This window comes from Anopheles gambiae, chromosome X (assembly GCF_943734735.2).
Source record: "Anopheles gambiae chromosome X, idAnoGambNW_F1_1, whole genome shotgun sequence".
Taxonomy (NCBI): domain Eukaryota; kingdom Metazoa; phylum Arthropoda; class Insecta; order Diptera; family Culicidae; genus Anopheles; species Anopheles gambiae.
The window spans coordinates 1,034,345-1,103,321 of NC_064600.1; the positions used below are offsets into that span (position 1 = coordinate 1,034,345).

The 68,977-nt window shown below is 50.9% G+C and overlaps 5 protein-coding genes across 8 annotated transcripts; 3 read left to right on the forward strand and 2 right to left on the reverse strand.

Annotated features, from left to right (window-relative positions):
* The first annotated feature begins 5,510 nt into the window (after positions 1-5,510).
* On the forward strand, positions 5,511-19,589 carry LOC1272209 (protein unc-13 homolog B). Its single transcript, XM_061649327.1, has 25 exons — positions 5,511-6,002; positions 6,807-10,520; positions 10,581-10,913; positions 10,981-11,135; positions 12,564-12,601; positions 12,704-12,791; positions 13,904-13,978; positions 14,067-14,218; positions 14,287-14,354; positions 14,434-14,566; positions 14,651-14,899; positions 14,989-15,313; positions 15,393-15,665; positions 15,747-15,905; positions 15,978-16,103; positions 16,185-16,352; positions 16,444-16,725; positions 16,889-17,110; positions 17,262-17,428; positions 17,511-17,799; positions 17,867-18,013; positions 18,080-18,293; positions 18,374-18,472; positions 18,542-18,704; positions 18,809-19,589. Exons 2-25 carry the CDS (start codon positions 7,259-7,261, stop codon positions 18,969-18,971), a joined length of 7,350 nt encoding a protein of 2,449 aa, XP_061505311.1. The 5' UTR covers positions 5,511-6,002; positions 6,807-7,258; the 3' UTR covers positions 18,972-19,589.
* A 6-nt stretch (positions 19,590-19,595) lies between these two features.
* Positions 19,596-26,238, reverse strand: LOC5666784 (uncharacterized). Its single transcript, XM_061649343.1, has 5 exons — positions 25,390-26,238; positions 22,914-23,553; positions 22,485-22,836; positions 22,277-22,373; positions 19,596-21,854 (listed from the first exon to the last, which is right to left on the reverse strand). The coding sequence occupies exons 2-5, from the start codon at positions 23,521-23,523 to the stop codon at positions 19,941-19,943; spliced, it is 2,973 nt and encodes a 990-aa protein (XP_061505327.1). The 5' UTR covers positions 23,524-23,553; positions 25,390-26,238; the 3' UTR covers positions 19,596-19,940.
* Positions 26,239-29,056: 2,818 nt separating this feature from the next.
* On the forward strand, positions 29,057-31,026 carry LOC1272206 (paired box protein Pax-6). 3 transcript variants are annotated; one of them, XM_061649390.1, is made up of 5 exons: positions 29,060-29,308; positions 29,448-29,868; positions 29,942-30,158; positions 30,240-30,380; positions 30,468-31,026. In XM_061649390.1, the coding sequence occupies exons 1-5, from the start codon at positions 29,292-29,294 to the stop codon at positions 30,647-30,649; spliced, it is 978 nt and encodes a 325-aa protein (XP_061505374.1). In that variant the 5' UTR covers positions 29,060-29,291; the 3' UTR covers positions 30,650-31,026. The 3 variants fall into 3 exon arrangements, with proteins under 3 accessions (XP_061505363.1, XP_061505354.1, XP_061505374.1); XM_061649379.1 differs by having other exon boundaries at positions 29,057-29,248; positions 29,942-30,380; positions 30,471-31,026; XM_061649370.1 differs by having other exon boundaries at positions 29,058-29,308; positions 29,942-30,380; positions 30,471-31,026.
* A 1,838-nt stretch (positions 31,027-32,864) lies between these two features.
* Positions 32,865-52,652, forward strand: LOC1272205 (nuclear factor 1). 2 transcript variants are annotated; one of them, XM_061649413.1, is made up of 7 exons: positions 32,871-34,637; positions 41,537-41,591; positions 43,518-43,676; positions 46,313-46,504; positions 46,626-46,803; positions 51,505-51,511; positions 51,982-52,652. In XM_061649413.1, exons 1-7 carry the CDS (start codon positions 34,630-34,632, stop codon positions 52,139-52,141), a joined length of 759 nt encoding a protein of 252 aa, XP_061505397.1. In that variant the 5' UTR covers positions 32,871-34,629; the 3' UTR covers positions 52,142-52,652. The 2 variants fall into 2 exon arrangements, with proteins under 2 accessions (XP_061505390.1, XP_061505397.1); XM_061649406.1 differs by lacking the exons at positions 51,505-51,511; positions 51,982-52,652 and having other exon boundaries at positions 32,865-34,637; positions 46,626-47,739.
* Positions 52,653-52,779: 127 nt separating this feature from the next.
* On the reverse strand, positions 52,780-56,632 carry LOC3289606 (forkhead box protein F2). Its single transcript, XM_061649359.1, has one exon. The coding sequence runs from the start codon at positions 55,666-55,668 to the stop codon at positions 54,271-54,273; it is 1,398 nt and encodes a 465-aa protein (XP_061505343.1). The 5' UTR covers positions 55,669-56,632; the 3' UTR covers positions 52,780-54,270.
* Positions 56,633-68,977: the final 12,345 nt, after the last annotated feature.

A 68,977-nucleotide genomic window follows, 5' to 3' on the forward strand; every position in this document is an offset into this window, starting at 1 on the left:
CAGCAGCAACCGCCGCTCATCGACAACTTCAACATCGATCTTTCGGTGAAGGTGAGCATCCGCAGACGGCACGCTCGAAGGCTCCCTTCTTTACACACACACACACACACACACACACTTACTATAGCTGTATATAGATCTATCGCTATCCACCACACACACACACACACTGCCTCTTTTTGTCTCTCTTTCTCTCTATCACCTGTATGTCAACAATCGTTTGTTGCGTTTTTATTAGTTTCAATTACGGTTACCATCTCTGCCACCACTAGCTGTAGCACCCGAAGAAAAAAAACTCCAGCCTCCCATCCCCCGAACTCTCCCCCCCCCTCCCCCCTCCCTTCTTCAACCCCCTTTAACACCATTGCTATGTTTCGCTTGCTCATATCCACGGCATAACGCACCCCGCCATCCCGTCCCGATGCTGCTCCCGGCACATTAGCAAAAGGCGACAAAAAAAAAACAAAAGAAACAAAACGCTTCTTCACTACCACCCTCCCACCATCCCCACATTCGCTGGCCATCTTCATCTTGGACTCGCGCTTACGCGTCCCTCCTGGCAAGCGGGCAGCGGGAAAGAACAAGGAAAGCACTTAACGCCACCCACCCACGGAGGGCGCACCCCACTGAGCAGCTGCTGTTTTGGACCACGGGGAGGGAGGGAGGAAGGGGGGGGGGGCGGAAACAAGAAGGAGGTTCGGGGCGCGAAGCTAAGTGCTCTAAGTGCCCAAAGGGGTGCCTTCCCGGGAACTCGGGGGGGGGGAACCTTCGCAGAGTAGTCAAGGGCCCGATTTTGGTCCTTCGAACCGGATTTAGCTTTCCGCTCTCTGCTTTGTCTCAGCGAGACACAGATGGACCCCCGCCCTGGTTCCTCCTCCTCGCAGCTTCCCTTGCCTTCCCTGCCTTTCTGCCTCTCTCTCTCACTGTTTTGGGGATGCTCCCTCACTGGGGGGAGGTGGACTCACTGACGGTCCAGCTCCTACAGCCGAGGCTACACTGGCCAGTCGTGCCGTGGCGGCCAGACGGACTGCAAAGCTGAGCAGAAAGCGTGGCCTTTATCAGTGCTGCCCAACGAAGCTTGATCGGGGTGAGTCGTCCCAAGTGGCTTTGGTTTACCTCCAACCTCCCGCCTTTCTACCCGCGCTCCGGCTGCCCGTTTCTGCCTGCCCTCAAACAGGGGCGTCAAACCCGCCACCTCTAGTTTTGGCTGACTTATCGCAAGAGTTTCTCTGAATGTGGTGTAATGAAAACCTTTCCCTTCCTCACCCTCGCCACCCCTGTACTAAGCCCTTTTTGTCTAGCCCAGGTACCGGTACTAGTGTGTGTGTTTGTCCATGTATGTGTGTGTGTGTGTTACGTGTGTGAATGTTTGGTCCTTTGTGCCGGAATGAGTGCCGAGTGATCGCGAGCGAATGATCGCTTTGCGCCTAGCTCCTGGTGAGGGGACGAGCAGACCGGGGGAATCCTCCAGCGATCCTTCGATCTGCCCTCCCCCCCCCCTCCCTTCCCTCCCCTGTCCTTCCCATCCCTTCCTCGCCTCTAAAATCCCATTCCATCGAGACCTAAGCAGGACAGAAGAATGTTCGTGTCCACGCTGCAGCCGCTTCGGATATGCTTGCTATGATTTGTGTTACGTTTCCTTTCATCCAAACCTTTTTTTTTGTTCTTTTTCCCCACTTCCCTACTCTCTCCCCCTCTCTCTCTTCTATGTGTGCCAAGCCCAAGACCTGTTGTGCTGTTGTGTACTTCAAATGCAATGTGTGTCCCCGTGCCCTGTCCCAAGGAAACTGAACCGTTAGCAAACGAATGAACTCAAATCAAATTCTACCTCTTCTTACTCTTCTTCTTCTTATCGTTCTTCCAAATCTCGCTTTTTGGTGTGTGCGTGTGTGTGTTTTTGTCCTTATTTCTTGTTTAATTATGTACCGTTTTTTATCTCACGTTTTCTCTCTCTCTCTCTCAAACACAAACACACTGTTTCTTTCTCTCTTTCTCTCTCTCTCTCTCTCTCTCTCTCTCTCTCTCTCTCTGTTCCCTTCCCTCTCTGATTTCCCTGATTGCACCGGCACACAACTCCGTCCGTGTCTCCGCATGGATATCTCCGGGGAACCCAAATCCGTTTCGGTGTGTATGCGTATGTGTGTTCGTGGTGGTGTGTGTGTGTGTGTTGGTGCGAATTCCAACCCTCCCCAAACTTCCTCAAAACCCTATTCCCGCTCAAACCTAAACTCTACTGACCGCTCCCTTCACCACCACTTCCCCCCGCCCCACTTCCGTTCTCTTTTATCCACTCTTTCCGGCAGGCGCGCAAGAGCATATCCGGTCCGATCGACGACGACAGTCTGAAGCGCTTGAACTCGAACATATTCGGTAACTCGATCAACTACTTTTGCGATCTGTCCCAGAACAAGGAGAACTTTATCACCACCTCGTCGTTCTACGTGAACGACGACGATACGGACGATTACTGCTACAGCGACTTTTTCATGACCTCATCGATCACGCTGTCGAGTAGAAAGATCAAGAAACTGCCGAAAATACAGAACATTGCTAACCATCCCAGACCATCCCAGTCGATGTCTTTTATCGCAGCGGACGTGAACGCGGCGTACCGGAACTTTGCGCTGGTGGCGGAGGCGCCGTACAGCGACGCCGGAGGCCCCCCGTACCCGGCGGACGAGTATGCGGATGCGCGGGGGCTGCCGGCGACGCCCGGGTCGGCCGGCTCGCAGTACTGCAACCACAATCCGATCTACAGCGACCAGCTCGATCCCGCCAACAGCACGGACGTCGGCATGCTGCTGAACGGTGGGGGCGGCAAGGCGACCCCGCCCAAGAAGCAGCTCCCGTCGATACAGGCGCCGCCGCCCCAGGTGCACGAATCGCTCGGCTACCCGTACAAGCAGCAGCACTATCCGACCGGGGCGACGACGGCGACCGGGGCCGCCCGGGACGAGCTGTCCGGCCACGGCCACATGCTCCCCAATGGCCACAAGGAGTACGCGCGACCGACGCTCATGAACGATCGCGTGACGGCACTGAAGAGCCGGAGCCGGAGCAGCACGCCCGTGTCGAGCAGCGGCGGTTCGAGCAGCCGGAGCGACTACTCTAGCGGGGGGCGCAACCAGCAGCAGCAGCAGCAGCAGCAGCAGCAGCAGCAACAATCACCATTCGACCAAGGGTACGACGCGCTCAACCACGTGCCAGTGACGTCGTCCTCCGGCACGCCCAAGCTGCTCCCGAGCAAGCCGGTGTCCGCCGGGAAGGGGGGCTACAGCATGGTCGGCAGCCCGGAGAAGAAGCCGCCGCTGCGGCGGTCCCCCGACCGGGCGCTCGAGGGGCTGTACTACCACGACCACGACCCGGTCGATCCGTACCTGCTCTCGCCGGACCAGCCGAAGGAGGGCGGCAAGGACCATACCGGCGGGTACGAGCCGCGCCGCACCAGCTACGACCAGCTGGACGATGGGGCGTCCGGCACCGGCCCCGACCTGTACGAGGACGACCGGTACGACCGGGAGGACGATCGGCTCGGGCCGGGCGAGCTGCCGGCCGCCAAGAAGCTGCCGAAGGTGGCGCCCCACCAGGACGGGGTGCCGCTCAAGAAGCAGCTGCACTTCTTCGACGAGCGCGAGGAGTGCTTCGACGAGGAGCTGGAGGAGCTGGAGCAAGCGAACGCCGCCAAGCAGGGCGGCGGTGGGGCCGGCCCGGGTGGTGCCGGTGCCGGTGGGGCCACCGGGGGCGTCGGCTGCAACGGGCTGCTGGTCGGGGCGTCCGCCGGCACGAACGCGCTGCTCGAGCACGGCTACGACGCGAAGGCGGACAAGCTGGACCAGCTGGGCGGCCCGGGTGGACCCCTCGCGCCCGGCCTGGGCAGCCCGGCGGGCGCGGGCGTCGGCGGGCCGGGCGGGGCAGGCGCGAACGGCACCGTCGGCACCGGGCCCGACGCGGCCGGCGTCACCGACCTCTCCAAGGACATTACGCAGCAGCAGCAGCAGGGCAAGCGGGAGAACTTTAACGCCCGCGACAAGTGGCTGTGGGCGTACGATCAGATCATCAACGTAAGTACCACTAGCCCTTAATTCCCCCCCTTCTTTGCTTGTACGGATAAAAACGAAACAAAAACCCAAAACCGACTGATGTACTGACGAGGCGAGCGGAGGTTTCGCACGATGCGCCCTTTAAATGCTGCAGGCGAGCTGCTGTCATGTTTCACTGCTTTTATTGCTGTGCTTTTACCTATGTGTGTGTGTTTGTATGTGTGTATGTGTGTGCGAGTGTATACTTTTACTTTCCCACAGTAGCAATCATTCATTTTAGCATAAGTTCCACACGCATATCGTCCTGCCATTATCGCGTCGTGCGGGAGAGTCGGTTGAAATGCTCGCGCGACCCATTGCAACGGCAATTGCAAACCGCCCCCTCCACCACCCTGTTCAATCTGTCAAAAAAAAAACCTCCCACAGATGGGTTGGGAACGGCGGGAGTATGCGCGGATCGTATCGCTTTAGTTGTAAAATAAATGTGGTCTCCTTTTTGCGGGCTATTTTTAGGACTTCTTCACACCGCGCGAACTCCACCACGCACAGAGCCTGCCTGCTGTGTGCGCGTGTGGCTGTGTCTGTGTGGGAGTAACAGGAACGTTGCAGGACGGTGCAGAGACACACATATTTACGCTGTTTTAAAAGCCCTCCCTCCGCGTGCCCTCAGCTCCCCGGGAACTCCCCATTTGGAAGCACGAGAGCACGAGCCACCGTTGCGCTGCTACATCGCTTCTACGTGACCTGTTGCGATGTGTTTGCGCTTGCGTTGAAAAAATTGATTTTCCCCTCCGCGGCAGGTTGGACCGGAGAGGCCCATTGCTCTGGCCGTCCTCCTCCCTCCCCCCCACCCCCACCTCTGCCACCGTGTTCCGCAGTCGCACAGAGTCTGGCAAGAAGTTCCGAGAACATTGGGTGTTCTGGTTGCTCGTGAGAAGAAGAAGAAGAAGAAGAAGTAGAAAAAAGGGACAGTTTCTTCACGCACGGGATCGGTGCGGGACGCCCTGCCCAGTTTTATTTGCAGTTGCTGTCTCGCAGAAGGTGTCTCGAAGGTTACCGTTGTGTTGTTTGGTGGGGCTGAGATTGACATCTCTTAAAGCCTGACTGGGCCTGAGAGCTTGCATTGCTAGAACTTCTCTTTCGTGTGGCTGCCCTCATTCCAGCAGATTCGTGGCGTCGCCAGGAAACGACGCGGATCTGTCAGTGCGTGGTACACGTGAAGCGGGAGGCGTACAATAGGGCCCGCACTCCTACGCCACGCCGAGGAGCAGCACGGAGCTGCTGGCGTGAAACGGAGCTGTCTGCACAAACGCTCTCGAGCGGCACTCCTCGTGTGGTTTCGCAACCTGTTCCGCTCTGGGACCGTAGTCGATATTTCGCCTCGAGTTGGTTGGTAAGAGCGGAAGAATGCAGCCAAGTGAAAAAAAAAACCCTCCGTCATGGCCGTCGATAGCTCTTCCCCACACAGAGCACGGTGTGGAGTGGCAAAAAAAAAAAAAACAGGACGGCAGGCATAAATTAAATGTCAGACAAATTGAGTGTGCGTATAGAGCGGGAGGTACACAGAGCGAGAGAGCGAGCGCGAGCGTGAGAGCGTTACGGATAAATCATGCGAATGGCACGCCACTCTCACGGCCGCCATATTGCACGATAACGGTGAGATAACGCGCGCGCGGCCACAACCGAACCGAAGAGCGATTCGGTGGCGCACTCGGGACCCCGAGAGTTGTTCGATCAGCAGCAGCCGCAGCCGGAGCGCGCGCCGGACGACTTCCTGCAACGCCCGAAACCATTCCCCGGTCGGGCCCGTCGGTAGCCGCTGCCGAGCGGCCAGAAACGCTTCAGTTGCCGAGGGTGGTGGGCCCTCCTGCCTGTTTTGTTTTCTCGCCCCGTGTTGTGTGTGGTAGCGCCTCGTCAAGTCCCTTTTTGCAGCAAGTGCTAAATCAGCTAGCCCCGAGCGAGGTTAATATTGGTGGTAGTGGTGGTAGTGATGGCGGTGTTCGACATCGATTGCTGCACGACCCGCAATTGATTGCAGGGGCCAACACGCGTGCTTACTTTTTATTTTGTTGTTGAGAAGCATTTCCAGCGTGGAGGAGCTGAAGCGAACGCTTCACGAACGTTTGTGCGGTGGCGCTGCTGCTGCTGGTACTACTGCTACTGCTGTACAGCAAAGTACATCTCTACCTGTGTGTGGTGGTCTGTGGTGCGACAAAAATCGTGTGTAAACCTTTCCTTTTTTCCTCAGCAGGTTAGTCTGTGCGCTTTTGTGTTCCGCTTCTGTGTCGTCCACGGTGGTTTTTAGCGCAGCAGAAGGCACACAGTACTCCCCCCCCTCTCTCCTATAGTCGCACCACTGCGGCAGCAGTAGCAGCAGCACCAGCAGCAGACTCGATGAGCGCGTGAGGTGAATGAATTTGTTTTGAATTATTCAATCCTGCCACACAGGCCGCCGAAAAGAGCAAGCAAGCGACGAATAGCGGGGAGAAAGGGGAAAAAAAAGCACGACAAGGACACTCGGCAGTTCGTTGCTGTGCGTGTCTGTCTCGTGTGCGTGTGTGCGCCCCCTGTCGGGATGCTTGCTGTGTCCTACATTTCGCTGCTTGGTAGTGTGCGGGCAAGCGGCAGTGTGGTGTGTGCGTCGTCCATCAATTCAGCGCTCCTATCAAATCGCCACTAGCCCCGAAGAGACGAGACAGGTTGTAGCTCGATTGCTGATATCATTCCTTCTATTTCCTTCCCCCACCCCCCTCTTCCGCCCTCCAGCAGAGAGTGTGTGTGTGTGGTCAACTATCAAATCGCTGTCCGGAAAGGCGTCCACTCACCCGCACCCACGCACAACAAGAAGAACCTCAAGCTCACCATCTCCCCAAAAAGAATAAAAAAAGAAACCCCCGTCCAGCGAATAGTGTAGCGTCCCACTGCCGCTGTGCGTCTGTGTGAGTATGTGTGTCCCGTGGGTGTGGGCGTCCGCGTGCGCCTGTGTGCGTGCCGTGCAGGTGTAGTGAAGCGTGAGTGTGCGTGCAGGTGTGTGTGTGCGCGAAAACGAAGCATGTGACTGCTGGGCCCAAAACGGAACGCTTCTCCCGTTTTTTCGAGCCCCACGCTTAACTCTGTGTGAGTGTGTGTCTCTGTGTCTGTGTGTAACAGTTGTCTCGAGCGCACAAAAGCTCCTCTCTCCTTTCCTCCATCGCCCCGCCCCGCAACAAGTTCTCGCGATGGACGAGAACGAGGTGATGGCCGCGTTCCTGTGGAGCAAGCAGTCGCAGGAGATGTACAGCAACCAGGGGCTGAAGGACCTGCACCACCTGCACCAGGACTTTATCATCAACGACTACACCGACAAGATAGCGACCAACATCGACCTGCTCGACACGGAGCTCAAGTTTGCCTGGGCGGCGCTGAACCTGTTGAACGAGGAGTACACCAAGATGTCGGAGAAGGTGTTCAAGCTGCAGTCGCTCAACATCTCGCAGCAGCGGATAGTGCAGAACCTGCAGTTTATGGAGGAGAACCGGAAGGCGTACCTCGACATGATACCGGACTACGCGAAGCATCACGAGTTTTCGCTGCAGGAGCAGTCGCGGCTGCGGAAGGATCTGGAGTACCGGGATCGGATCAACGAGGCGCTCATTAACAGCGGCATGATACCGCTGCAGGAGGAGCGGGAAGAGTTTCTGCACCATCAGCAGCAGCTGCAGCTGCAGCACCAGCACCAGCACCAGCAGCACCAGCAGCAGCTCTTCCACCATCAGCTGCAGAGCTCGGCTCAGATGTACCACGCGAGTGCGCAGCTCCAGGCAGGCAGGCACGGGCTGTACGAAGGTATGCAGCTGCTCGATCAACACCTGCAGCAGCAGCAGCAGCAGCAGCAGCAGCACCAACAACAGCAGCACCAGCAACAGCAGCAGGTTCAGCTGCAGTTTGAAAACGATTTTCTCATCCTGCAGCGCAATCTAGCCAATGTGCCGCCGGAAGTGTTGAAGGTGGAGCACGGGCAGGGCATACTGCAGCCGCATCTGGAGCCGGCCGCCGCCCCGTTACCTTCTGGCAGTGCGGCCGCCGCCCCCCATCCGCCGTTGCCGCGCATGTCGACCAATCCGTTCCTGTCGGCGGGCGAGGCAGACCGGGGCCTGCTGCGCAACATCGAGCCGGCGGACAGTGCGGCCATCATCGAGGAGCAGCTGCGCACCTCCTTCCTGAACCACGCGAAGCAGATCGAGCTCGAGTTCGGCACGCCCAAGTCGAAGCAGTACACGGCGGAGCGGATCGAGAAGATGCAGAGCGAGGAGGTGCGGGAGCTCATCAACAAGATCATGAGCGAGGAGGACGTGGCGTCGCTCAGCAGCGAGGAGATGGACCGGGTGCGCTGCTTCATGGCGAAGAACTGCACCGAGCTGATGGACGTGTTCGACGACGACCTGCAGGTGGTCTACCCGGTCAAGTCGGCCGAGCTGCTGATGGCGCGGGGCAAGCAGGCCGTCGCCGCCGCCGCCGCCACCGCCGCCGCCACCGCCGCCGGTCCGAGTCCGCGCAAGGAGCTGGCCAAGTATCTGTCGGACGGGCTGGCCACGCTAACGAAGGACGATCTGCTGACGGTGGAGAATGGGACGATAACGATACAGGACAGTGCGTCGGAGAACGATTTCCGGCTGAATCTGAGCACGGACGCGAGCCGACTGCCCGAGCACGGTGCCTCACCGAAGAAGCTGAGCGAGTTCTCGCCCTTCGGCCTGCAGGCGACTGCTGCCGCGGCCACCATCTTGGGGACGGACGCCGTGTACGACGGCTTTCGGGAGGTGCGGGCCTTGGAGGCAGAGCAGCGCATGGAGGCCGCTTCAAAGGCCGAAGAGAAGCTGGAGTACAGTGCGGGGGGCGCAGCAACCCGGGAAGCGGACGCGGTGGACGTGCCGAAAACGACCATTCCGCCCACGTTCGCCTGCTCCAACCTGGTGGGCCTGACCAGCGGCAAGCCTCTGTTCGCGGGAAGCCTGCGGCCGAACATCACGGAAGCGCTCGAGATGACGTCTTGCGTCACTGCCTCAAGCGTCCTCGCGCCGCAACACGCCCACGGCGTCGAAACGGTCGATGTTCGCCAGGCCGGGCCAGGCATCTGTGCGGAGGGCGTCACGCTGCCCCCGCGCAAGGCTAGCGTAGTGGACGCCGCGTGCCTGGTGTCGGCACCGGCCAAGACCACTGCCGTCACCGAGGCGACCGACACGGCCGCCATCCTCCAGGCCATCATCAGCCGCCGGTCGAGCGTGGCAGAACCGTCCACCAGTCCGCCCACGTTTCAGCCGCTGCCCGGCCAGACCTCCATTACCGACTCGCCCGAGATGCAGGCCATCTACGACAGCCTGTCGCGCAAGTCGAGCCTGCCGACGCTCAGCGATACCAACTTCTTCCCCTCGCTGGACATTACCGACTCGGGCTTTGCCGATACGAGCGACAGCCTGGCGCTGTTCGCGCAGCTGCCGCTCACCGTGCCCGGCACGGAGGCACCGATCAGCCTGCCGGACTTCTCCACCATGTCCGCGATCTCGAACATGCCGGACAGCTCGGACTGCTCCTCCTTTCTGCACATGTCGATGAACTCGTCCGGCATTAGCGAGGCGTCGGACGGGATGGGCGGCTTCGCCAGCCATCCCGTGCCGATCGCGGCCGGCGAGCAGCTGCAGCACTGCAAGGACGCGCTGGTCATCACGTCCACCACGCTGGTGACGACCACCTCCACCACGACGGTGGGCAAACTGCCCGCCCTGCCACCGATCGGCCCCACCACCACCACGATGGCCGCCCTGGCCGAGGGCAAACCGATAGTGGAGGCGACGGGACTGGCACTGCCAGCGCTGGTCGCATCCACGGTGACGGGCACGACCGTCGTTACCAGCACCATCGTCACTGCCAACGGGACGGCGACCGTGCATGGGCCGGCCAGTGCGGTAGTCACCATGCCGCCCACTACCGCAGATGCAACGAAGAGTGTGAAGCCGCCACCGACCACAACCGGCACGCCCTTTGTGAAGCCAGCAGCTGCAGTACCCGCGAGTGGGGCGGTCCAACCGCAACCCACCGGCCAACCGACAGCCAGTCAGCAGAGCAAGGTACCGCTGGTAGGCGCACTGCTGCCCTCGAAGCAACCAGCTGCCCCGGCGGCTCAACCACCGCCACAACCACCGACCGAGCAGAAGGGTGCGGCCGGGGGCGGCTTCTTCCAGTCGACCACCGTCAACATCGGCAGCTTCTTCAACAAGGTCAACAAGAACCTGGTGCATCAGGAAAGCACGGACAGCATCATCGGCGCCAAGTCCAAGTCCTTCTTTGCCTCGATGAAGAGCTCCTTCAGCATCGACTCGTCCAAGGCGTCCGTGGATGAGGGGGACGGGCAGCAGGTGGCCAGCGGCCAGCCACCTGCCGGCCAGCTGGACGTCGCGCAGCAGCAGCAGACGTCGGCAGATCTGTCCCCGCTCGCTGCCAAAGGTGAGTATGACGGTCGGCTTGACTACTGCGCCTTAACGACAGGTTGTCTTCTGCCCGCAGGTGGTACGACACCTTCTGCCGAGGGTTCGCTGCACGAGCAGCACACTCCCTCGTCGCTGTCGGGCGAGCAGCAGTCGTCGCCGCCGCGCGACACCTCCTCCTTCGAGGGTCAGCTCGACCCGAGCCCGGTCGGTACGCAGCAGAGCCCGCTGGCGGAGTACGACCCGGAGGACCAGTACCAGGCGTACGACCAGCAGGACCCGGGCAGTGCCACCGACAGCCAGCATCAGCCGGGCGACGGCCAGCTGGACCGCGAGCTCGACCCGAACGGTAACGGGGCAGCGCCGGCGGCCCAGCGTCGCCAGAGCTTGTTTCGCGCCCAAGGTAGTGAAGGTAAGGATGTGCGGCAGGTACAGCTGTACAACTATCTGGCCCGCGGTAACCCGTACCTCTTCCGCAGATGGCGAGGGCGGCAGCAAATGGAAGCTGCTGAAGACGCTCAAGGAGAAGCGTATCGAGGAGAAACAGAAAGTGGTCGAAGTCGGTGAGTCCTTCGACGACGAGCCCGGTCTGTTCAAAAAGGTGGACGTAAGTGGCAAGACCGAGGAGCCCGAGGTAAATGACACCTGCGCTGCGGCAACTGCTTTCGGTGGGCTGATGCGTTTCACTATGCTAAGACAGAACAGAACAGAAAAACAGAAACCATCTAGCAAACGTTAAACTACCAGAAGCCAGAAGAGAAAAGATGGAAAAAGATAACAAAAAAAAAGAAGAACATGCAAAAACAAACAAACAAACAAAAAAAAGATGAAAATCACACACACACACACACATGCCAAAAAAAAAAGCCAAACAAAACAAAAAACGAGAAAACAACCCAATTGGTAGTACGACCAGGCGCCGCCCGTTTTGATTTGATTTGTGTTCCCAATTTGTGTTTCACCTCATCACCTCTCTAGTGCGGTTCATCAACCACACCTTCCGTCACTTCTTCTTCTTCTTCTTCTTCTACTACACTTCTACTTCCTTCATGTGTGTGTGTGTGCGTTTTCGGTTCCCATTTGGGAGGGGAGCCACCCCTACTTCCGCGCTCATCACTTTGCCGTGTATATTGTGTGCTGGTGTGACCTATCTATCTATCTATTCTATCTATCTGTATTACAACTACCGTACGTTACGATGCAAACACATAAAACCTGCCCCGCATAACCTCTCTATTGCTGTACCCGTGTGTGCGTATGTGTGTTTGTGTGTGTTTGTGTGCGTGTGTATATACAAGGGAGGAGCGTATATTGTTTTATGTTTCGTTTACGTGTATCTCTCTGTATCTGTATTATACACTTTTGTTTCGGAATCAGTTTCGGAAAGGTCTGTAGAGGTAAGAATAGTACACACTGTTAAAACTAACCCAAACAAAAAAAAAAAAACAAATCAAACCAAAAAACAAAAACAAACAAAAAATACAAGTTGCATCTCTCCCTTTAGCTAGTGACCAGACCACCCGCGCTGGTTCCATTACTTTTTTGCCGTAGTGCGTGTTTATAACAAAAAAAAAACCATTTAAGAATTAAGTCTCATCATCCCCGTAAGCGCCTTTTTGCGCACTTTGTGTATTATTGTTATTATTATTTTCTGTTTTATCTACGTTTTTACGTTTCATTCTGTGTTTCAATGGTTTCGTTCGTTTTTCTTCGTTCATCAACATATTTTTGCGTTGTGCGAAACCTCTCTGTCTCTCTCTCTCTCTCTCTCTCTCTCTCAATCAGTCTCAGTCGTACATTTCTTGTGTTCTTAACTCTGAGTTGCGAAGGCAACCTTTTGCAAGCCAGGACACGGTAGTTGTTTGTTGATATCTCGCCTTTAACAGTAGTGATATTCGAATCGGTTTCTGCTTTTGACCTGTGCGCGCGCGCGCGCCTATCGTGCGAAACCTTTTGCCACCTGCGTGTGGATGCGCCATCCGTTGTGGGTTGCGTGCGTTACTAATGCGTTCTCTTTTCCTCGTCCCTTCGAACCGGCAACGCTCGTGCTCTCGCCCGGCAGAAGCGAAATGGGACGGTCGACAGTGGACGGAACAATGGGTAAGTACGGGGGGACCGGCACGGATGGCGACATGAGCCTACCTCTGCACTGCACTAACTCTACATGGTCGTGGCTTTGGTGGTGTATTTGTGCTCTTGCAGGCTTGGTGACAACACGTTCTACAGCAACATCGACAGCATGCCCGACATTCGACCAAGGAGGAAGTCCATACCGCTTGTGTCGGAGCTGGTACGTATCGGGCATCTCACAAACCGGCCTCATTCCCGGTGTAATCCTCTCGTCGTACCCTTTGAACTGGTGTTAAAATCAGCATCTTTTTCGTTCGGTGACAGCAGTTGGAAATGGTAGTACGAGACACATTGGGCGACAGGAGTGCCTCAAGATCAGAGAAGTCTTATTTAGGGTTTTCAGTAGGCTTCCAGCAGTTCAAGATCTTAACGTGGATGTCAACAAGAGTCTCAAAACTCAGCATACTCAATCTGTACGCCAAGTACACTCATACCGTTTCCAACTGCTGCACTGCCAAGTATTTTAATCTAACCAAAAACCAGAGTAATCCTAAAATGTGCATATCGGCATATCGTTTCTTATTTCTTTCTATGGTACCTCCTCCAAAAACAAACAAATCTTCCCGGCTGCCTCTCCGTACTCTATATATCTCTATATGTATCCCGTCTCTGTGTACCCTCTATCACTCTTTCTGTCCGTCTCGAATGTGCGGCATTGTTGAACATCCAACAATAATCATTGAAACAAAAACCAAAAACCAAAAACTAAAAACTACTGCTCGCCTTATCGTGATTTCCGTCGTAAACTACTTGTAAACCTAACCTCAACATGATTTTGAAACGCTCTCCTCAACAGGTCCTCAAAGTAAGTGTATTTTAAAAACGCGTGTTTTTATTTTATTTATTTTATTGCTTACGTTCCCTCACTTTAGCGTTAGTGCACCCGTCCGGTGCATTCGTTTCTTTTCCCCACCCGTTTAGAATGGTTGTGTTAGTAAATGTACCAGTTTTGGGGTTGTTTGCTTTACGTTCATTTCCTGTTGTGTTGTTTAGGTTTTTTTGTTTGCCAATTTGATTGCTTTGGGGCGCGGGTGTTCGGGGTTTTGTTTGTGCCTTAGTTTCTTAGCTCCAGTAACTGTTGGTTTTATGATCTCGCAGTGAAGTTAGTGCAACACAACCCTCACACTGTTACCGTTTCTTCTGCACGACCGTTTACCAGCCAGAGCTGGCAACCTAGTTTGCTGCTCCGCAAGACGCGTTTGATCGTATCGCTCGGTGGGTTTTAACTTTCTGCTTTTCCATTCTTTCTTGTGACGCGCAATGTGTGCGTAGACCATGGCTGCCACGAAACGGAATGCTGGACTGACCTCGGCCGTACCGCGAGCGACCCTAAACGATGAGGAGCTGGTAAGTGCTGCCGACCTGAGCACAGGCCCTAAGCCACCTCTAGCGGGAATATGTACTGATACCTTGTATTGCCCGCATTGTATTGCAGAAAATGCACGTATACAAGAAGGCGCTGCAGGCGTTGATCTATCCCATCTCGTCGACCACACCCCACAACTTCGTCCTGTGGACGGCCACCTCCCCGACCTACTGCTACGAGTGCGAGGGGCTGCTCTGGGGTATTGCGCGACAGGGCGTCAGGTGAGTTTGCAACGGCAGCACAGGTTCAAAGCGCATCCCACTAACGCCTCACGCCGTCGCTATTCCAGGTGTACGGAGTGTGCTGTCAAGTGTCACGAAAAGTGCAAGGACTTGCTGAACGCAGACTGTCTTCAGAGTAAGTATGGGGCACGGGTTGTGTGATGCTGTCTGTTGCCCATTTCCGCACGGTACAAGCCTGCTTCTGCTCCTTCCAGTGTGCTTTGCCGGTGCTTCCGAAAAGAGCTCCAAACACGGGGCCGAGGATAAGGCGAACTCGGTGATAGCGGCCATGAAGGAGCGCATGAAGCAGCGCGAACGCGACCGGCCAGAAATATTCGAGCTGATCAGGTAAGAGTGTGCACGAGCCGAAACGGAGCAGAGTGGCCGGTTGAGATCAGTGCATTGAACGCACGCGTACACCTGGTTCTGCAGGAAAGTGTTTGCGGTGGAGGAGAAGAGCCACGCCGGCCACATGAAGGCGGTGAAGCAGAGCGTGCTGGACGGTACGAGCAAGTGGTCGGCCAAGATCGCCATCACCGTCATCTGTGCGCAGGGTCTGATTGCGAAGGACAAGAGCGGCACCAGCGATCCGTACGTGACGGTGCAGGTAAGTAAGGTGAAGAAGCGCACCCGCACGATGCCGCAGGAGCTGAACCCGGTGTGGAACGAAAAGTTCAACTTGTAAGTACCCGATGCCCCAGGGGAGCAGTTGTGCTTGGTCGCTCCTTTTGCCAGGTGACTCACCGCTTCCTCGCTCTGTCTTCGTGCAGCGAGTGCCACAACTCGTCCGATCGCATCAAGGTACGCGTGTGGGACGAGGACAACGATCTGAAATCAAAACTGCGCCAGAAGCTGACGCGAGAGTCGGACGACTTTCTGGGACAGACAATCATTGAAGTGCGAACGCTGTCGGGCGAGATGGACGTTTGGTACAATCTGGAGAAGCGTACTGACAAATCAGCCGTGTCCGGGGCGATCCGCTTGCATATTTCCGTAGAGATCAAAGGCGAGGAAAAGGTAGCGCCGTACCACGTCCAGTACACCTGCCTGCACGAGAACGTGTTTCACTACTTGTGCGAGGAGGCGCTGGGAGCGGTAAGTTGTTGTGCTGGTTGTGCTTTTCCGAAAAATTCATCAGCTCTCATGGCCAATTTCGACCCCTCTCCCTCTGCAGGTGAATCTTCCCCAGACCAAGGGTGACGACGGGTGGAAGATTTACTTCGACGAAACGCCCGAAGAGATCGTGGACGAGTTCGCGATGCGCTATGGCATCGAGAACATCTACCAAGCCATGACCCACTTTCATTGCCTATCTACGAAGTACCTGTGCGCTGGCGTCCCGGCTGTTATGAGTACACTATTAGCTAATATAAACGCTTACTATGCACACACTACGGCTTCGAGCGCGGTATCGGCCAGCGATCGCTTTGCGGCAAGCAATTTTGGTGTAAGTTTGGTGATGCGAACTTCAACCTTCAGGATTTGATGTTAAACCTTGTGGCTGGGTTTATTTTTTGTGTCGTTGCAGAAAGAAAAGTTCGTTAAGCTACTGGACCAGCTGCACAACTCGTTACGAATCGACTTGTCCATGTATAGAAATAACTTCCCCGCTTCCAGTCAGGAGAAGCTGATGGATCTAAAATCTACCGTAGATTTGTTAACCAGTATTACCTTTTTCCGTATGAAAGTAAGTATCTGTTCCGGGTTGGATACAGCAGGTCGTTGGCTTCATCGCGCTAACTGACGTGGTCTCCCGCAGGTTCAAGAGTTATCCAGCCCACCTAGAGCGAGCACAGTGGTGAAGGATTGTGTTAAGGCTTGTCTGCGATCAACCTACCAATTTTTGTTCGAAAATTGTTACGAGCTATATAATCGAGAGTTTCAGGTAGGCGAACGGTTTGCGAAGGGAGACAGCCGCAAGGCATCTGATTTCTCCTAATTGATTTCATTTTTGCTTTCTAATCAGGTTGATCCGAACGAAGCGAAGCGTGAAGGCGAAGACCACGGACCAAAACTAGAGAATGTTGATTTCTGGCACAAGCTAATAGCTTTAATTGTATCAGTTATCGAGGAAGATAAAAATAGTTATAGTGCTGTACTTAATCAATTCCCGCAAGAGCTTAACATCGGGCAGGTACGGCTTGGGGCTTGGGGCACGTGCGGGCGCTCAACGCACCTGGATGTTATGACAGCGCCACATGCATAACATTTTGGAATCATTGCAGGTGTCTGCGGCGACCATGTGGAGCCTGTTCGCCGTCGATATGAAGTACGCGCTCGAGGAGCACGAGCAGCACCGGCTGTGCAAGTCGTCCGCGTACATGAACCTGCACTTCAAGGTGAAGTGGCTGTACACGAACTACGTGAAGGAGGTGCCCCCGTACAAGGGCGCGGTGCCGGAGTATCCCGCCTGGTTCGAGCCGTTCGTGATGCAGTGGCTGAACGAGAACGATGACGTATCGCTGGAGTACCTGCACGGCGCGTTCAAGCGGGACAAGAAAGACGGGGTACATTGCAGCAGCAATACCGGGGGAGGGAGGGATACAATTGCCATTTCTGGGGGGGGGGGCTGGGGAGATATCAGTGGGCTCGGACCCTTCCGCTGTCGACGCCACGCTGTTTTTGACCGCCCGCTGTGTTTCTTTTTCTGTCGTTTGTTTTTACTTCCAGTTCCAAAAAAGTAGTGAGCATGCTCTCTTCTCAAACTCGGTCGTCGATGTCTTTACGCAGCTAACACAGTGCTTCGATGTGGTAAGCAAACTCGACTGTCCCGATCCAGAAATCTGGAAGCGTTACATGCGACGTTTTGCTAAGACCATTGTTAAAGTACTGCTTGCGTATGTTGATATCGTAAAGTCGGAGTTCCCCGATATAATGCATGAGGAGCGAACAGTAAGCCACACACATTTTTCTACTCTCTCTCTCTCTTTGTTTGTCTACCGTGACCGTGACCCCCACTGATGGGGTTGTCGGTTCGGTACACAACCCTGCCACTACTGATACTGATTCCGATGCTTTTTTTTCACGAACTCCGTACGTGCAGGCGTGCATTCTTATGAACAACATCCAGCAACTGCGGGTGCAGCTGGAGAAGATGTTCGAGTCGATGGGCGGCGATAAGCTGGAAGAGGATGCGGCCAACATTCTCAAAGAACTGCAGCAGAACCTGAACACGGCCCTGGACGACCTGGCGACACAGTTCGCAAAGAGGTACATGTGCGAGTGTGCCTTGGCTTGGCAAGCTAGTGCCTCATTCTCGATCCTCTTTCGATTCTTTTTGCGCGCGGTTTAGCTTGGAGCCTAGAATTACTGGCAGCGTGCGGGAGCTGGGCGATCTGCTGCAGCAGGTGAAGCAGCAGAGCTCCCTGTTCCATGCGCCACCGGCCGACGATGCCAACCTGATCGCGATCGAGGCGGACGAGGTGCTGCGACCGCTGATGGACCTGCTGGACGGTTCGCTCTCAATGTACGCCCAGTCCTGCGAGAAGACCGTTTTGAAAAGACTGCTGAAGGAGCTGTGGAAGATAGTGATCCGAACGCTGGAGAAAACGATCGTGCTTCCACCGATGACGGATCGAACGGTGAGTTCCATCAACCCTGTGTTTTACCCATTGCGAATCCTGAACGTGGCTTCTCTCCCACTCTCAGATGGTGTTCAAGCATCTCACCGACAATGCCAAAAATCTGGCAGCGAATGCGAAAATCGAGGACATGTCCCGACTCATCAAGAACCACATGTCCGGCAAGCAGGATGCCAAGAACGTGCTCAGCGGGGTGATGGACATCTCCAAGGAGGTAAGTTGTGTGCGGAGATACGAGCGCTAGCGTAACGCTTCTGACCGTCACACTCGTCTCCCGCAGATGGAGAAGAACCTATCGCCCAAGCAGTGCGCCGTGCTGGAAGTTGCACTCGGCACGATCCAGCAGTACTTCCACGCCGGCGGCAATGGGCTGAAGATGCCGTTCCTGGAGAAGTCGCCGGAGCTGCAGAGTTTGAAGTACGCGCTCAGCCTGTACACGCAGACCACGGACACGCTTATCAAATCGTTCGTCTCCGGGCAAGGTGCTTCGGAAGGTAACTGCGGCTGGATGCGGGTGACGTAGATAACCGTCCTCATAACCCGATCACTTCTCTTTCTCTCTCACACCAAACAGAAGGGGTTAGTCACGATGATGCTTCCGTCGGTGAGGTGTCCATTCAGATAGACGTCTCGTCGAACCCGGAGAACGGAGAGCAGAAAATATCCGTCAAGGGTAAGCATAGCAACACGCTCGCGCTCTTCACCACGCTCCGTTGCGAACCATCTTCTCCCTCTTCCACAGTGATCGCTGCCAACGATCTCAAATGGACCGTCCCGTCCGGCATGTTCCGGCCATTCATCGAGGTCAATCTGATCGGACCGCATCTGAACGATAGGAAACGAAAGTTCGCGACCAAATCGAAATCGAACAACTGGTCGCCGAAGTACAATGACACCTTCCATTTGTACGTAGCGAATGTCTGGCAAAACTGCCAACTCACATGAGCTAAAGCACATGAGAGCAAACTGTGACATTCGTTTTTCTTTGTCCTTCCCTTTCTCTCTGCAGCATTATTGGCAACGAGGAGCAGCTGGAATTTTTCGAACTGCACATATGCGTGAAGGATTACTGCTTCGCCCGGGAGGATCGGCTGGTTGGTGTAGCAATACTAAAGCTGAAAGATGTCGTTGATCAGGTATACTATTGGGTGATATATTTAATTTGTGTGTGAATGTGTGTGTGAGATGCGTATGAGTCCCGAAGAATGAATGAGGATGGATGTTGGAAAAATGCAAGAAGAACTATTCGACAACTTCTGGAGAAGGATCCTAGTAGAGCGTCAAGAGAAGCTGCGTACGGAATTAACGGAAAGTAGACAACGATGGGTAATGTATGCAAGTAGAACTGTTTGAAGGAAGATGTGAGCAGAGCTTCAGGAAACAGAGAAGACTGGATCAACTTGCAAGAGGACAACGATGGGTTAATATGTAGAAGTGCAACTATTCGACAACATCTGGAGGAAGACACAAGCTGAGCTGCGGAAAGCAAAGCAGACTGGATCAACTCGCAAGAGGACATCGATGGGTAATGTGCACAGGAAGAGCTTTTCTACAATGTGTCGAGCAAGACATGAGCTCAGCTTCAGCGTAGAGAGCAGAGTGGATCAACCGATCAAGGACAACGGATGATAATGGTAATGTATACATAGTTTTCTATTTCTAGAGCCTGATGGAGCCTGCTATTTTTTCGAAAGATGCAACCATACTGCGACCAACTAACCCGAAGTGATATCGAGACAGTATCCTATCGTATATAAAGCTGTAACAATAAACAACAAGACACAAGCAAATCCATGTTTGATTTTTGATTGAATGCGATGACGCATTTTTGATTTTTGTTTATTTCTGCTTTCTGTTCGTCACCTTGCGTGGAACCTTGGAAGCATTAACATCTACACTCGGAATACAGAGATTACACGGTGCCAAGGTTAAAGTAAGTATGTATTAAATATGGAGGGAGAGGAGCGGTAGGAGCTGGTGGCGATTCTTTGTGTACGTGTGTTTCGAAAAAAAAAGGGTAAGCCGGAAGAGCAAGACGTTGATGACCGGTCCAGCGTATGGGAGCTGTTGGTATACGACCCCCCCCCCCTCCTTCCCGCTCCCTCCCTTCCACCCTCCCCGCACAAAAGGGGGTTTGGAATTTACATGGCCTCATTCTTGATCACCTTGCCAGCGTCCTTCATCGGACACTTCTGGTCGGTGCCGCTGTCGTAGTCGCGCGTCCAGAACTGCCGTATCTCCTGGCGCCGGTTCTTCATCAGACACTTGTACTCGGAGATGCGCATCTTCTTGCCGTCGATGATGCAGGTGCGCTTGGGCCGCGGCCGGTACCGGTAGTCCGGATGCTTCTCCATGTGCTGCTTGGACAGCTTCGCCTGCTCCTCGTAGTACGGCTGCTTCTCCAGGTTCGTCATCGCCTTCCACCGGGCGCCCAGTATCTTGGAGATGTTGGAGTTGTGCATGTCCGGGCAGGCCTTCAGTATCTTGCGCCGCTCGTCCTTCGCCCACACCATGAACGCGTTCATCGGCCGCTTGATGTGGTTCTTCTCCGTGCTGGACGAGCGGCTCCGGCCGGTGCCGAGGTCCGGTCCGAGATCCAGGCCGCCGAGCGACAGGCCCTTGTCCTTCTTGCCACTACCGCCCCCGCCTCCGCCGCCACCACCACCACCACCGGCACCGCCACCACCTCCACCACCACCACCGCCGCCGCCGGCAGCTCCCCCACTAACGGCGGCCATCGTTTGCTGGCGCTGGATCAGATGGCGGTTCATGTTGTCGAGCATCGCGTTGCTGTTGAACGGTGACAGTCCCGGCCCGCCCGGTCCACCGTCGGCCGCCTTGATGAAGAACTGCTGCGCCAGCGGGTACGGCGACTCGCCGAGCCCCCCGAGCCCCCCGCCCTGCTTGCTGTCGTCCGGGCTGCCATGGTGCGGGCTCGGCGACTGGTGGTACAGGTTCAGCTTGGCGTGCTTGTGCAGCCCGTCCGGGCTGGGGCCGGGATAGTCGAACAGGTGGTTCGGGTCGAGCTCGAGCCGGTCGCGCTTCGACTTGAGGAAGTACTTGTCCGACTCCTTCTCCAGCAGCGCAACGGCCGTCGGTGGCAGCAGCCCGACCTTGTCCGACATCAGCTCCAGCCGGTGGTTCAGCTCGTCCGTATCGCAGCCCGCAAACAACCCGGCCGGTCCAAATGGACCTCCGCCACCTCCGCCACCCCCACCACCACCACCTCCACTACTCCCGGGAAGCATCCCGGGGAGCTTCGACCCGTTGCTCAGCTCCAGCGTGCCGGGCGCAAGCGGACTGTCCCTCGACGGTTTCCGCTTGGACAGATTGATCGGTGCGTCCGGCTCCTTCGCGTATCTTTGGTTTTCCTCCTCCTTCGCCTTCTCGTACTCGTCGTACAGGGTGAGGGCGGGCCCGCCCGCCGTGCCGGTGCAGTTCAGCGGCGGCCCCGCCAGCATCGGTTGCTTCGACAGCATCATCTGCTCCGGGTCGGCCTCCGGCGGCATCAGGTGCGGCCGCTTGCGTGGATTGCGCCTCATATTGCCACCCCCTCCTCCGCTGCTGCCCGGAGCGCCAGCACCGCCACTGCTGCTGCCGCCCGCCGGCTGGTAGACGCCGGCGCCCGCATGCTGCCCGACAAGCTGCCCGCCGCCGCCGCCGCCCAGCTCGACCCCGCCCGACATCTTGCAGGCGATCGACTGGAACACGTTCTGGTACCGGCGTATGCAGTTGTCCGGCTCGGTCGCCAGCTCGCCCGGCCCGGCTATATCACAGTCGATCACGGTGGTGCTGGTGCCGCCGGCCGAGGTGCTGCGGTTCGGCGACCCTAGCCCGCTCGCGGCCGTGGGCGTCGCGGGGGGCAGGGAGGCGGTGGAGGACGCCGCCGGCGACATCCCGTTGCCGCCCGGGACGAGCCGGGCCGGCGGCTCGCAGGGCAGGCCGGACGAGGAGGTGCTGCTGCTGCCGGCAGCTGTCCCGCTTCCGCCGCTCAGCAGCGATTGCTCGAGGTTGCTCTTGGAATTGTTGTTCTGCTTGTAGCGGCGGTTCTCGCCCTGCGGAAAAAAGTTGTCAAAAGAAAGAGGATGGGGGGGGGGGGGGGCAAGGAGAAGTAGGGGGGGTGGGGGGATTGTGTGGAGTAGCCAAGTTCCATGGAGGAGGGAGAGAAATGGAAATAGTTATTGAAATAGAGCACGGAATGATATTAGTAACCCTCACGCGAGAGTGTGTGTGAGAGACATATGCGGAGTTAGTACATTCGAGCATCGCGGAAAACATAGAGGACTCGCAGGCCATTTTTCGTCAGTGAGATAAAATGCCGGAATATGGAGAGAGAAAAAAAGCATTCGGTTAGAGCAGACGACGCTAGAGCTAGGGCAAGATAGTATCACTTGTGTGAGGTTAGCTTCACTGTTCACCAAACAGGTTAGTCGACCCCGTTAAGGCCGATGCTAGTAGCGAGTATAAGGTAGCTTACAAATTCTGCCTTCAGCAGCATCTCGCGCCATATCGTGAAGTACATGATCAGTCGGTTGATGTTCTTCTCCTTCTCGTAGAGCGACTCCTTGAAGCTTCTGTTTTTTGAGGGTGCGGGGAGTCGTATGGAAAGAAACAAACAAACCCAGGGAAGCCTCTGTTAGCACACTGCCCAGGATGGTGGCACATTGTTTACTCCCAAAACGCACCTTTTGATAAGCTTGATGTTGTTCTGCGTGTTCTGGGAGCTGCAGTTCCGGTTCGGCGACGGCTCCTCCGCAGTCCCGTGGTGCGGCTGGCTGTGATTGTGCAACAGCGTGCTCGGTATCTCGTTCGGGAAGTCGAGCAGGCTCAGGTTCAGCCGCATCAGGTAGATCTCGCTCATGCTGAGCTGCAGATTGGTGATGCGCTCGTCCAGCCGCGACCGGAACGACTCCAGATTGTTCTTCTCGGCGTACTGGTTGTTCAGCTGCGGCACTGCCGGCTGCTCGACCGGCGGTGACATGTGTGCCGGCAAGTCCTCGCCCTGACAGTTCGATGCACCACCGTAGTTGTTCTTGTCTGGAATTGTGGCCGAGCGTCACAAGTTAGGGTCACGGACACCCAAAAATCCCCCCCCCCCCCAAAAAAACCCTTACCATTAACGTTGTTGTTCAAGCTGTCAAAGTTGTCGACGATCGACTTCAGGTGGTTCAGGATCATGTTGTTGATCTTGCGCGGCGCACTGGGGACGCCCGGGGGCAGCTTCGGGGCGGGTGCCGCCGCGCCAGCCACCGCCGCCACCGACGACGGCGACACCGGGGACGGTGGTGTCGCCTCCTGACGCTGGTGGTGATGGTGGTGGTGGTTATGGTGGTGGTGATGGTGATTCCCACTGTTCGAGATGTTCAAGCCGTCCAGGTTCATCGTGAGCTGGAAGTTGTCCGTCTTGTTGAGCGCCGGATCCGAACCCTTCAGGATGTAGCTCGCCACGTTCAGGAACGGCAGGTTGTAGTGGAAGTCGTGCTCGATCGGCAGCAGATGCTCGTCGGGCCGCGGGCCGAGCAGATCGTCGTGCTTGAGATACTTCGGATCGGCGCTCATCTTCTGCATCGCGAGGAAGTTCGCGTCGAACGTGCAGTTCAGCTCCTTCACCGGGGACGACTTCAGGAACTCCTCATTCTTCAGCGAGATCTTCTTGAAGTTGTTCTTCTCGATCGTCACCGCATTCGACAGCTTGTTCGGGGGCGATTTCCGTTTGGACGACATCGGAGAACCCGCGGACCGTGCGGACGGGCACTGCAGTGGTCGCCGTGGTCGTCCGTGGGTGGCATGCAGTTTGGGTCGGGTTGGATGATGCGGTGCGCGCAAAAAGTAGACAAGGGGTGTGTGTGTGTGTGTAAGGTAATGGTTCGCTGTTCGCTATTGCCCACGGCATACCGACCCATGGTGAGTAGGTCTGTGTGAGTCTGATATGGATAAGTTCGAGCTTAACGCTACTGATTAGTCGCAGAAGATTGATAGTATCACATGCCGTGTCTTTTTTCTTTTCTTTTGCTTTGTTGTTTTATTAGATATCACTGCCGTTGGAAATGGACGCGGAGGACGTTCAACCGGGGAAGAAATGCCTAAGAAATGTGTTACACATAGTTGGTTTCGTAAAAAGACATCGCTTGGCTTTCGCATCCAACACCCGGAAGAGCATTCAGAATTTAGTGTCCGCAAATCATAAGAACAATTTCTTTCCGAGCACATTAAGATCCGACATAATGGCAAACAAAAAGATATGAACAAAAACAAAAAAAAAATCAATACAACGCACCAACACAACGAAACCCGTTCACATACTGTACACAGCGCATGTTGAACGAGTTTGTTTGTGGGTGTGAAATAGAAAGAGAGCCAGAGATAGATAAATACATATAGAGAGAGAGAAAGCGAGAGAGAGAGAGAGAGAAAGTATTGATTATTTGCGCAGCTTGTTCCACCCACGCGGAAGAACAAATGTACCAAAAGGGTGGGTGCCCTTGCTCTGCGAACAAGACACATTTAGCACACACAACAACAACAACAACAAAAAAAGTAGCATTCAAAGACATTGAGCAATTGTTTTCGGATGTTAGTAAATATAGCGCTAATGAAAATTACAATATAGCCGTACAATGATACCAAAACAAACTGGACGAGAGATTGATAGCATTCGCACGCATCGAGCCATTTGCCGTTTGACGCCAAAGTGTGAGAGTGAGAGTGAGAGAGAGAGATAGAGATTGATGTATCACTTGCTTTTAATTCAAAACTAACACAGAGTGGGGTTTGCGTTTCAGTGTTGAGTGACTCAACGTTGTATTGCATCTTTGTATTCTTCTTCTTCCTCCACTTCCTCTTCCCTTCCATCGTCACGCACATCGCGGCACTTTCATCCGGTCGCCTTTCATCCCAACTAGCCCACACGCACCATTCACTTTGAGAAAATAGCTACCTACCCCCCCCCCCCCCACCCACGCCCGCCCTAAACCGGAAAATGCCCTTCCCCCCACCCCCGCTTTCCCCACACAATTCACTCACCACTGGCACATCACTGTTTGCACACTTGCACCGAACTGCTTGCACCGAACTGACCGCCAACGGCGGATCCGCATTTCGCCGCGGCACTTGGAACAACAACACAAACAGCCGACGCGCGGCCACACACGCGCTTGCAATAGTTGAACAAAATAAGCCTGCCACCGAGTCGCAGCTGCCTACCGCCGGTCAAGCGGGGGAAGGGGCTCGGTGTTGGGAACGCTTTGCCCCATCCTCCAGCTCAGGGCTCGGATCGAAACGCCGGAAAATTTGGTTTTTGTAGCATCGAGGTTTAGAAAGGGGAAAAAAATGGAGTTTGTGCATGTGGGAGACGAGAAAGGCGGGAAGGTGAAAAAAGGTGTATCTTGTGAGGGGGGGGGGGGGGGGGGAAGGGAAAGGAAAAATGGACGCGAAAGAATGGGGGATGCTGCGCATCTCGTGGGGATGGAAGAGAGAGAGAGAGAGAGCGTGGAGTGCAAACGAGTGCGAAGGAGAGAGATTGGGGTGTGGGTGTGAAGATGAGAGAGAGAGAGAGGGGGAATAACGGGGAGAAGAAACAAAACAAAGCACCTGTGTTTGTGTGGTTTTGGTGGTTGCTGGGGGGGGGGGGGTGGTGGTTGGAGAAATGTTTCACTCGCGCGAACGGGCGGCAGGGAAGAGAGAACACAAGAACCGATCGTGTGTGTAATTGTTGCGAGGGACGCGCGCACTTCGAGAGGGGCTGGGGGGGGGGGGGGGGTGATCACACAAAAGAGGCTGGCTGGGTTGGGTGGGTGGGTGGTCCTGGTCGTCGTCCTCCTCCCGCGTCGTTGTGTGTGGCTGAAGGAAGAAAAACCTTTTTTGCCCCGCGCCGACGGAGGTGGGCTGCTGAATAAGAGCTGCTCTTCTTGCTTCTTCAGTGCCTCCCGCTACTTCCACTTCGCCGTGTGTGTGTGTGTGGTCGCGCCCGAGATCAATCGTATTACGAAAGGCAGGGAGGGAACGGGAACAAGCGCGCGCACGCGAGAGAGAGCGAGAGAGCGAGAGAGCGCGTCTTCTTTTGTGTAAATCTTTTTTTTTTTTGCACTAACGGGGCGCGGATCGAAAACACGCACGAAAACGCAAACGCACTACCCACTGCCCGAAATCGCCACGCGACACACGCGAAACACTGCCCAGGCTGCCCACTGCTGCTGTGCGTGTGTAGCCGTTGTTGTCGTTCGTTTGACAAACAAAACGCAACACAATAGTCACGAAATGCCCTTTTCTGCTTTCTTTCTTTTTTCGCTCCGATACTGCTGCTGCTGCTGCTGCTGTCTTCACTGTGCTGCTCAGCAGGTTTCTGCTTCCTCCGTCTGTCTGTCGGGATGCTGAGAGGGTTTTCGCTGCCACACGCGCAATAGCACCACCACCGACAAACAGTGAAAGGGACGGATGGTCGGTCCGCCCCGTCGGATGCTGCACACGCATACAGGCGCGCATGCCCAGCGACGCTTCGGGGGTACGGTGCCGGGTCGAGGTGTTGACCGGAACGCGGCCCGGACATTAGGGCAATGCTGCTGCCTGTGTGCGATTTATTAATTTTAACCTTTTCATAATGAGGACCGAGAAGAAGCCGTAGTTTTCAACCAAATAAACAACGCTTTTGCCTGTAATTTTGCTTCACGTGGTGCATTTTAGCCACAATGTTATAACTGCTTTAACCCAATTCCAGGCAACCGGCTACCCGGGTAGCCAAATCGATTTTGATTGCTCATTTCTCTGATTCTAGGAATCCGATTGACTTGAAATTTGGAATATGTGTGTAATCCACAGCCATCTTTTACTGGAATTTTTCGTAGAATTTTTTGAGTATAATTAACCTGTTTTTTAGAATTAAATTTTTCATTACCCCTATTCCAGGCAACCGGGCTGCACGGGTAGCCAGCAACTTTGGAAGCTTATAACTTTTGAATGCGTAATCCAATATTGATGCAATATTCTGATGAAAATTAAACAAACTAATGCAGTTTCTATAACTGTGCATAGATTGGTTCAACTCGCTACCGTTTTTTAGTTATAGCTTTTCAAAGTTGACAGGATTTTTTTGAAAATAATTACAAAATGTGAAAAATATTTTTTTCAGTACTTTACAACATTTTCACAGCAAAATGGCTCCAAAAGCTTTGAGAACTGTATGTTACACGTATTGTATACATTTTTCAGAATTTTTCTATGAGCCATAAAAAAGATAAAGGAGTTTTGATTTGAATAAAAACCGTTACATTATGACCCTTGCTGGTAGAAAGACACCAACATCTAATAAACTTCACACTAATAGTTTTATTTCAGTGTCTTCACAATATATAATCAACATAACTTACCAATAGCGACCATTTTATCAAGTTTTTGCATTTGTCGCAGATGTGCATTTTATAAAATTATTATGCCCACTGGATTGTAACGGTTTTTATTCAAATCAAAACTCCTTTATCTTTTTTATCGCTCATAGAAAAAATCTGAAAAATTTACACAATACGTGTAACATACAGTTCTCAAAGCTTTTGGAGCCATTTTGCTGTGAAATTTTTTTAAAGTACTGAAAAAAATATTTTTCATATTTTGTAATTATTTTCAAAAAAATCCTGTCAACTTTATTTTATTTTATTTTATTTTTATTTTATTTTTATAAGCCTCCAAAGTCGCTGGCTACCCGGGTAGCCCGGTTGCCTGGAATATGATGTATTTTTGGTTGCCAGTGACAGGGTTAAAGACTCCATCGACAAAAGTGAATTTATTTTGCAGTTGATAATTTATGTGTCAAACCAGTTTAATTTGCTCCAGGAACTGTGAAATGTAGAAAACTGCGTATATCCGAAACTACGTTTAAGAACTACCGCGTATCATGGGATCCACCTGTATTGACCAATTGGACACTCGACATCATTCGTTTCCTGTAAAAAGTAAATTCAAAAAAATGATGACAAAATGTACTATGAATTTTCACAATTTTATTTTTTGTAACTTAATCGAAAGAGATCTTTTTTTTTGCAATAAAAACCGTCACAAACAAGCCGTCGTTCCAGGAAAAAAAACTCTCCGAACGTGAATTGTTCTAATCTTGTTATACGAATTAAACATTACAAAGAAATTCCAATTGAAAAATCAAATTATTTACACAATTAGCAGATTTGCATTGATCAGTGCATGCATACAAAAATTCACAAATAAGACCAATTACCTTTTTGGGGAAAATTATTTAAAAATAGTTTGTGCATTGTTGTGCAACGCCAGTGATTGCTTTAGCGACGGGTCTTCTGTAACGGTTTTTATTCAAACTGAAGCAACGTTTGCATTTTGTCAATTTATCAAACATAAAAATAGGCTGGTAAATGCACGCTGGTGTCTTAATATAAAATTATTTTTTGTATAATTTATTCTTTACAATTTTACAACTTTACAGTGGAAATTAAAAAAAAAATTAAAAGAAGAATTCCTTGCACAGTGTCAATCGTGATTTAAATCCAATTGGAATCTAATAATCTTAAGAAAACAAAAACCAATTCGTTTTGGCTGCTGGAATAGCCGGCTATTAGGAATAGAGTCAAATGGTTAGAAAAATTATAGAGCAAAAGCGAAAACTGTTTTGTTATAATGTAGCGAAATTGACAACAGATTCATCTCGAGTGGGGGCTTCGCAACAAATCGCCCTATAATTTCCACGACCAAGTGACAGAAGGGCAAAGGGTGCTTCACATAACCTGTGCAGCGTTTACGCTGCATGCACACCTGTTTGGATGTAGATGGCGCTGGGGGTGCTATAAAGCCGCGACCTAACGAAACCACCCCCCCCCCCCACCCCTCGGGACCACCCCGCACGGGATGTAGCGCACCCCGAAATAGAACGCACAAAGAAAACAGACGCGCTGGGCGGCAATTCCATCGTGCGGGTCGAAAATAGAAATGACGCTGCGACAAAAACCAAAAAAAAACAACGTTCGCTTGGTTTGTTTCGTGCAGTTAAGCAGCAGCAAACAGGTCTGGGTTTTGTTGTTTGTTTTGCATTTTGATGTTTTGGAAGGGAAAGCATTTCAGAATCGAGCATGGAGCTGGCGAGGCCTCGTAACGGTTATTACAAACTTTGACGAAGGTGTAAAGGTTTTATAAGCACGAAGCGTTTTTTTGCGGGGGATTTTATTGCACCAGAACACTGCGAAGGGACAGGAAAGGGAGAGGGGGGGGGGGGGGGAGAAAGGCGCATGCGCACGGCCGGCCAGCTTCAGCTCGAGCGAACGCTTGGCTGGCTGGCTGGCTGACTGGCTGGTCAATTGGAGCAGAACGCCTGGAAGTAGGCAAAATCCTTCTTTTCCCCCCTTACATTATACACACAGACGCTCTAGCAAAACAAAAAGAAAAAAAAAGAAAGAAAAGAGCCAGAAAGCCAAACGAAAAGCGTCGTGTATATCGGCAGGTAAAACGAAATGTCGGCGCACAGACGTTAGCCCGTGAATGTGATGGACTGTTTCAATTGGTCAGCAACTTCAAAAGCCCAGCCCGAGTCGCAATGGCGGAGTAAATAATTAAACCGTGCCCTGTTTGCCTTCCTCTCTTTCCCGCAACGCAACGCCACGGCACCCGGCAACACCGACATCCGCCTACCGATCCATCAGTGTTCCGTTTGCAACGATGCAAATCCAGAGCAACATACAGAGCGTCAACTCGATCTTCGGCTGCAACTCGTCCGGCCACAGCGGCATCAACCAGCTCGGCGGTGTGTACGTGAATGGGCGCCCGCTGCCCGACTCGACCCGCCAGAAGATTGTCGAGCTGGCCCACTCGGGCGCCCGGCCCTGCGACATCTCCCGCATCCTGCAGGTGTCGAACGGGTGCGTCAGCAAGATACTGGGCCGGTACTACGAGACCGGCTCGATCAAACCGCGCGCCATCGGGGGCAGCAAGCCGCGGGTCGCGACGGCCGCGGTCGTTTCGAAGATTGCCGAGTACAAGGCGGAGTGTCCGAGCATCTTCGCCTGGGAGATACGGGACCGTCTGCTGTCCGAGGGCACGTGCAACAACGACAACATACCGAGTGTGGGTGGCCGAGTGACCCAGGGCCCAGGACCGTTCACCCCGTACTAAACCCAATGTCTGTCCCGGCTTTTAGGTGTCGTCCATTAACCGTGTGCTGCGAAATCTGGCCTCCAACAAGGAAACGTCCTCGCAGAGCAATGAGACGGTGTACGAGAAGATCAAGCTGTTCAACAACACCAGCGGCCACTGGACCTGGTGCCAGAACATTGGCAGCGGCCAGTTCAACTTCTCCTCCCATCCCATACCGCATCTGTCGCTGAAAACCTCCACCGAGCAGCCCACGAAGCCGGGTAAGTCGGATTGGACCGCGTATGCAAGCGGTTGTCCACTGATCTTTTTCCTTTCTTCTTCTGTCGGATCGGTGCCCACAGCGAACTGCTGCCTGGAGGAGATGAGCGACAAGTACTCGTCCGAGGACGACGAAGATTCCGAGCTGCGGCTGAAGCTGAAGCGCAAGCTGCAACGCAACCGCACCTCGTTCACGAACGAGCAGATCGAAAACCTGGAACGAGGTAACTACAACACGCGCCGTGTCGGCCGCCTCCCTTCCCTACCCTGTCTGACATGTTTCTTTCTGGTTTTTACGTCTGCATTTCAAGCAGAATTCGAGCGCACCCACTATCCGGACGTGTTTGCCCGCGAGCGACTGTCGGAGCGGATCCAGCTGCCGGAAGCGCGCATACAGGTAATGTTACTGTGCCCGGCTGCACGGTGGCTCAGAGGTAACAGAGGTAATATGGCAATCCTTTTCTTGTTTGAGTACCGATTGATAAACCGATAGCGACAAAAGCAGATAATGTTGGGAGTTAAGAAACAGGTATTAAAGCTTTCGATTTGGAAGCTGTTTCGGTAAGTTAGATGGGCAGTTTACAGCAACTGGGAAGCATCCCGATACGTCCACAAGGAAAAGAAAGGTCCCGGAATCAATCGAAGTCGCGAAGTAAACCTCATCGAAGTTTCATCTGCAAAAGAGCTGCGAGGTACTACAAAAGCTGGTAATTGAATGGATAAATATTATTTTTCAGCATCTGGGCATCAAGATCCATCAAGGCGAGAAGAGCACCATTATTGTACTACGCCTCATCTGAGAACTTGTTATGGGTAAAGTTAAAATTTCATTGACAAATGTTGAAATAAAAACAATCCTTCCAATCAAGAGTATTACTTCGTTTTGATGTTGCAAAATTGTTTCAAAATCTTTCATATTTGAAATTCCACTAAAGTCTGAAACTAGGTTGATGTCAAGATCTCGATTGAGTTGTTGCGAGGAGAACATAACGAAGATCGTATCTGAAGATAGACAGGGTATCTTCAGCTCAAGACTTGACCACTGGACAGTGTGAGATTCATAGGCTCGACTGACAGGTTGGAGGAAAGCTATTCCTTTCCGGGCCGTTTACCTGTAGTGAAGAATGACTATCCGGTTGCGTGGTACTGATGTACTGTACTGTATGTCTAGTCAGCCTGTATACCCCGACATGACATCATAGGTCATTACGCCCCGAAAAGTAGACGTTGGGCGAGAAGAAGAGTGTTGTACGGTACTAAGATGGTCTAACTCTTAATGATAAAAGATAGAAACTATTTCCCAGCTACATCTGTTAGTGTTAGCCGTGTCTGGATCCAAGGAATTGATAAATCCAATTAGTCGTGATACTGATTGTGACTTTGTTGTATCACATCTTATCAAACCTCATGAATATTAAGATCTGTAACATTAGAAAGGAATAGACATTCGATGATTGGAGCGTCCATCTACTTTTGAAATCAAGTCTACCCATCTCCCCAAAGAATTTGTAAAATCCTCATGTATTTGTGGTCCTCATGAACCAATGCAGTCAATGCGCTCTGGAAAGTCAGAAAGCCTTGATATATTGGATCTGCCACATAAGGCTCATACAAAGACAGCTGGGTTCAATGTCAACTTAGCGCGTCTTCCCGTAGCATGGAATAAGTTGTTTGTCTTGCATGCTTATATAAGGCAGCTCAACCTTTGCGGTGATATGTTCAACACCCAAACCAAGGCTAAAGAAGCGGTCACCAGTCTGTAAGGTTTCAGGACAACGAAAACATCTTTTTGTTTCATAACAAAAAAAAACAATTACTGTAAAATACTAACAAAAAGGGATATTCATGATAAATGAGTAGCAAACATGGTTAGAGGTAAACCAAACCAGCTTATTGTTTGTTAGGAGCAGAGAGTTTTTGGTATGAGGTGAAAAAAAAAGAAAATAAACGTTTCCAGCCGCACAATCTGGATGCAGATCCTGCATCAACGCTGTCAAAACTGACACCTGACATACGAGCGGCTAAAGATATTGATAATGTATGATTTTACATAATATAATGGGAACTTCTACTCTTATACATAGTACCCCAAAAATTTGTTTTTGAATCTAAAACATTTTAGCATCATTGTAATAATGGTGGCACAAAAGAAGCGTAGGTGATGGTTTGAAGTGAAAGTTGTAACAACCTTTTTGAAGTTGTTATTGCTCCACCCGAACAGAAGACGAACATCCGCACTATGGTCTACATCGTAGTGCTGTTTTGATAGAAAAGTCTGAAAGACATCATCTTCACAGTTTTCCGTTTAGAAGATGATTTTGAAATGTTTTGGTTGTATTTATGCCCATGTACTAATGTCTTGAATGTAGTGTTTTGTTAGCAGTTTGACTGCACAAGCTTGCCGGAATATCAAGGTTTCTGGAACAGTTTCGGGTTTATCCAATTACCTCCAAACTTCCATCCTCTAAAGTAATAATAAATAGTAAAATAAAAGATTTCTTTTCCTACTCCAGTGCCACACCACTGGACGGCCCCAAAGCAGCCAACAAGTTTGCCAAAACCTGTCCACCGACGTGCACGTTTCGCGCCCATGATGCGAGGCGGCCCCGAAAACTGGCCGCCGGACGAGAATTGCACCCATGGTTCGGGTGGGCCACCCAGCAAATCCCGAGCGGCAACACGGCCGCCGCAATCGCTGGCGTGTTGATTTATTAGTCTAGACCGCACTGCACTGCACTACATTTTCGCAAACGTGCGAATCTCTCGGCGGTCTCGCGCGAAGGGATTTTGTGTTTTTTCCGTTGGGTTTTCCGTTTCTCAGTTATATTAATATCTTTGCCCTCGCCGTCTACCCTACCCTGCCACCAAAACCCCCCCCCCCCCCCTACCCACCAACCCACCCACACGCATACACACGTACACTCACCGGTACACAGATACGTGCGCGTACACAGACACACACACACACACACACACAAACACACGTACGGACCGATAGATACCGTCTCGTTTGTCGCGCGCGCGTCTCTGCGGTTCCCCGCATCAATCCGGCTGGGCCCTCGACTGGTTGGTCGGGAGGAGGTAGGAGGAGGAGGAGGTGTCCCTTGTCGGAGCCGAGCACCAAACAAATCGCCTCACCCCCCCCTCCTGCAAAGGTTCTTGCCCAATCGGGCAGCCAGCGCACCGCGGAGTGGACCGCACGCACCGACCACAGCCGGACCGAAGCTTGCCGAAAATCTCAAGGAAAACGGTTACGCACCGCGACGGCCGCCCGTTTAGCAGGACGGGGGCAGCCCGCACCGCCCGACACGGCCGGACCCCGGGTGAGTGAGAGGAGTGGCGCGCAAGAGTGTGTGTTGTGCCGAAGCGAACGTCCGCGACGTCGTCGTCGTCGTCGCTGTCGTCGTCGCTGTCGTCGTAGTCATCGGTGTCGCGAGCCACCACGGACGGGTCTCTGTGGTTTGCAGGGCAAACAGGCGAGTGCAGTTGCAGTTGCGTCGCTTCCGGCGGACGGAGGCGCGTTTCCCAAGATCAGGCAGTCACGGCGAGATTAGAAGCACGCCGCGTCGGAGAGGTGTATGTGTGTGCGTGTAAGAGCGGTGTTTATTGTTTGTCCGGTACGGTGTACGGAGTGCGTGAAGCGGTCCGGAGGTGTCCCAGCGAGTGTCGCCACGAGGGAAGAAGATCCTGAAGTGTAATCAAGCGGTGCAGGTGGTGGCTAGTAGTGGTGGTGGTAGTGAACATTCCGACGGCAACGATCTGACCTCGGTCGGTGGTCCTTCATCATCTACACACACACACACCCGCACCCCGCAGACACAGACACAAACACACCCACACACTCTTGCAGCAGACACCCACACAGACCCAGCCTCGACTGCCGTTGTGTGTGTCATCGCGTGTAGTTTCCGTGCGTCCCAGTGCGCTCAGGCACGTGCGTGCGTGCGTGTGTGTGTATCAAGTGCGTGCGAGTGTCAGCCAAAATCGGAACCCTACTCAGACGGCACCGGCATAGATGCAGCAGTCCTCCGTCCTTTCTTCCTGGAGCTCCCTTGAACTGCCCTCCTCCGCATGTACGCTCCTGCCCTGCTCCGGTCGGCCATAAACTGCCGCTCCAGTCAACACGCACACAATCAACGCACGGCGGGTATGCGGAGCTAGAAGAGCATCCTCATCTCCTCCTCCCTATCTTCCCCATCTTCCCCCTCTGTTTGGTGTCCTGAGACTTCTTCGTGGGTGTCTGGGGCCTGCCCTGCCCTGGAACCAAACCAACCAAAACACCACAAAGCCTTTGTCGTCGTCAGCCAAAGTCGTCGTCGTTGACACGCGGGCCCCCGCCCCCCCGCACAAGGCACCAGGACGGCGTCGGAACTGGCGCTAGCGCACCGGGGTCAGCTTTGCTCCGCCGGGCTGCTGGATGCGGCCGGAGTGCCGCCCGGTTACGAACCCGACCCCCTCGCCGTTAGCCCGGCTATGCACAGGTAAGGGAGCTGCTTGGTTAGCGCAGCAAAAGGCGAAAGCGGGGAGGGGGGGGGGGAAGTGTTTACAGTCGGAGTCGGAGTGCAAAGTGGTTGCGATATTTATTGTCCACGCATGTTTACGTCTGACGGGGCAGCTGAGCGAACGAGCGCGAGTGGGGCGATTGCTCTGTGCAGGCAATCGCAGGCATCAGGAAATCCTGAAGTCGGCTCCAGGAAGTCCTTCGAAACATCGGAATTTCAATTATTTTTTGGGAATGCGTGTCTCTCATGTAACTTTCGACTTGTGTGTGTGTGTGTGTGTGTGTGTATCTTCTTAGTAAGTATGTGTGCTTGTGAGGGTGCATGTTTTGGTGGTGACCCAGCGGCTCCCCCTTGCTCGCTACTGCCTCCCAAAAACCGTTCTTGCTCGTTCGGTGGGTGACAGTTTCAAAAAGAGAAGTAAAAAAAAACGCCAAAAAGCACACACACACACACACACACACACACACACACACACACACACACACTCTCAAATAACAGTAATGTGCTCGGTAATGTTTGTTTTTACGGGGCAGCCCCGTCCTTGTACGGTGGTGTGTGCGCACGCGTGTGCGCTCCCATTCGCCCCATGCCCCACTGTGTGCCGCTGTGTGTGTCGCTCTGTCTCTGTGGCGACGTTGTGTTTTGCGTATGATACGACGAGCTGTTGTTGTTGTTGTTGTTGTTGCAGCGGAGCATACACACGCGGTGCACGGATGCTGCAGATGCACTTTTGCTCCCACTCTCCCTCACCAGCCCCCCTCTCGCTCTCTCTCACACACAAACACACACTGCTTTATTTTGCACCGCGCCGCTGGTTACGAAACGCACCGTCGGCCGCGACCTGACCGACATGGACGCAGAGGGATTTTTGCCCGTTTTTTTTTTGTTTTGTTCTTCCCCTTTTTTTGCGTTGGGAGTTTTCTTGGGACGAAGGTTCGACACACCAGTTGTTTTCCATTGCTTTTACTCCCCCCCCCCCAACTTTTTTTTCGAAACAGAAAAACCTTCAAAATACGCTCTCCCCTCCTACCTCCTGCCGCTTTTGTTTGCATTAACGTTTCGGGGCCGCACAGAGCCACACACAAGGCGTACTGCATTCCGTTACACACCAATACATACCGCTGCTTCCTTCAACCTCCCATCCCTCCCATCACCACCACCCCTTGTACCATGCTACGCACTTTCCCACACTGCAGTGGGTGCAGTTTTTCCTTTCCTCGATGTTCTCACAACCCCCCTCCCCCCCTCCCCCCCTCTCCCCCCCGCGCCCCTTCCCGCGTTGCAACTGCAGCCCGAAATGCGAACCGCCAAGTGTGTGTGTGAGTGTGTGTTCGCGAGCATTTGTTTGTTCGGGTATGTGTGTGTGTGTGTGTGCGCAGTTTTAGGGATGCTGAGTGTGGGAAAAAATGAGTGCAAGAAGAGTGTACGAGCGACACACACACACACACAGAGCGTGCAAGAAGCAATACATCTTTCGCAGGGCAGAACGAATTTCAGCCTCGCCGCTTGACGGGGCGGTCGTAACCCGTTGGAAAAGTGCTTTGGCGAAGATTGGCGGAGGGGTGGAATGGTGAGTGCAATGGGGGAAGGGTGGTAGGGTTGTAAGAAGGAATCGGGAACGATGCGAAAGGCGGGATGGCGCGAGGGCGGCAGCGAAACTGCACCAATATTTTTCCTTGACATCTCCCCTCGCTCCACCCGGTGGCACCTCCCTCCCCCCCCCACCACCGATGTTTGTGTGTGTGTGTATGTGTGCGCTTTTTTTTAGTTGCGCGAGATGCACGCGAGAGCAAACCGTGCGATGGGGGGGGGGGGGGGGGGGGGCTTGGGAGACGGGGGAAAGGGTTTCGCGAAAAATCTATCGTTCGGCTGACCGGCGCGCGCCTTTGGCCTTTTCGGCACGAAGCGGGCTGCGGTCCTGCTGCGGTTTGTCAATTCCGGGTGTCATCTGGTTTTGAGCGCGCTGCGCCCGCGATCAAGCCCCCGTGTCTCGTACCGCTCCCCTCCTGAGCCCTCAACCCCCACCCTACACATTCGCTGGTACAAGCGCTAAGAGGGAACGGCCGCTGGCCGAGGTGACTCTATTTTCGTCCAAACGCGCTTGCGAACGCTGTTTGGTGCATGTGTATGCGCTTTTGGGGTGAGGAAGGGGGGGGGGTTGGGGAGGGGAGGAGAGGAGTGTTGTCGGAGGTTGTTTTGCGCGTGGGGAAGAGTGGACCCGGGCCTGTGCCCGTTGTATGCATCACCGTTGCGATGGATCAGCTGATCGCAGATGCCGTTTTTTTCCCGCGCCGAAATGCAAAACCGCAAGCAAAAGGAGGCGAGCGAAGGTAGCGTGTAGAGTGCACCAGAAGTGTTGGAAGTTTTGCTCAGCTACAGTTCTGCGCAAGTAGCCACAAATTACGGTTTGTTGGTTTTTTGTTATTTCCCTTCTACGTCAGTAAAGTGACAGTCGTTGCCACTAAATTGGTTTTTTTTTTCAGCAATAGTTATATTTTAAATTCCAGCACTAAATTGTTCATTACTTGACTTAAACTGAACGATTTTGGAGCACACGGTTTCAGATTAAAAGAGGTTATGTTGCCTTAGAATGATGCATATAATGTGACACGCTGTGAAAAATTTTAGCAACAACGGAACAAAATAATAAATTAGACATTATAATAATTTAATTTAAATATAAATCATGTTTTCCGGTTCAACACATAAACTCCTTATCATTTGATGCATTAACTGATTGCTTTCCAATTTGATTTTGGTAGGAATTAAACCCTACAGCAAACCTAACTTTTTATTCTCAATTTCGTGCTACCTCTAACCACTGCTTAAGGTGTCGGAAAACGGGAAACCTTGCCGTTCGCGGGATGGCTTGTACAACGGGCGGGGGAGAAGGAGAGGGAGGGGGGGGGTGGAGGAGGTGAGGGGCATTTTTTGTTACGACCAAAGAGGCACTTTTCCTACCTTTCCTACTATTTTTACAGGGAAAACCCGAAAATAGACACTCAAGGCACACTCTCTGTATTGGTTTTCGACGTATGACTGTGGCAAAGAGAGGACCGAGAGGGGAGGGTGCGTTTTCAGATGCGACGTTGTAAGTGGTCCGGTGCAGTTTGCACCATGCATTAACTCGCAGACCGCTCCCCCCCCCCTCTTCTCCCCCTCAAGCTGAACCGAAGATTGATTTATGATCTCGTTACTCAACACCCGTACCTGCCATCTGAGAAGCTCTTCGCTGGTTCCAGAGCCCGAGCGCTGGAGCTCTCCACTCCGGCCTGCCTGGGGAGCAATGAACGCCAACTTTGGACAGCAATCAACACCACCGCGAGAGCCGGATTTACTACGTCGGGTGTGTTTCGTTTTTGCGCGCACATTTTCAATGTTACGGTGGACCAGCGTTTGGGCGACGGGTTTTTTGGCGGCAGACTATCCCCGAAGACTATCCCCCTCCGCTGCCGGAAGCCGGATGCAGCGTGTAGTACGTTGCACGGTTCCATCGGGCGCCATCCACTTGGCAGCTGCTCCACGGCGCGGTGTTGGCCACCGCACGGCCCGAGCGCACACCGGTTTGGCAACATTCCTACAGGTCGCCCCGCCAGATCGGCGAGCTGCACAAAGCGGGGGGAGAGAGAGAGAGAGAGAGAGGGATGGTGAAAAGATGCGTCCGACCGACCGCCCCCCCCCCGGGACGGATGGAAACACGCACGCACCGCCACTGCGGGGAGGCAGTGGGCTAATGTCATTGTCTGGTGCGCGTACCGCGGCCTCGAAGCCGATGCCAAAGGTCGGTACGAGCGCGCGCGCGCCAGACGGGTACACTGTAAGGGTTTTGTTTTGGCGGCAGCTTGCAGCGACCCCGAAAGCGACCCCTATCGCCATCGCGAATGAATGGAAGCGGTGGATGGACGAGAGATGGGATTGGTGGGGGTGAATGTGCCACTGTGTGCAGGGGAATGATTCATCCCGATGCTCTCGGGTGCAACAGCAGCAGCATCCCGAAAGCTGTCGGTGTTGCGGTTCGCTTTCGGGCGCCAGTTGGCACCGTTCGCGTGTAGATGGCGCTGGCGCTGCTTGGGAGATTACAAATTACAGCAGCGCGCGACAGCGTGCCGTTTGACCGTTGGCGTCGTACAACGGAGGCAAACATTTGGCAAACAATTCACTGCTGCTGCAACAGCTCCGTTTACTCATTGGTTATTAGGTTTGATTGAACAACAAGTGACAATTAGATGTTGGCCATCGAAGGGAGCAGTTTAAGGAGATCCATAGAATCCATTGGACATGAATCAATGCGACATAACCTTTTTTCCGAAACTATCACCTACCAAGTATGGGTGAATTACAGTTCTGAGTAAGAGTGAGTGAACCATTTTAATTTGATATGATGTCAAGCTATGGATTCAACTCTGCCGGAAGAGTATTTTACGACTCTTTTGCGATTCAATTCATTCACCCTGCGAACTGACGACCTCTAATTCATTCACGGAAGGTCCGTTAAGTCATCGAGGGAACGTGAAGGTTTTTTTTTTTATTGATTGAGTTTGAGTTTGATGAACGATTTGATCCAGCAAATACGTACACAATAAAATGTTCTATGTTTTGTTATGTTATGTCCTATATTTCAATGATTTTGTTTTAATATTCTCGAATTACAGCAACTGCTTTGCAAGTCGGAACAGGTTTCGAACAGGCAAGTTTTGTCTTGATTATCTCCATTCCGAATCAGTGGTGAATCGTGTCAAAATATAGGCCCCTAAGTGGTAATATGAGACGGGATTCTTTCAAATCATTGGAAATACACCTTTACTTTAACGCCTTAACACTTCATTGGTGTGCAAGTTTGCAGTTGTGCATCAGAACCATTTTGATTATAAGTGAATTTCGAAGGATTTAATCACATCATGCTTTGCCTAAATGGCCTTGGTTGCGCTAGCTTTATGATGTACCGTTTTTCTGTATTATAGTATATTATTGAATAATAAATAAATAGAAAATGGAGGAGTATAAAACCTGTTTCAAGGACAAGCTGTCCGTTGATCTCGGGGCCTAAGCAGCTGCTAACTCCGCAGCATGGTTGATTTATCTCTAACTCTGATTGAAACCACCATAAAGTGTGATTTACAGGGTTTTCCAGGGGTTCTCATAGTTGTGGGACACTTCCTCGACTCTTTCTTATGGGGAATGAACTTCATATGATGGAAATTGGAGTCTATGGCACCCTTTTTGGACAGGCTTCTTGGACATTCCTATTGGATTTGTCCAACAAGGATGCTATAGAGTCCAATTCCCATTACATTAAATTCATTTCACTTAAGAAAGAGTTAATAAAGCGTCCCACAGCTATGAGAACTCCTGGAAAACCCCTGTATTTCATCTTCTACTTGCACACTTGTGGATAAACAATTGCGTCGCAGTGAATTGTGATGAAAGTTTATCTTTGTTAGATGTTGAGCCACTATTTTATGCTATTTCCGACGGTTCTATGGTACCCTCGTTAGGTTACGCGACCTAACAACATGTCCCTTATCGGTACACGACTTGTTTAAGTTATTTTACATTCCTTCAATCGTTGATGGTGCCTGTGATAAAACAAAACTGCAAATCGTAAGAAAGAATCGTGAAACGAGCGAACTATTGAAAGAGGCACAAATCTGTAGGTTTCATGTTTCTTTGTAGAGGGAACATTTTCGGACGCATTTGGTAGGCTAGAACGGATACAGCAACGGAGTTATGGGCAAAAGCGCACACAGTTATATCAGCAATTGTGGCAAGCTGCAATTAAATGACGATACACACAACTGATTTTAATAATCTTTCAGAATAGTAGTTTGAATAGCTTACAACGATTGAAACGAATGTTGAGATATTTCAACGATAATTGAGACATAGCTTAGTGATAATTCCCACCGAAGATTTAATACATTATGTTGAACGCTCAAAAAGGCTTCGGAATCGACTAAAATCGTGTTATTTCACAAGTATTTAATACCAAGCTTGAACGTGTCGCTTGCTTCGTAAATGTTGTCTTCAGAATGACTGTCAAGTGTGAACATTTGATGTCTTTGCTGGCCGCCATACCATAAAACACATCTATAACTGTCATACGCCTTGCCTAAGAGTATTTTTGTCCAATTTCCATCTCCAATGTCCCACCAGAACGATCATCTTTCGCAGTGAACACAGTTTGTCCAAATTGTCCAAGAGACACATTAAGCACTATCGCCCGAAATGATCTACTTCTGCGAGCGACACGCGCGTCTAATGCTTTGATGCGGCTAGCTTGGACAAGTAGTTGGTCGCAGTAAGCGGGTCGTCGATGTGGAACAAAGTGGAGTGGTTTTAAGGAAGCAGTTAAAACGACACAACAGTGACAATACACACCAATTATACAAGATGCATTTTAATAAGGGAACATACAAGCAAAAACCACTGACTAAAGCAATGATAATAGCTTTGTTTTAAGTTTTGATGGGCAGATTCATTAAAGAGTAATTAGTTACCTTTATCTCTTACCCCAATCTCCTCATATGGCCATTGTGAATAGCTATAATAGTAACATAATTTTCACATATATTAAGCTTAACCTTCTTAACCTTGGTTTTGCTGAGGTTTGTGTTTGCTCATCATGAAAGATTTAAAATATGAACCGTTCAAAACTATTCGAAAGTTTAAAAAACGGTCCCAAAGATTAACATAACTGAGAGCAAAAAGGAAGCTGTCATGTTACAAACCAATGTAGCAGACACTAACATTTCTATTTCACACATGCCACATCAAGGGTCTTAGTTTAAAAATTCGTGAAAGCGATATTGTCTTGGTTTAAATGTCATTTAACGTTTCGTAGCTTGATCTAATCTTGATTCATCAATTACTTCTTCCAGATCCGCTACCATGGACTCGAAAGCAACGATAAACAAGGGCAATTTTCTCTCACAGGTAAGAGGGACACTCACCGTGTCGCTTGTGTATGTTTCCGCATCACGTATGTGCACACGAAACTAACCATCCCATTCCACTTCACACATCCATCCCACAACAATCATACAAAACCTTCACGCAAAAACAGAACAAAAATGTAATCGAAATTAATAAAAAAAAAAACACTTTATTCGTAGTACACCGTATAGCGCTTTCCACATCACTCACGCCACAGCCGAGTACTTCCGCCGTCGTTCTTTCAGCAGCGGCAGCGGGATCAAAATTAAACGAGAAACCAAACCAGACCCAAAATTAAACGAGAAACCCAGCAAAGCAAAAACGCCCAAATTCAGCGTTTTCCGGCTACACACATAGACACACACACACACAAACACACATATACACATTGGCCGTACATGTCCCGAGTGCCGTATGATCCGGAAGGTGTGAAGTGACCTGGTGACTGGGAAGCGGACCCTTGCTTGCGGGGGGGGGGGGTGATTGGGCTTTCCGCTTGTTGACGTGCTGGCTTTGCTTGCATGGTGCTGCATGCGCTGTTTCCTGTTTAATGCGCGTTAAATCTTGAAGAGGCTTAAGGACTTTTAACGACCCGATTAATAGGCGAACAATGGCCACTGTTGGTTGAGGCAGCTGGAAGCTGGTAGATGGAAGGTGCATTGCCCCCACAATGCCGACACAAACGAGATTCCTGACGGTGTTGATTGCTTTTTGCAGGAATTGTGGAAGAACGGTGCATGCTTTATTACTGTTTGTGTTCTTTTCTTTATATTTGTTTTTTTTTTTCCTCGGAAAATACTCCTAAGGAAATACAGCCACTGGATAACATATAGGATTAGGTAACTGTTACAATTGTCTCATAATTAGCTAAATCGTGTAATTGTCCAGACTGTTGTTATGGAGAAAAGGACATTTTTCTGAAACATATTGTACAAACATTTTGCTGTTTTTGCTACTTTGGAGCGTGGCGTGGAGAGTGGGCATTGAAATTGCCATGTAAGATCTAAAACTGACTAAGCAAATAGGTACAAAACTGAAACATTAAACTCCAACTTATGCTAAATTAAACTCGAAAGCAGACATTTTTATCCGAGAATAGAGCTAGAATGGAACTGCTAGTACATTATTATTATTATGTGTTACTGTTCTTGACTGCAGTAGCGCCTAAGCCAGGTCGTAATGATTAGGTTATGGTGAATGTTAACACACCAATGCTTTTGATCAACAACAATGGCCCCTCGTACCAGGAAAATACACAATAATAGTGGTGTTATTTTCGCTCTGTCGTCTCCCATCACCAGCAGCCAAAAACATCAAACAACAAACAATACACTAATCGAGCAGTTTGGGCTTCGGTCGAATTGAATTTAAAGACGTGCTGATCTAATCACTTCATTCTTTCTCGTTCTCGCGCTCTTTCTCTATCTTTCTCGCTACGAGTGGCATAAGCTCAGTTCAATTTTGCTTCCCATTTTGTTCCGAAATGCAAATAAACGTTCCGCTTACGCATTAGCCCCCACTTCCTTACGGCACACGTGCCCTCCCATCCCGGCAAAACCAATTGTGTTGGGCTGCAATTGCTTGCAATTAGTTTGCTCGTGCAGGTTCACAGCCCGCTCATCCCATTCCCGTCCGTATTTCCCTGCTTCGGGCCTTCGAAAAGATGTGCCAAATAGATTTGCTTGCGTTTTCCAACTGCTGTATTCCTCTCTACAACTCGATTTTTATGGGTGTGTGTGTCCGTTGTATGTCTGTGCGTAGATGTGTTTTTGTTTTGGGTTTTTGCTATTGAACGTAGGCTTGCTTCTTGTCCGGTGTAATCTAACAATTAAAATTTCTCTCCTCACTCTCATATCTTTCTCTCTCTCTCTCTCTATTTTCTCTCAAAACTGAAAATCACACCACCATAACATCACCATATCACAGCAGGAAGATTTTCATCCCTTTATCGAGGCGCTGCTGCCGTACGTGAAGTCCTTCAGCTACACCTGGTTCAATCTGCAGGCGGCGAAGCGGCGCTACCTCAAGAAGCACGAGAAAAAGATGACGCACAACGAGGAGAACAAGTGCAAGCGAGACTTTCAGGTAATGAGTGGTATAATAGGCATGATTGTATCATTGTGTGTGTGTGTGTGTGACTGTATTGTTTTTTCCTCCGTTTCTGGGTAGCACTAGCTATTATCTGGCCAGTGAGGTCCATGATGTGTTTGGTCCTTCGAACCGGATTGGAACGGTGACCAAGCGTGATAGAGCCGTTAGAGACACGGGCTGTCATCCATATGTTGTGGGATGGATAGATGGTGGGCCTTGATCCGTAGGGACTCGGAACTCTCTCTCTCTCTCTCTCTCTTACTCTCTCTCTCTCCCACACCATATGACGCCTTCCCCGAAAGGGGCTCGAAAAGCCCAATTCCAGCCCGAAGTGTCGAAAGTGTTTCATGTTACCGACGCCTCGCAGGCAAGTTTCAGGGCAGCTTTTGAGATCATAGATACGGCCTCCCTTGCCTCCTAATAGATAGTATTAACGATGTTGATGATGTGGATGATAGACACTTTATTTGTCAAAAGTCGAGTGGTCTAACTTCGTTATCTCCTTCCCCCTGTTGCCGCTTGCGCTCGCCCCCTTTTTGCGAAAGCCAATTGCATCATCTCAGCCCACCGCCGCCTGTCCCTGCTGCTGTGGGACGGGGTGCCTTCGGGCTTAAATATATACAATTTCACCACCAAGGGGTCGCGCGGGCTGTGTGGCGGGTGCCAAAAAACCCGGCGTCCGTGCGGTGGGTTGCTGAGGCTGGAAGCAAAAGATTCGGCAAAGCGCAGTCACCAGCCAGAGTGGTTGTTTGCCACACACACACACAAACACACACACGCAGTCGGCAACGTATCAATGATAGCGCCAATTATTCAATTTATCTCTTTTTCCCTAGTCGAAGGCGGCGTGGCTGTGCCTTCGGGAAGTTTGCAAACCCCAGTAGTAGCGCGGCCGAAACCGGAGCCGCCGGTTTCTTTTTCTTTCGTTTCTAGTTGCTCTGCCGATGGGCGATGGGTTCGGGTTACCGTCAATCTTTCCACCCGCTACGGGCGATTTGTGCTCGCACGCATAAGTTAAACACTTTCCAAACTCACCCGTCTGCCACCGACCCGAGGTGTCCGAGGGTAAAACGGGGTTCCCTCCGCTGCAAATAGCTACAGCAGCTCGTGTGTTTTGCGATTGTTACTGCCACTTGGTTGGTTTAATTTCATTAAAAGTACAAGGAAAGCGCTGCCACCACTATGCTTCCTGTGGCACCCTGCACTGCAGAGCTCTCGATGCAAAAAAAAGGAGCAAAATAGCAAAAACACCACTCGCAGGAGGGTTCCCCGTCTGCCGGCCGGTTGATGTCGCGCGCCTTTGATGTTTGCGCGAGGCTGATGCGTTTCGGCTAATTGCTTTATTAGCGACGCGGTGGTGCAGCGCTAAGTAAATAACAGCGCCCGGGGAGAAGCATTTATTTTCCAATTACCCGGCTGGATGAAAGGCAATTTGCATGCTTTTAGGCGTACGGTGGTCGGGCCGGATCCTTGGGCGCTACTGCGCCGGTGCCAGCAAACGCGGAACAACGACGGCGGCCGTCTCTAGGGGTAAGCAGAGAGGCACGCGAGGAGTGCGGGAAGCAGTTCTATGTGACAGTTTCTTTTTCCATGCGCTATTGTCACCTCCGTCATCGATCGATCGAGCCCTGGAAGCGGGCGTTCATCCGTCAGACGGAGCCATCGCCTTCGGCGGTACAAATTATCTGCCAACTGGTCCGCCGGGCTGCCGAAGCCAACCCAGTCGCCGACTAAACGGTAACAGCTTTTCCCATGGGACGGCATTGCGTACAGTGCGAATGTGGGGAAGCCACAATAACCGCTAATCATTGAATAATGCGTGCACATTGCCTAGCTACAGGCGCGCTATCCCTCAATCCATAAGGACGGCTGGAGTTTTTCTCTCTCTCTCTCTATCTCTTTTGCTGCCGTTCCTTTTCCCTGGAGGCTGGTGGATTACAGTGGCCTAATCGGCTTGCAGCTTGGTCGAGCTATTCGATGGTAGCAACTTGTGTGTGTGTGTATGTGTGTGCTGAAGAGTGGCTAGTAGTGGTAGTGGAGCTGTTGCAGTTGCCCGAATTGCGTTGCAGGGCGTGTAGGTTGCACCGGAATCGCCAGTGACATATGAGCAGGAAGTATCGCGCATACTACTGCAACTGCTGGTCCCAGGCCCATGTACCCGGACCAGCGATACCCGCCCAGTATTGAAGCGAAAGCTACAGCTTGGCCCTCTCTTTCTCGCCGCTTTCGTTAAAGGGTTTGGACTGGCACCGTTTTGGTGTACAGAGTAGCAAACTTCAGACCACCACCAGTAAGTAACGCTCGGTTCATCGGTTGTCTCTGTTTATTTATGAAAACGTAACTGTTTATTAAGATATTTCTCGCACCAGAGCGAATAGCCACTGTTAAAAGCTATGTGTATTGCTGTATTGCTATGTGAGCTGCATACATTTGGGCGTTTACAGCACAGTGGACTTGTTTCGACTTCGTAAACAGCTTATGCGCATACATTTATAACGTTTCAACAAGTAATTTCAGTCTCTCTCTCACACACACACATACACACACACACATACACACACACATACTCTTAACTCGTTGAAAACCTATTCATTCGCTCTTTGTTTTCTTCGCTACGCGCCCGCATCCAGAACGAAAATCCGGAAACAAAGCAGAAATGGGCCGCCCGACTGCTGGGCAAGCTGCGCAAGGACATCACCCACGATAGCCGGGAAAACTTTGTGCACTGCATTTCGAAGAAGAAAACCTCCATGTGCATCCTCTCGAACCCGGACCAGAAGGGCAAGATGCGGCGGATAGATTGCCTGCGCCAAGCGGATAAGGTTTGAGCAGCTTTCTCTCTCTCTCTTCCTCTCACTCTCTTTCTTTTTTATCTTAAAAAACACTCCTCTAATCCGTCTGTATTCGCTGCAAAATACTGATCTCATCGCATCTCTTTCGCAGGTCTGGCGGCTCGATCTGGTGATGGTGATCCTGTTCAAGGCGATACCGCTCGAAAGCACCGACGGCGAGCGGCTGGAAAAGGCGTGCTTCTGCACCAGCCCGAGCCTCTGCATCAACCCGTACCACATTCAAGTATTAATCAAGGAGCTCGACCTCTACCTGGCCAACTTTATCAAGTGTAAGTGTTGTCCGTCTGTCACACCGGAATCCGGTTCGAAGGACCAAAAGCGTTGGACGAGTGCGCTACTTTACATGCTGCTTGGCGGAAAACTCCGGCCGTTTTTGTCTCTCTCTCTTTCTCTCTCTCTCTCTCTTTCTCTCTCTCTCTCTCTCTCTCTCATTAAAACAATGAGGGATAGGGGGAAGCTTGGGGAGGCTTACAGCTAATGGCCGCCCGCGTGAAACCCGCGCTGTCTTGTGATGTTTGCCGCTCGCGTTCTGTTGCCGAACTGCCGAAAAGGGCGGGTCCCTGACGGGTTTTTTTTTCTCTTCTTCTGCGCTGCTCCGTCCCCCTGCTTCTCCGCTCTATTCCGCTCCCAGTCCGGCTAAGGAGACCTTAAAAGCTAACAAAAACAACAACTAATGCGGCCCTCAGCCCTCCCCACACTCATACCCAGCTCAACATCCAACCGCGTGCTGGACCGAAACTGCTCGCCGCAGTAGCCGCCTTTGCAATTCCTTTAAGATATCGACACTATGTTTAGATGATTTGACAGAAACATTTCCTCAATTTGGCGTACACCTAAGATCCCCTCCACCCTCCTGGGAGCCCTTTTCCGGAGCTCACACTTCACCATCGCCGCACGCGGGCTTTCCCTTCATCCCCATTCCAATAGGAACCGTTTTATCAAGCGCCGGCGGTAAAGGCGTTTATTACAAAGGTCCGATCGTCGGCGAGCCGATCAATCGATAGGCATCGGAAGAGAGACTGTGCGTGTGTGTGTGTGTGTGTAGATCATGCACACGCGCCCGTGCCTCCGCGTGCCTTCCTTTCTCACATTTTATGTTTTATGTTTTACCTTCTTTTTGGTTGTTGTTGTGTGTTCGATCGCTGCTCGTGTTTTTGCGGCTTTTAAAAATCAATTATCTATCGCTCCTGTCGCTCTTTCCCCACCCACGGGAGGGTGGGACGGGAGGAGGGGAGGAGGAGAATGGGAGGTATGTTTGTGTGAGTGGGTATTATGCTCACATAAAGCCCTGTTGTTTTATACTGTTCCATCCTTCGCTCCTGCACCTCCATTTTCAGTCTTACGTTCGATGTCTTAATATTTATTTTCTTCTCCACTTTGTTGGTATTTCGCCTGTCTTTCGTGCGTGGAGGCATGGTGTAACCAGGGAAGGATGGGCGGGGGGAGGGGGGGATGGGGGGCTTAGAGTAAAGCCGCGCCAAAAGGTAGTGCGCGCGAGTGCCGGCATCTGGACTGTCCGGGATGTTAAGTGATTTGAGGTTAATAAAAAAAACAAAGAGCAAAAATACCGCCCGGGCCAATAATCATGCGGCCAGTTCTTCCTGCACGGGCGGAAAAAGGGTGGCCACCCTGCGCATCGGCATCACTTTCACTGCAGCCGCCGCCAAGCGCAAATAGAGTCGTTTTTTCCCCTTTTGTTTAAATACGGTTTCGGTTTTGGCCGCACAGTTTTTCCTCACACGTTCTACAAAAAGGCAGACCGGTCCATTTTTTTTTTCGGGATCATCTAGGGCGATACTGTGGTTGCAGCAAGACAAATTGAAGAGAGAGAGAGAGCCGAAAGGGTGTTGAATAGTGCGGTAACACGTCAAACAAGACGCAAAAAACTTAATCTTACACTAACCGGCGGTTGGAAACGGGGCTTTGCTTTTGCACGTTTGCACGACTCCGTTTCCTCCGTGCTTGATGAGCAGAACTAGCCCCACACATCGCCTCACTCGCATCTAGCTGTGGGGCGGAGGAACGGATTTGCTAAGCCGGAATTACGAAAATCACGAACCGCGGAAAAAGCGCTCCCTATAATCAGGGAAGCAGACCGTGGGGTGGAAAATAGCGTACGAGACAGGGCCCTCCGAATCGGTGGTGGCTGTTGCAAGTGTATGGTAGTGAATGGAAGGCACATACGCTCACATCCGTATTGCTATGCACAAACGCACATCCTACATCTTGAGCAAGTGTTGAGTATTACAGAATTTTAAAATTTTAAGTTTCTACTGGAACACTATTTATAGAAAATTTAGGTTACTCCTAACGCTTCTTTACAGAGTTTTTGTTACTCTCGCCGAGCATAGAAGAATTATACTACCTTTTTTGAGACAAACTTCTTGATTACGACTAAGCTCTTTTGCAACTGGACAATAATAAGTAAAATCATTGCAGCTATGGCAATTCCTTGCTCAAGACATATCTTCACTTACTTCCAAGGCCAACGTCAACCTATTCAGGGGAGCTACCGAGATAACTGTGAGATGTGATCTGCATGAATTGGCCGTTTACGAAATGAGTTTTGACGCAACTATGAGGCAGCAAATTCCCACCCATTTTTGGTTGTGTCCCATAATTTGTTAGGATCATCTCACAATTTATTGGGAGTTCAAAATTATCTGAGAAACACACAATAATTCGTGAATTGAATCATAAAAGAAAATTAGGAAACAAAAACCATATTTATTTGGTCATTAATATATGTGAAATAAGATAAAGCTAATTTAAATCATGTAAATGTTCCTAATATCCTCTACTTTTGGAGAAACAAACTGTACTACAAAGAATGATTGGTGCCACATAACCACTTACATTACCTACCTGCTTATCTAGGGACTATCCGATGATCTATTTGATATATGCGTCGGCTCCTACAAGGCCGGACGGTATCGATTCCCAAACAGACCTTCTTTCCCCCCACCAAGAACTTCAGACTTATCCGACTACCGATGGGTTGTAATAAGCGCAGGTTATCCTATAATGCCATATACATTGCATCTTAATTATTTAAGCCAAGAATTAAACTTAAACCAATTCATCCTAAACTGAGTTGCGACTCCGGCTACCAAGATAACAATCTGTATTACCAGTACGATTTCCAAATGTTGCTTTGTACCATAATCCTTATACAGGGTTTCCCACGATTTATTGGTCAGTTCCCATGATTTTTTGGTGTGTTCCCACGGTTTTTTGGTCGTATCCCATAAATTTTTGGTTCGTTCCCATAATTTATTGGTATTTTCTGATTGGATATCAATACAATTGGACCAAAAAATTCTGGGAAACGACCAAAAAATCATGGGAACGCACCAAAAAAATATGGGAACCCACCAAAAATTGATGAGAACCAACCAATAAATCGTGGGAAACCCTGTAATTTCTGCTTGTGTTATATCAGTTACATTAACGAGTGTGTCTTTTATACTTACTTTTTGTTAGTGTTGAAATCTTCATCGTTAGAGCATTCATGAAAGATGTATTCCGAATTGTTATTTCATTTGTTGGGGCGGTCCCATGATCATGGGTTCAAGCCTAGAATGGACCGTCCCCCCGTGGCAAGGATTGACTATCCGGCTGCGTGGTAATGAACTAACTCTTGAAAGCCTGTAAAGGCCGGCATATCCGCATAGGACGTTACGCCAAATAGAACTCATTTGTTCTCTGCAGTCAGTGGTGCAAAGTCACTCCTAACAAGATCCTTCCCAAGTTCCAGAAACTGATCTTGGGCGTGGGTTATCGATCTCAAAACGAGCTTGCATGTACAAGCTTAACGAACTTCCAGTTGAATGGAAGAATATTTAAAACGCAAACTCCTTTTTTCCGGCAAGCGAACATCAGCATGCGACCAGAAAAAGAAAACTGCAGTTCGTCCTCAGCTCATCTCGAAAGTTGCACGCTTGAATAGGGGATTGTATCACGTGCGATGTGATATTAAAAAAACGGCTTTAGGAAAAGTGTGTGCGATATTATGGTAAATTCATAACGTCACATTTATAACTTTATTGAGTGGCATCACAACAAACTTGAAACGCAGTCTATTATTACTACTTTCGAATGTAGTATCGAACACACGGAAGTCGATAGCATGCACATTGTCCAAATAGAGCTACTTCTATCGTAATTATATTCCAGCAAAAACATTACCATTGCGAGAAATAAAAACAAACAAACACCTTCGCCGAGAGCGCTGTGCCTAAAGTGGGCCGATCGAGTGCAACGGTGGCCAGATTCCCGAGACCCTATCGAGTATTGAATTGTTTTGCCATTAAAACAGTCCTCCCTTGTTTCTCCCCAGAGCCATCACGGCACACCACGGCACATAAAAAAAAAAACACACACACACACACATCCAACAAAATCTTGCCTTGTCATGGAATGTGGGCTTGTGTGTATATTTTCTTTTCCTTCCCATTTGCTGGCCGGTGCAACGCGGTTGCAACATTGCAGCCATTAGGTCGCGGTGCAAATTGTACCGACTCATGCTGGCCGGAGCTGTCTATTTTACCGCGTGCGAGAAAACATACCAACAACCACTTCAAACTAAAACGGCGCGGTGGCTCAAAACAAAGACCAGAGTCGTTTCGGTGTGCGGTGTGTTGCGGCCTCTAAGTGCTTCTTCGCATTTTGGACCACGCCCGCCACCACCAGGACCACTGGTGTGTTGACGCTGTGTTTGTTGTTGTTGTTGTTGTTCCTGCGCTATTCGGCACGTCCTCGTCCTCGCCTGAAGCCACTTGAAACGTCCGAAAAGGACCACTTCAGCGACACCTTCTCAATGTCTCGGAAGGATCTTTATTTATCTAACAAAAACCGGACTTTTCATTTCTTTTCACGCACTTCACGGCACGCACACGCGTATCCTGGCGGTTCCCGATTCCCAACTACCGGCGGCTTTCAATTTCGTGCCAAATGCTGGCACCGTGCAGGCTTCAGGTAAGCAGAATGCGTACGCTTTACTTAATCCCGGGGTGGGGTTCCCTTCCTTCCAATTCCTTGGGTTTGCGTGCTGAGCCGATTAGCAAGGCTTCGCTGCTGTGGAAAGCGGCAGACGAGACTACTCGACTCGTTCGCTGAAGTGTGCTTGATTTCATTTTAGCTTAATTACAATCGGAGAGCAACAACAACAAAAAAAGGGATTTTCTAAAGAGGAAATCTTGCACAAAGCGGAAGTCGGGAAGTAAAGTGGGACAATGAATTACGCACGCACTATAATAGTGCTCTTCTCTGCGTGGACCACAGCGTAAATGAGGCATAACAAGGGCACACACACTTATTTGAGCGTGTGTGATCAGTGTGCCATTTTGCTTATTAATAAAAAGTCCTGTCAAATGCTATTCAGTCTCCAAACTGCTTGAAACATGTTTATCCTATCGGTAATATCGGGGCTTCCCTCCAAATTTCAGCGACGAGGAAAACCAGAGCGAAAAATCGCACAACAGCTCGCGGAAGTTCTCCAAAACCACCTCCAGCAACAAGGTGTTCAGCTACGACTTCATCGCACCGACCGGCGTCTTTACCTCGTCCGAGCTGTGGAGCATTACGCAGGGTAGGTTATCATCTTAGCTCACATCACTACACTACACCCTTAGCCTAGATCCGATCGTTGTGATTCTGTGATTCTGATACTGACTCTGACACACGCTGAGCATAGCGAAAGGTTGTGTCAAAAACATATTGTCTTGTTGGGGGATTTTTAGGTGGGACTTTTTCTTTGCAGAGACCTTTCTTTTTTTTCTTCACAGCACACCAACACCTTCAGCCCGAGATCCAGATGACCAGATGACTACAAGAGTCATCGAGGATCGCTTAGACCTTCCAGCAGAACATTCACACTTTTGCACTATCTAACGTATTGTTTTGTTTGTCACTTTCCTTTGCAATGGCACCGGGTCCGGAAGTCTGGAGCCATGTTTTGGAGCCCCCAGCCGGAGAGGTCTGCTCCGCCGAGAGCTGGTAGCTTGGAAGAATCTGATGCCTCTAGCATGTCACACACTACTTACCGACGTTTCAATGAATTGGATGAAATGTTTCAAAAATAAATTTTCAAAAATAAAAAGATGAAATTAGATAAGAATCTTTCGGATATTTTAGTATCAATATATCACACAGTCACACGCACCCATGATCAGACACTCACACACAAACAACACTCACACACACACACACACACACACATACATACATTCACCAATGAATATAAAAGCTAATAAAGAGGAAAGAAAACACTAACGCTGTGCACTGGTTTGTTTGTTTGGAGAAGGATAAAGGTAATAATATTTTGCTTTCGACTTTTCGATGAATCTAGCCGCATGCCCCGATCGTCCCTATCCCATTTTACTGGCGTCACTGTAACAAACGGTCAATGCGGTGTCTCGCCCGCGTAGCATAGTACATACAGCGAGAGAGAGGTGATTGTTTTTCTTTGACAAAACGTAAAATCTAAAAACCCTGAACGAACGACACGGGAAGCCGAATGGAATAAAGGAAACGGAAGATGCACATCGACACATTTCGGCACAGAACACTAACACTGGGCGGCTACTAGGCTCTAGCGAGGGGGAGGAGTGAGTGGGTGGGAATTATCCCCGTGTTAGGACCATCCTTACTGGTTGCTGGGGAGTGGGTAGGAATGAACAAAAAAAAAGCTGGAAAAAAGGACGCTGCCGTGTTCCATTTTTGGGTGGCAGCGAGCGCACAAAAGGAAGCCATACACCCCTCGGGGTGCATCCCACGGGAGCACGGGAGCAGGGGAAAAAAATTAATCAACCAAAACCGCAGCAGCAGCTCACGGCAGGCCGCCTACCGGGCGGGCCATTTAATCCTTCCTTTGATATCGAAATTAATTTCCGCACGGAAGGAACACCTTAGCATTCGTGCTATGGAAACCGTTCGTTCCCCAGCTTTTTCCCAGGAGGCACGGCTTACGGGCATGATAGGCGCAGCGTAGGAGACGGGAAGCGTAGTGGGTAAGAAAAGAGGCCGAGTTGGCCAAGAAGGGAAGGAAATCCGCTTACGAAAACCGATAGTCGGTTGATTCGTATTCGGTCGGATGATACTCTAATTGTTTGATATACTTTATAATCCCGAACGACTCGGGCGGGAAAAAGGGATGAGCAGCCCAGCGGAAGATCCTTTTACACGTTAAAACCCTCGCACACACCATCCTCGCACGGTTTGCGGATCGTTTCACATCAATGGCTAACAGTCACATTCAATAATCGCGTGCGTAGGTGCACGCGTACTTTAATATACATTTATAATATTTACGTACGTACGTAGGCTGCTTCTTCCTCTAGTTAGTTTGGCTTTTGTTTTACGAAACGGCTGGAGCGGAGGGGGGGGGGGGTGAAAAGTGGGAAAGCGGAAGAAGAACGATGGTGAGATGGTTTAGAAAGAGGAGGAAAAAGAAGCTGCACGATGCACCCCGTGTATGGGGCGGCTGGTAAACGCTGGTGATCCTGGTCACGGCACCAAGCGTACGTGCAGCTCGCGTAGAGGATATGAAGGAACAGGAATGTACACAGTGAGGTTTAGATGGGGATTTAAAGGAACTTCTACTTGAGATCCTCGATAAATGTTTTCTCTCTCTTTCTCTCTCTCTCTCTCTCTCTCTCTCTCTCTCTCTTTCTACCTCTCTACCTTACTCTCTCTCTCTCTCTCTGTTCTCTGCTTATCTTACTCTCACGATCGCTTTACTGCTGGGGTGTTTTGGCGCCGTGCGGCGGCTGCGTCTGTGCCGGGCTCGTCTTTGGCGGCGGCAGCGGCGGCCCACCCATCACCAGCCCCCCCTGGCCGGTGTACGCGGGCAGCGGCGACGGGCTCTGGCTGGAGCTGGCGGGCGAACAGAGCCGGGGCCGCCGCAGCTCGTACGGTTCCCGGTCGTCCGCACCGTCGTCCGGGCGGAGCAGCGACTCCACATCGAACTGGCGCTTGCGGGAGAAGCTTTCCATCGTGTTGCGCATGATGATGGCCGCGGCCGTTGTTTGATGATGGTGGTGATGGTGATGGTGATGGTGTTGATGTTGATGATGGTGCTGATGGAGATGCTGCTGCTGCTGCTGCTGCTGGTGATGGTGATGCAGGAGGGCGGCGGCTTGCTGGTGCTGATGGTGCAGATGGTGCTCGACCGGGCCGCCGTCCCCGATGAGGGAGAGTTTACCGGCCGGAGGCTGGCCTGCTCCACCGACTCCTCCGCCGCCACCACCGCCACCGCTCCCGACGGCTGCGGCGGCTGCTGCGGCCGTGCTCGAGCTGGCGGCGGCTGCGGCCGCCGCAGCAGCCGCTGCAGCTGCAGCAGCGGCGGCTGCCGCCGACGTTGCCGTCGCCGAGGCGGTCGAGCCCGGCCCGAGATAAAGCGCGGGATTGGTCAGCACCGGGTGGGGCGGCAGCACGGTGCCGGCCGACGGGGGCTGACCCCCATGAACGCCCTGCTGGCCTGCCGCCGGCGGCGGTGAGTTGATCGCGGGAAAGAACTGGCGCGGGCTGCTGTTGTCGTAGATGTCGTCGTCGGACGTGAGGCCCATGTGGCGGCGCACCTTCCGCTGGGCCTTCCGGCGCCGGAAGTCCCCCTTGAGGAAGTCCTCCACGTTCGCCGGATGGACCGCCCAGTAGTGGCCCTTGCCGTGGGCGCTCCGGCCCGCCTTGATGAAGCAGTCGTTCAGCGACAGATTGTGGCGGATGGAGTTGCGCCAGCCGGGGCCCCGGCTGCGGAAGTACGAGTAGTTGTCCAGGATGTGCTGGTAGATGTCGGACAGCACGAGCTTCTTCTCCGGCGAGCTGAGGATGGCGATCGCGATCAGCCCGATGTAGCTGTACTGGGGCTTCGGCGCCTGGGAGGAGAGCTTGCTGGCGTCGGCCAGCAGGGCGCTGCCGGCCGCGGCTGCTGCCGCGGCGGCCGCCGCCGCCGTCGCCGCATCGACCGGGTTCGGGGGCAGGGCGGGCTTGAAGAAGCGGGATAGGGTGCGCGTGTCCGCGACAAAGTTGCCGTAGTTGAAGAACTGGTTCGAGCGGAACCGCTCCACCATCGCGTAGTTGTACAGCTGCAGGCTGTACTGGTCGAACTGCACCAGGTCCGCGCACACGTTCAACATGTTGGCCTGGCTTCTGGAAGGTGCCTGGGGAGCGGGGGGGGGGGGGGGGGGTGAGAGTGGACAGAGGGGATCAACCACCACTGAGGGCACCCTGGCACGGTCACTTGATTGCTGGTTGACTGTTTGCTGGCTACTTTCTGCTCGCTACTCGTTTCGGTTACGCACGGAAAAAAACAACGCCACGGAACACTGCACACACACACACACACTCGTGGCACAAAACGTCACAGTGCAGGTCACACTAGCAAACACTCCAGTCCAATAGTCAACGGTACACTACACTGTAGGGATGCTGGCAAGGGGCCAATGCTTCGAGCAATGCGAGCAAAGCGAGCGTCGTCACACACTCCGCACCGTACGCAGGATACGCGCGATCTAACCAGCTCGACCGTGGCCCGGGCCATCATTTGCCCAGTCTCGGCAGTCTGTGGGCTCAGCAGGGAGGCAGCAGGAAGGGCGCGGAACGGGCAGTGTCGAAGAAAACAAACATCGAACAGAAGAGCAGAGCAGAAAAAAACAACACAAACACGAGAAAAACAACAAACCAATGAACGCTGCCAAACAGCTCCCAGAACTCTTCTCTCTCTCTCTCTCTCTCTTTCCTGTGCACGGGCGAAGCCCACCACACAGCACGCCGGCTCTTTTCTGCCACTGCTCTAGCACTCTCTGTCGAGAAAAAGCCATCCGAGGTTCGAGGGACCACGAAATCCACCATCCTGCCGTGCGGCGAAGCGCAACGACCCAGCACTGACAGTGCGTATGTGTGAGAGAGAGCGAGAGCGAGAGCGAGCGCGCAACGCGCACGGTTGTGTAGGAAAATATTTGCGCAAACAAAACGCACCCCAAACACGGCCAGCCCGCTGGCCAATCGGCGAGCGTTTGCGGCGTCGGGGCGACCGGCCACGCCCTACACCGCTAACGCTCGCCTCGCTTACGTACGCAACGGCGATGGCAGCGGCGACGGCAGCGGTGTAATGTATGTTTTTGTTTGGCGTGTACATAAACATAACCGCCCGTGCACGGCCTGGTGGGGGGGGGGAAGGGGTGAACGGGGGAACCCATTTGACGAAACATGACGGGTAAAACATAGCAAATTATTTTAAAACATTCATCATTTTGTCCCCCTTCCAGTCGGGGCTGCGGGGGGGGGTTTTTTTTTCGGCTACCTCATTTGCACCCGTGCCTCTCTCTCTCTCTCACACACACACACACACACTACGGCTTGGTGCCCACCAGTCTGGGGCGGTTTGCCGGTCTCCCCCCCTCGGGCGTCATGTGTTGCGAACAGTGTTGGCGCTTGGAGGTGCGAGCGTTTTTTGGTTTTGTTTTCGCCGTTGGTGCGCTCTGCCAGCTCTTCCAGCTGAAGCCGACTTGACATGATGTTGCGGAATCGACTCTGCGGTGTGCATACAAAGTTTCAGCGCGGCCGGGCCGCGCAGTACCGCTTCCACCCGTGCCGCGACCCCTGTGCGTCGGGGTTGGCTCGCATATTTGCCTAATGTACACATTTGCGGACCCCAGGAGCAGCAGGGTGAGGGGGAAGAAGAAGGGAGGTGGGGGGGAGAACACGGGGACAAATTCAATACCCTTGCGCACTGCCTCCTTTGTCCGGCGGTTTGGGCGACGTTTGTTAATTTGTTAATTATTTGCAGCGAGCTGTGGACCCGGTCCACGTGAATGTGCCCGACGGCGAATGTTCGCTCGGGGGAAGTACGTTCGTGGTTTGCGTGCGGGTTGGTTGGGACGTTCGTGACACTTTGTTACAAGGGAACCGGGACTTTTTTTAGGGCGAAAAAGCGGGACAGGGAGCTGCTAGTTAGGCAACGTTCCATCAAATTTCTACCTTCCGTGTTCCAAAACACCGATCTGTTGGCATAGTGACTAGCGGGCGAGTCCTGGAACGTAGATGATATCATGTTTTTCATCAAATAAGATTGCAGTTTTATGCAAAGGACGTAAATAACGCTACTGAGTTGTGAATAATCAACGAATTTTACGAATTTTACGAAATAAACGAGACTTTTTAGCATTCGCCTACTCTTAGAAATTGTAATAGATAAACTTGTAACTTCAAATGTTGTTCTCTTTCAATTAATCTGTGCCCAACTCATCTATGTGCCACGTGCTATGCAGAAGATTCGATATTGTTTTCACGAACCCTTAAACCGTACTCATTTATATCCAAATAGGCAAAAATATTTGAAGACCCTATGAGGAATACTTATTTTCTAACATCTCTTTAAAGTACCTTCAAAGAAACTGTATACTTCTGAAAACAAAATTAGTTTCGCGTCGTTTCGAAAAAAATGGAGCACAAACTAACACGAGTACCAACAATGCAATAACATTTCGTAGGAATCTTAAAATATTCCAATTTGAAATTGGATAGATAGTGTAGTAGTGATCTGCCAACATTTGGAGCAAATCATAAAAACTTCTTTACGCCTTTCTCAGACGTCTGACTTCGAAATTTCGAAATCAAATACAGGACAGAAACATTCAAAAACAACAAAAAAATGTAATAAAAAGATAAGGTTATAGCTATTTAACTTATATCCTGTATGAAAGGCAACACACACTAAAATAAGCGTCTTATAAGCCCCACATGTTCTAATGGGGATTTCTACAGATAATAATGCCTGTAACATGTTGCAATACTTATGAAATAGCTAACACAAACATCTCATCCATTTCCTGTCCAAACTATTTGTTTTGACAGCTACATGCTTTAAATCAATTTCCCGCCAGCACACATCTCCCTCAGAAATAGCACCGCACGGCAATTATTACCATCCCGATCGCAATTCGGTTCAATTAAACTGTTTTGTCCGTTATCTGCCCAATCATCAAATGCATAATTTTCCGGTGTTTTCCCCTACCGTCTCTCTCTCCAGCCGACGGCTGCAGCCGGTAAGCTGATTAAACTGATACAGACATCGTTATTCCGCAAGTTTCTCTCCCCTCGTCCAGTCTACGGATAGACGGGGCTCCCGGAATGAGCGCGAGTTGACGCGTTGCCAGCTTAAAACGCGTGTTCTTATCTTCACAAAGCAACACACACACAGACACAAAGATACAGCGACACACATTGGGCGAGCCGAGGCCCCGGATATCCGGCAGGTTCCGTAGGCAACCAGCCGGGGCGGAAGCTGCTTGTCAATTTTACGCGCGTGAGCATCTCGATTGCGTGCGGTTCGGGACCATTGTTCCGTGGTTCCCAAGGTCTCGGCAGGTTCAGACTTTTCGCCCCGATCGGGCGCAACAAATTGCGCATTGCCAACGATTGCTCTAAGGGGTACGCTCTTACGGGAAGGGAGAAGCAAACCGTTTTGCCACGGATCGATACAGTCGCTCGCCCGGTCGCTGGTTGTTGCAAGCGCAAATGCTTTGTGCACAGGGAATGGAGATGCTTCGCGGCAGAAAATCCCAACGGCGTGACCGGTCCGGCGACAAGGAACGTGCAAAGAATCGGGGCCAGAGATAGCAACACAAACTCGACTTGACGCTTGCTGCCTTTCGGAGTTCGGAAGCGCATTTGCTGTGGCGCGCAGGCCACGCACTACCTCGAAACCGTGCAACGAAACGGACGACGGAGTAGGGCGCACACTAGCATCAGGCGGGCGAGCTAAAAGCCCAGGCCTCCATTCAATTGTTCTAACCCTTAATTGGCACCCTCTATCGCAGGCCGGCGATCACATTTACTTCCTATTAAATGAGTCCCCTGCCGCTGCGGGGACGGAGAAGCTGAAGACTTCCGGCAAGAAAAAGGCAGCGAAAGGCATCGACATCGGGCGGAGGACCATGGTTGACGCGCACCAACACGCGAGACTCACAATAATGACGATGACGGGGCGAAGTTTTCATAATGAAGCCACCGCTGGAAGGAAGCAAAGACAAAAAGTGCTTTTGTTTAGTGTTAGAGCCCATTCGTTGTGGTTCCGAGGCGAATAGTAGCTCGGAGAGTTGATGTTTTTCTTCACTGCCGCTCGAAAAACTCGGCACGTTGGCTTTCGGACAGGTTAGGTTTGGCAACTGGCGCAATGACGCACATGGCCAAGTAAAAACAACAGTGTTGCCTCTTCAGTAAGTAAGTAAGTTTCCTCTTCAATAAAGAGATCAACATACGGAGGCAGAAAAAGAAATGGTCCAACGAAGAGTGCAGGCGAGCACTATCCGAAAAGAATGCTATGCGTGCCCTTATGATACGGCATGAAACCTGTCAGAACGTGGAGAACTACAGACGACAGAGAAAACAGCAAACCTTGCTCTTCCAGACCAAGAAACGCCGTTTTGAAAAATCATAGTAACCACGTACCCCATGTCCATTGACTTCAAGGTGGCTATGGAACATCTTCGCCTGGGAAGGTGTCATTCAAAACGCGGGGCTAGACAAGGACATTCGTGGCAGGATTGTCTACCGGTCCCTCCAACTTCTTGGCTTCGCGGGCGACATCGATATCATCGGCAAGATGACGAGCAGCAAGAATCAATGCGAAGTACACAAAGTACCTGCTTGCTGGAGGTTCAGCCCCAGATGGGGTCCAACTGGGAAGCAGTGTATTTAGTTGATGCCGACAACCTCGAGGTGGTAGATGAGTTCTGCTTTGTTGAACCGGTCATTACTTCGGACAATGATATCAGCAGCGAAATTTGGAGACGCATTCTGCAGGGGAATCATGCATACCATGGACTTCACCATTTGTTAGGTTCTAGAAGACTTCGAGCCCACACGAAATGTGAGATATATCGCACATTGATTTGCCCGGTGGTCCTCTATGGAGTCATGGAGCATTCGAGTGAAGGATGCAAACGCTCTGGACATGGAGTTTGGAGAAGGATGAACCCCGAGTTTGCTGAGCTGTAAGGTGACCCGAGCATCTTGACGGCGGTGAAGGCTGGCAGGATACGTTTGCTTGGACATGTTATGAGGATGGCGGACTCATGCCTAACCAAGAAGGTGTTTGATAGCGACCCTTGGACCCATGGCGGGATCAGGTGAAGCAAGACCTATCGGCGTGAAGCATTATGGAAAATGATTGTTGTTCGGACTATGTCACGACGAGAGAGAGAGAGAGAGAGAGAGAGAGAGATGTGAAGGACCCAATTGCCAAACATCAATCAAAAGTGAGTCTTTAGTTCGAAGATGGCAACTTCTGGGAGAGTTGGTATTGGAAGCCATCTTTGTTCTAAGAAAGCAATGGGAAAATATAGTTTGGGGATAATGTACATCTTTGTAAGGACTAGCCTAGGAAGGAAGAAAGGCAAGAAGACGATGGGCTCAGATCCAACATTTCGTCGGCTTCGGGACATTGGACATCGCTTCTTCAAACATTGTGCCCCGAACATAGGGCCTCCAGATCAATATTCTCCGCGTTGAAGTCGTGAAGCAGTCTCAAAGTACTACAAATTCCCTACTCTGTACACACATTCAAACACGCATACACATTGACAGTAAGTCATCAAGATACCGAGCTCCAGCGACCAACAGATCGCTTTCCATAGTTTGCTCAATGCCCGATCCGTCAGAGGAAGAATAAAGCCACTCAACCGCGCGCGCGCGCCCTCGTCTATTGTACGATATTGGTGGTACAAGAGCGCTAAAAAGCAGCGCAACACCGCAGCCTCCGGGACCCACGCGAGGTGGCTTTGAGCTGCATCGATCTCGCTGTTTGCGCACGTCGGTGCGCGTCGATCGAGAATGACAGAAAGAGGGAGAGAGAGAGAGAGAAAGAGAAAGAGAAAAGGAGAGAGGATGTGGTCACACATTTTGCTCGAGAAATTGATCACCGCCACGCAACTGGGATCCGCTGGCGACGAACCTTCTGAGGCTGCTGCTTCAGGTTTGAATGCTGTTAATGCTGCTGCTGCTGCTGCCGTTGGTGAAGTGTTGATTTTTTAAAAGGAAGGAAAGATACACACAAACACACACACACACACAGACATATCTGTGGAGGGCGAATCTGGAGCCCCCGGGAGTCGATTTCAAGAGGGCCGAAGAAGAAGGAGCGTTTCAAGGATTTGTTTACTTTCAATCGACCACCCGGCGAAACGAAGACGTCCGGAGAGTGTGATTATCCGGCCGTCGAGTGGGCTGAAACCGAGGTCTTTTGAGAAGCGTTGGGAGGAGGGGGGGGGGGAATCAGAGGAGGAAGAGAAAGGGGGTTTATGCTGCGTGTAGGGCCTGTGGGCTGGAGCGTTTGCCAGAGGGAAAAAAGTACCACCGTGTGGAGTGTTTGGAAAATATTTACCCAAAACGCAACGCACATCGGCAGTATCGAGATGCGTTCCGATCGATTCCTTTACATGTTGTGTGTGCGTGTGTTTTCTTTTTTCGCAGGCTATTGATCTTGACACATAAAGCGTGAGTGACAGGGAGGGGGTGGATGGGACGGTAGCCGGTAAGTGGAAATGCGAGGGCGAGCAGGCAATGTGAGAACCGGTTTCCGGCCCGAATAATCTTACCCCTTACCTGCGCGCAAGATCGTCACCCGGGATAGGGTTAAGACCTGACCCAATGTCCGAGGAAGCGCAGTGCCCGGTGTGAACGGACTATCGATTGGGTCCGATCGGGAAAGATGTTTTCCTTTCAATTTTTACCAAACCTACACACAGCCATTCCAACCTTCCCTCGATTGCTTGTGGCAGTGGCCGAAGTGCCCCGTTCCTTCCCAACGCACCTGGAATGTCTTACTCGGAGCTCGAGTGCGGGCCCTGACTGACTGACTGGCTGGAAGTGCGGCTCAAGTGCCAAGACGCTTGCCTACCGCAGTCAGCTCTGCATGCCAGAAACTCGACCGTTCCGTTGTCGCCCTATCAATCGAGCTCGGAATTCGGTGCAGAATTACCTCCCCGGGAGCAGACAATGATACTGATGTTCGAACAACAACAGCAACAGCAAAAAAAACCCCCGAACTAGCCCGTACGTGCTATAATCCGCAGTGCAATGATCCGCTTGTTAGACTCTTGTGCCTGCAACAACCGATTATCCGGCGGGTATGGATCCCGGGTACAGCGGTTCGTCCAGCGGACCCCGTGGGAAGGCGCAGCGCACCACCCTAAACACCATTAAAGGATTACCCACTCCTTCGCTTCCTCCTCTCCTTGTCGCCCGTTTGTTTCCGTTGAGGGCGAGCAAATGAGGACAAATTGCAACGTTCGTCGCCTGCCTTGCGAAGTCTCTTGGGCACTTTTCGAGCGGGATGGAGCGGGACAAGCGAAAAGCAACACACAGAACACGTCACACGTCACCCACTATTGTCTGTGGCTTTTATCCGTGTGTGTGCGTGTGTGTGTGTACGATCATGACCGGAAGTTACGTCCTCTTGAGCTACCGGAGAAGAGGGACTCAATCATCCCGAAGCCTCGCGCCCTGTTGCCTTTCTTTACTTTTTGCTGGCCCCGGCCAAACAATCAAGAGCAAAAAGCACCGTGCCACAACGGACACACGCGCGGCACACAATGGGACAATGCAATCACTGCCATTTTCCTTCTGCTCCTTTGCCAGCCCTTCCCCCGCCCCGGTGACCACTCGGGTCAAGGCTCGGAAACGTCACGTAGCGGGTGTGATGACATGGGCCGAGGATGGCACGTCGCCCTGATATTGCAGCAAAACGCTCGGAAACCGAAACGCACCATTCAGGACGCCATTAACAAAAGGGACAAGCATTACCAGAGCAAACAATTTGCTCCCATGCCTGCCCTCCCTCGGTGCCTCGCAATTATTTGCCCCGTGTGTGTGTGTGTGTGTGTTTGTGTGTGTGTGTGTGTGTGTGTGCTTTTTTGCGCAATTTTCTTCTCCCAGCCGCCAACGCCTGTGTTCGATTGTTTTGGGTGAGAGAGTTTTGTTCCGCTGGTCCGCGCCTGGCAGGGTTTGGGTTTTTTTCCTTCCTCTTCTATCGCCTTCCCCCCCCCCTCCCCCACTCCGTTGCTCCCACCTGCCACCGTCAACCCCCAGCACGTGGCACCAAATCAGCGGGGGAATTGTTTTCCCGACCCGATCAAGTTCATCTTCTAATTGTTCCGCAATGTTGTTATTGTGTTCGACTGCCAAAATCGACACCTCGGTTTTCCCAGCCCATGCTCACCCTTCTGTGTCTCGCCAGGAAAGGGAGCAAAAAAACAAAAAAAAAAAAACAAAAAGAAACAAACGAAACCGAGGGCGATTGTTTTATTGTGCCGTTTTTGTTGATGCTTCGCGCTTCGCTTTTGTTATGATGAGGCTGCGCGGTGTGTTTTGACGTGTTGATTGTGTTCGCCCGTCCGGCGAACAATTGGGACCCTCAATGGTGGGCCTTGGCTTTGGGCCACCCTCTCTCTCTCTCTCGCTCGCTCTCTTTCGCTCTATAGCACCCTCGTTGGTGGCTGCCGATTGTTTCGGCCACTTAGCAGCCGAAGGGCAGTGTGTGCTAGTGAATCGAACGCTAAAACACGGTAGCATATGCTAGCACGCGTGGCCGTAGTGGTTCGTGTGAAGATTTTCTCTCGATCGTCAACCAGTGCAGGTGGTGGTGAGGGATGCGTTTAGAGCAGCATGCAGTTGTATTGTTTTTCATTTCGGTAGCAAACTTATTGTAACTCCTAAAGAAGGTAAGGATAATTGTTTCACCACAAGCAGCACATGAACCTTACAATCGAGAATGTCCACGAATTTATTACAAGTCTCGAAAAAATACAGATTTTTAATACTAACAGTTTAGATGCTTTGGGGTTTTATCAAACCGCATGAAGGCTTTGTTCTGTATTGCAGACAAGATACACATTTTATGAATATAATTCGATTTTGAAGGTATCATCATTCCATAAATTTACAATTTATTTCGTTTTTAAGGATATATTGAACCAGATTTCTTGGCTTGGGCTTGGGAAGACCTACAGTATGGTTTGTTTCGATAGCTCTTCTTCGAATGATGCCGTTATTGCTACTATGTAGGTTAAATCCGGTTCGAAGGACCAATGTTTCGATAGCTCTTATTGCAATTATGTCTTAACTGTTATTGAATTATTTCACAATTTTGCAGTTCATGCCCGTGTTCATCTCTACACGTTAAGATCCCCACAAGAAAAAGAAGAATCCAGAGTGTTTTTTCCAACATATTTCGAAACAACACCAGAGGCGGATTTATCCATCTCGGGGCCCTAAGCGGGGGATAGAATTGGGGCCCCTAATTTCCTTAAGGCTCGGGTCTATCAAAATGTTGCGGGAACATTTGTTACCAAATCGTATGGACGAACTGTCAAACTCATGTTTCGGGAACATCTTTGTTGCAAGAGAAACAAATCGATTTGTTTCATGTTTATGTGTTGTAGGAACATTTCCGGACTTGTTTGCATATCAAAACGGATAAAACATAATTTTAACTTCCAAAATTATATCGCACAAAATTACATTCATAAAAGTCCAAAAAATTATATCGCATTTTTATGAATATCTTGTTACGAATTCCAAATACAGTCTTCGTGTAATCAGGCTAACATATTTTACATATTTTTAGGATGTGCATCATCGTTGATTCCGGTAGTGCAAAAATCAGAACTATATTCAAATACTAGCTATACTAGTGTTACTAGTGTTTGGTGTAAAGAAGCATTTCATTTGCTGTAGTAGTTTTTCAACACAAGTACGCATTAGGTCGTTTTTCTAAGCCTCTTAGTCTTTTATATTGAAATGAATCAATGAACAATAAAATGATAAACTGTAGTTATTAAAACTCCAGACTTTCCGAATTTCAGTACAGATCTAGGCATATCTACATAAAGGCATATCTGGAAAACCTATCAAAAACATCTGAATTTTACTCATTTACACTTTTGTATTTTTAGTACATGTCTCGTAGTACAATCGTCAACTCGTACGACTTAATAACATGCCCGTCATGGGTTCAATCCCCAAATAGACCGCGCCGCCATACGTAGGACTGATTATCCTGCTATGGGGGAAATCAATTAGTCACTGAAAGCCAAGCCCACAAGTGGGTACTGGCGGGCCTTGACCGACATCAGTTGTTGAATCAAAAAAGAAGAAGAAGATTTTTAGAGCAGAGTTTGCAATACATTTGTTTGCTCATTCATGTACATGAGCAGTGAAAGCCACTACACGAAGCTTGTGTGATTACCTGTTTTACAGATACAAAAATATGCCTGAAATCAAAGCGTCCGACAATGGTTATCCTGCACTTGCGTATTTGTAGTCTTTTCGTCCTTGCAATCGAGACCGTTTAGACCGTTTCTTAAAAAATATAAATTAATCGTCCCAGGAGCTTCTTTATGACTTATTGTCAGAAGAAGATTTATTGTTTTTAATATGGAAGAGTGCGAAAGTATGTAAAATTTGTTTTGGCCTTCAAAAATTATCTCCAAAATGTGGAGGTTTAGCTCGGGGCCCCCCTTAGGCCGGGCCCCCCCCGCGGCCGCTCAGTAGGAAAATCCGCCACTGAACAACACTATTCCTTTTAACATTTCTTCGTAGTTCAAATTGGAATCAGATGGCTGCAAGGAGGTTCGAAACAAGTTAGCTAGCCTTGAATGTTCATGAGAGATAGAGTTTTGAAGATAGCGTTCCTACACAAGTACGGCTCGTAAAATAGTCGCAATCATTGCTACCCGCGCAAGTCGGTATGGGAATCGAACCGTTACGGCCTTGCGGGATCCATCACAGCTGCCAATTGCACCACTAGATCATCCGTTAAGCAACCATGTTGTTTCATTATTTAAAACTTTCCACTGCGACGAGTTAAGAATGACAAAGAATTGTAAACTTGTTGGTCCTTCGAGCCGGATTTCGGCGTTGGTTCATACAACAAGTATAACAATAAATAAACAAAAAGAAAACTACTGAGTGCTGTACCTAAACTCGATCCCTCTACCCTCGAACAACCCATTTGGGAGGCAATAAAACGATGAATGCACGAAACAGGACACCGAACGATTAAACCACATAAAGCACAGCGAAAATGCACGACCGAACAGGACTCGAGGGCATTGAATGGAAGCAGCGCACGAATCAAATGCTTCTGCGGGCTTGTATGTGCATGGCGTTGCTATTTCCCCCCTCCACCCCATGTGTCCCGTATATGTGTGTGTGTATGTTCGGTTGCGGTTGCGGATTGTTTTCTGTAGTGTCGTATTTATTTATCGTATTTATTCGCCTGCCTTATCTTTGCCTGCCTTTCCGTCCGACCGGCCATCTTTCTCGTTAATTTCGGATGGACACTTTTCAGACCTCCAGGCCGGAGGATACCTGCCCTAGGCAGTGCAGCTTCGGTTTGCGATCCGTATCACGGCGGCGAAAATACGAGACGCGATGCGGAGAGCGGGATAAGATGCACTGCGCTGCGCCTGAGAACGCTCTTGTCGCTTTTCTGGTCGCTTTTCGGCCGTCCTCAATTATTCCCTTGCGCCCTGCTTCCTACCTGACGTTTTGTGGTTGGTTTTTTTGTTTTTTGTTGTCAGCTTTTTTGGAGCTTTTCTTTTTGTTGGTTGGTTGAGTAGTGGTTATGTTTTGAAGCAGCAAGCAGCCGAAGGTGAGGGGGGGTACCGGGGGCAGCAATGTTTTGCCACAGGAGCAAATTTGAGCATACAACGATGGCGAACAGGACAGAGAAAGCAATGGTAAAAACGATCAATTTCGGTGCAAACAATAAAGCGTAACGGTCGCGAAGGGACGTACCTTCCCGGTCTCGTCTCGATTATCGACGAATCTAATCGAATTAGAGTGAGCCGCTGCCGCTGCCCCGATCCATGCTTCCATCCGAGGAAGTAATCCGAGCCAATCGACAGCCAACAGTGTCGCTGAAGGCATTTCCGAGCGTACCTGGCCACATTTTGGGTGGCTAAAAGCTTTCTTTTTTTTGTTATTACCGGGAGACGGGCACTGCACATTGTTCAGCAAACCACTGCAAATCGTTTTCGTGATTGCAATCGAGAGCAAAATTGTACACAAATCGGAACGGAAACAGCGCACCACCTCACGTGCAGCTAAGTGCCTCGTTTAAGTGAGACCTCTCGGGTGATTAACACGTCCTGACAGCTGTCAGTTGTTTGCAATTGTGTTGTGGTTAATGTTGCGTATTTAGATAGGGAGGGTGAGAGGTCCATCTACACCATTTGCTGGGTCTAATATTGTTCGCATTGTGCATAGGGCAGCATTTCTACAATGTTGCAAGAGTGCTTTGAACGGGCGCATTCGCTATGTCTCAATGTTGATTTTCTTGGCATGAAATATTCATCTTGATTGCACGTTTCCATCCGCTTTAAAAGCGAGCAGTCAAAATCACAAAAAATGTACAAGATGCACATGTATATTGTATGTACATAATGTATTCAAACTGATTCATTCGTTAAAGAAGCATTTCATAGTATGATGGCGTTTTTTGCTATATCGATAATCAATTCACCAGACCAGAAAAGATTGCATCGGGAAACAAAGGAAAAGGATTAGATTTTCTTCGCGGATTTTTGTATGGGCCAGATGGGGAGAGCTGTAATATGAGGAGGCGTACAAATCGAATTTGGAATGGACAACACATTAGACAATACTTTGATCGTGGACAAACAGTGGACAAACAGTCCACCATGGTCTGATGCACGTTTACGCCGTCTAAAGCAAAACAAAGCGTCATGCTTTCGCTTTTACAGTACAAATGGTACACAACACTCCAAATTAAGGTTCATTGCTGCCCATAATGTATATAGAAGCTATAACAGACAACTTCATACTCGTTATCTCATTCGAGTGAAATTCTCGCTCATCAGACACCCAACACGATTCTGGAGGTATGTTGAATCAAAACGCGGTAACAGCTCGCTCCCCGATGTTCTCACATATAACAACGTCTCCACAAGCAGTAAGGAAGGCATGTGCAACTTATTTGCTGATCGTTTCAAGGACTGCTTTACTACGGATGATGCAAGCTTATCATTAGAAGCAGCTTTAAATAATGTGCCCCGTGATGTTGTTGACATTGATGTACGCGATATTATTATCTCGGTAGATACTGTACTACGTGCTCTGCAGCAGGTCAAAACCTCATACAACCCTGGTCCCGATGGTATTCCTACGGCAATCCTTGCCAAATGCAGCGAATTTTTAGCAGAGCCTCTGTCTCAAATCTACCAACTCTCTTTTGCACAAAGTACTGTACCCACGGCCTGGAAATCCTCTGTAATGTTTCCGGTGTACAAAAAAGGGGATAAAAACTCTGCTGAGAACTACCGCGGTATAACCACCTTGCCTTCTTGTGCCAAGGTGTTTGAGATCGTCATACAAAACTCGCTAATGTATCACTGTCGTTCTTATATTTCTACACGCCAG

What these genes read in the sequence shown, in the direction of transcription:
- LOC1272209 (XM_061649327.1), top strand. Translation starts at nt 7,259, where the DNA reads ATGGACGAGAACGAGGTGATGGCCGCGTTCCTGTGGAGCAAGCAGTCG. An exon ending in GCAGAAAATATCCGTCAAGG is followed by an intron (nt 18,473 to 18,541) that starts GTAAGCATAGCA and finishes CCTCTTCCACAG; the next exon opens with TGATCGCTGCCAACGATCTC. An exon ending in TACAATGACACCTTCCATTT is followed by an intron (nt 18,705 to 18,808) that starts GTACGTAGCGAA and finishes TTCTCTCTGCAG; the next exon opens with CATTATTGGCAACGAGGAGC.
- LOC3289606 (XM_061649359.1), bottom strand. Translation starts at nt 55,668, where the DNA reads ATGTTGAACGTGTGCGCGGACCTGGTGCAGTTCGACCAGTACAGCCTG.
- LOC1272205 (XM_061649406.1), top strand. An exon ending in AGTGCAAGCGAGACTTTCAG is followed by an intron (nt 43,677 to 46,312) that starts GTAATGAGTGGT and finishes GCCCGCATCCAG; the next exon opens with AACGAAAATCCGGAAACAAA. An exon ending in GCCTGCGCCAAGCGGATAAG is followed by an intron (nt 46,505 to 46,625) that starts GTTTGAGCAGCT and finishes TCTCTTTCGCAG; the next exon opens with GTCTGGCGGCTCGATCTGGT.
- LOC1272206 (XM_061649370.1), top strand. An exon ending in ACAACGACAACATACCGAGT is followed by an intron (nt 29,869 to 29,941) that starts GTGGGTGGCCGA and finishes CCCGGCTTTTAG; the next exon opens with GTGTCGTCCATTAACCGTGT. An exon ending in GATCGAAAACCTGGAACGAG is followed by an intron (nt 30,381 to 30,470) that starts GTAACTACAACA and finishes CATTTCAAGCAG; the next exon opens with AATTCGAGCGCACCCACTAT.
- LOC5666784 (XM_061649343.1), bottom strand. Translation starts at nt 23,523, where the DNA reads ATGTCGTCCAAACGGAAATCGCCCCCGAACAAGCTGTCGAATGCGGTG. An exon ending in AACATCAAGCTTATCAAAAG is followed by an intron (nt 22,374 to 22,484) that starts GTGCGTTTTGGG and finishes CTCAAAAAACAG; the next exon opens with AAGCTTCAAGGAGTCGCTCT. An exon ending in TGCTGCTGAAGGCAGAATTT is followed by an intron (nt 21,855 to 22,276) that starts GTAAGCTACCTT and finishes TTTTTTCCGCAG; the next exon opens with GGCGAGAACCGCCGCTACAA.